Raw genomic sequence first — 72,089 nt, forward strand, 5'->3', positions numbered from 1 at the left:
ATCCACTGCCAGGGGTGGAAAGTCCTAGTGAGTAACGGCACGGCCAAGGGTCGTCGGTCGACGACATGAGAGGTCGCCAAATGGGCCGACGACATAAGGGCCAACGGTCGACGACCCGAGGGTCGCCAAATGGGCCGCCAAATGGGCCAAGAGGGCCGGGTCGTTACAGTTTGTGTGGTTGTATTTTATTATTTTTTTTATTCCAGCCGTATATGGCTGAGGTATATGAGGATGTAGAAAAGTTTCAGATTGTCCGTTGTACAGGGGAGATGCTGCCAAAATTTCTTCGGACAGGGACTCCTCCGGGGCATGACAACCTGTGCTCCTAAGCTCCTGCACACTTAGACACAAGGTTAGAAACACACAGGATCTAACTTAACTTGTTGATCACACCAAAATAACCTTGGGGTTCCAACACAAACCCCTCATGGTGGCGCCTCAAACATGAAAGCATATCCCACTTTATGCGCTGCGATGAGCTTCGGGTCGCTACCGCTTATCTGCCTGAGGCGCCATTCGACTTGGTGCAACCACCAGTCAAGCAATTTTTCATGGTATTGTTCAGTTTTTCAGAGTCGATTGGAATCGGTATTCTTACCGTCTTCCGATCTAGTTTTCTTTCGTAATCGGATTTGTCTCAAAGTTGGTGCAACACCACTCGAGATTGTAATTTGTTTTTACTTTTATACCGCACTGCTAATCCAGGATCAAGTCCTGGGACTCATTTTTTGTTCATTTTTCAAGATCTCTAATGGCTCTCCAAGAAGGATATAGCACTGCCCGCCCACCGCTCTTCACTGGAGATGACTTCGATTACTAGAAGGGTCGGATGGAGGCGTATCTCCAGACTTATTTTGAAGTTTGGATGATCATCAAAACCAGGCTGAAAATACCAACTAACGGCGCCAGTAAGCCACTCCCTTGCGAGAACTGGGATGCATCCTTAATCAAGAAGGTAGAAGCTAATGTCAAAGCAACCTGCACCCTCCAGTGTGACCTGACAAAGGAGGAACTAAACAGAGTAGGACCTTTCTCAAGTGCAAAGGAGCTGTGGAAAAAGTTGATTGAACTACACGAGGGTACATCAGACACAAAGTTAAACAAGAGAGATCTTATATTAAATAAACTGTATAACATTAAATTGCAAGAAAATGAAACGGCAAGCCAACTACACGCCCGCATACAAGACCTGTTGAACGGACTCCACGCAATCGGCCAAAGGGTGGGAAACAGGGGCATTATAAGGTATGCACTCAACGCCTTTCCTAGGAATACCTTGTAGGCATCCATGGTAGATGCTTATAAGGTATCCAAGGATCTCTCGTCAATAAAATTAGATGAACTGTTTTTCGAGTTTGAATTACATGAGCAGACTAATGCACGCACAGCCGAGAAGGGTGTAGCTTTGGTTGCAGGTACAAGCAGAAGGCGCAGAACCAAACCGGAATCGAAAGAAGAACCAGATTCGAACAACGACGATGATGAGCTCACAACTGAGCTTGTCAACCTGGTGAGGAAGCTCTACCGAAAGAAGAAGAGCTTCAACAAAAAGGATGTTAGAAAAGTTATCCAGTCCAAGGAGACTCAACCAAAGGGGAAGTTCGAGGTCACGTGCTATGGATGCAACCAAAAGGGGCACATCAAGGCTAACTGCCCAAATCAGAAAGATGCCAAGACACCCAGAAGGAAGAAGGCCCTGAAAGCGACTTGGGACGAGTCTTCTTCGAAAGAATCCAATAGTGAAGAACTCGAACAGCCGAGTTTCCTCACAATGACGGCCTAGGACCAAAACAACGACTCTGAAAGTGAGGACGAATCGGAAGACGAGTCCGAGAGAAGCCACGGATCCATATCCATTTCTGAAGGCCCGAACCCCTCTGTAAGTACATTTCGGTTATATAGTTTGATAAATTACTTAATGCGTAAACTAGCTAAGTCTAATGATCGGATCAAGTCGCTTCTAAAGGAAGTAACATTCCTTAAATAAGTGACTAACTCTGAATCCTTGACTGACCCAGTTCAGACAGGAACCTCAACTCAAGTCCAAAAGCTTGAGGAAGAGAATTCCAACCTGAAGAGTCAAGTCAAAGATTTGAAGTTTACATTGGAACGATTTACACTGGGTTCCAAGAATCTTGACTTGATTCTTGGAAATTAGAAAGCCATATGCAATCGATCCGGACTAGGATTTAGAACCAAAAAGAAATATCGGTCTTACTTATCGCTTGTTAACAGACTGAATAAAAAGATAGTCCAAGCATGGGTACCTAAGTTCAACTTGGTCAATCAAGTTGGACTTGGTCAATATTGGGTCCCCAAGGATCAAGTCAATTTCCTTGATAGATCATATCGACGCTATGATCCAAGGGGAGCCAATAGAAAAACTATCTCCAGAATTGTTTGATGCTTGTTTATTTTGTTTCTTGTAATAAGCATGTTTAGACGAGGATAGACTAAGGATCTAGACGCAATTTACACTTATTTAGTTAAACATAGGGGTTTCAAAAAGGGAAATTAAATATATATTTTCTTTGAAAGGCTCTGTCTAGAAGTGGTGGATGATCCCATACCCAAGAAGGCCTAGTGCCTCGCCATAGCCTAGGAGACAATCTTCGAAATATATATTTAATTAACCAATTGGAAAACCTAAGTTTAATTCAAATATAAATTAATCCTTATAAATAATCTAAATCAATGATAACTATCTCACAAAACTACTCAAGGTTCCTTGATTGATAACTTAGAATCGGGTGAGATGGATCTAGGTTAAACTTAGTCCAATTTAATAAATTAATGCAATTTAATTCAAATCTAATTAATCGACTTAATAATTTAAATCTAATTAATTAATTTAATAATTTAATAATTTAATCCAATTTAATAATTTAATGCAATTTAATTCAAATCTAATTAATCGACTTAATAATTTAAATCTAATTAATCAATTTAATAATGTATTCCAATTTAATAATTTAATGCAATTTAATTCAAATCTAATTAATCGAATTAATAATTTAAATCTAATTAATCAATTTAATAATTTAATAACCTAATTAACTTAATCTAATTCTATAATTAAATTAATAAACCATCTCACAAACACCCATAGGAATACCATGGTTGATCATCTAAACTGGGTGAGATGGAATATTAAGTTAATTTCAGTCAAACTATCTTCTAAATCCAGTAAATTGAGCCAAATCAAATACTTTATATAGGAACATAAAGATTTGGATCAATGGATGCTAGATAGTGGATGCTCCAGACACATGACTAGAGATAGACTGAAATTCACTAAGTTGAAACTCAAGAACCTAGGGTTTGTCGCGTTCGGCAACGACGGAACCCTTAAGGTAATCGGAATAGGTAATATCCAATTAAATTCTGATTTTTATATTCGAAAAGTATTATTGGTTGAACAGTTTAGTTTCAATTTACTTAGTATTAGTCAGCTATGTGACTCAGGATACTTAGTCACTCTTTCAAAAACTGAATCCATAATTATGAATATTAATAATCCTGAAATCACACTTAAGGGAATTAGGAAAAAGAACATTTATAAAATAGACCTACCTACCTCCTCACTAGAGTGTCTATTGACACAACAAGAGGAAACCAAGTTGTGGCACAGGAGACTGGGTCATACTCATACTAGACTCATTTCAAAAATGAGTCAAAATGGTTTAGTTAGAGGTCTGCCTAAATTAAAATTTATTGAAAATTCAACTTGTGATTCTTGTCAACAAGGAAAACAAACTAAGTCAAAACATAAGATAACGAACTTAAATAGAATAACTTCTATACTTGAGCTCCTTCACCTAGACTTGTTTGATTCACACAGAGCCAAGTCACTAAGCAAACTAATATTACTTAGTAATAATCGATGACTACTCAAGATTTACTTGGGTAAGATCCATAAAAACTAAAGATGAAACTTTCGAAGTTTTTAAAATATTTTGCAAATTAATAGAAAATGAAAAGGACACTCGAATAAAAAGAATCAGAAGTGACTATGGGGGAGAATTTGAAAACCATAAATTCACTGAATTTTATGAAATTAATGGCTATAAACATGAATACTCATGCCCTAGGACCCCCTAATAAAATGGTCTAGTAGAACAGAAAAATAGAACCCTACAAGAAGCCGCTAGGACCATGTTGAATGAATACAAACTATCTAACTAATTCTGGGCTGAAGCAATTAATATAGCCTGTTATATACAAAATAGAATTTTACTTAATAAATATCAAAATAAAATATCTTATGAAATATATTATAATAAAATTCCTAACTTAAACTATTTAAAAGTATTTGGATGTAAAGTATTCATTTTGAACACCAAAGACTATTTAGGAAAATTTACATCAAAAACAATCCTAGGAATATTTTTAGGATACTCAACAACTAGTAGGGTATATAGGGTTTACAACAAAAATACCCTAAAAGTTGAAGAAACTACAAATGTAATTTTTGATGAAGATTACTTACCTAATGTAGTAAATGAAAATATCAACCCAAGAAATTTAGAAGATGATAAAGAAATTCCACTTGAACCTAGTGAATTACAAGAACCAGTTACTGTACCAACTATAAGAACAACAAGAACAAATACTAATCACCCATCTGACCAAATTTTGGGTGATCCAACTCTAGGAGTCAGAATCAGGTCATCCTATAGAACCTAAGCCAAATAGCTCTGATTTCCAAAATTGAACCCAAAACTGTAGACGAAGCTCTACCTGACCCAGACTGGACACTAGCAATGCAAGAGGAATTAGCCCAATTTGAAAGAAATCAGGTCTGGGAATTAGTACCTAAACTCATTAACAAGACCATAATTGACACTAAATGGATTTTTAGGAATAAGTTAAATGATCAGGGTGAAATAGTTAGAAACAAAGCAAGGTTAGTAGCTAAAGGGTTCAACCAAGTAGAAGGGTTAGACTATGATGAGACCTATACTCCTATAGCCAGACTTGAATCCATTAGGATGCTTCTGGCCTATACAGCACATAAAGGATTCAAGCTTTATCAAATGGATGTAAAATCCACTTTCTTAAACGGATTTATCAAAGAAGAGGTATATGTAGGTCAACCCCTAAGATTCGAGGACTTAGAATATCCAAATCATATCTTTAGGCTAAAAAATGCCCTATATGGACTAAAACAAGCACCTAGGGCTTAGTATAAACAGTTGTCTAATTATCTAATATCAAAAGGGTTCAACCAAGGTCAAATAGATCCAACTCTCTTTGTAAAAACCTTAGAAAAAGATATTTTTATAGCCCAAATATACGTAGATGATATAATTTTTGGATCAACCAACTCCAAATTTTTAAAAGAATTTACCAAATTAATGGAAAATGAATTTGAAATGAGGCTGATAGGTGAACTTAACTTTTTCTTAGGCTTACAAATTAAGCAAGTCAAAGATGGAATCTACATTTATCAAACTAAATATGCTAAGGAATTAGTTAGGAAATTTAGAATGGAAAACTCAAAAAATATTAATACACCAATTGCTACTAATATTAAAATAGACTCAGACTTGGAAAGTAAACCAGTAGACTTCAAATACTATCGAAGTGCGATAGGGAGTCTACTGTACCTAACTGTGAGCAGACCAGATATTCTTTTTGTAGTAGATATGTGTGCAAGATACCAATCTTGTGTAAAAGAGTCTCACTTAACCTTTGTCAAAAGAATACTTAGGTATATTAAGGGAACTTTAAATGTAGGACTCTGGTACTCTAGGTCTTGCACCTTTGACCTAACTGATTATTCTGACTCAAACTATGTCGGGTGCAAGTTAGATAGAAAGAGCACAAGTGACAGCTATCAATTTGTAGGTCAATGCCTAGTAAGTTGGTCAAGCAGAAAGCAACACTGTGTTGCTTTATCTACCACTGAGGCTGAATACATAGCGCTAGGAGAATGTTCATCTCAATTATTATGGATGATGCACACCCTAAAAGACTATCAACTAGAATATCAGAATACTAAAATTTTAATTGATAACATAAGTTCAATTAATCTAACCAAAAACTCAATTCATCATTCAAGAACTAAACATATAGAAGTAAAGCACCATTTTGTAAGGGATCATGTAGCTAGGGGTGGCATTGTACTTAATTATGTTGAGTCAAAATCAAACCTAGCTGACATATTCACAAAGCTCTTACCTGAACTTGAGTTCAGTTCACTTAGAAGACAAATAGGGATGTGCATAGTAGAATAGAACTTAATTTCTATTTACTATATTTTTTCAACTTATTTTTAAAATTGGTTTCAAAATCTTAGGAAAAATATTTTTTTTTTCAAAATTCCCCTCTTATTAGTTTTTCAAAAATCTGGCTTAGCCTAGGAACTTATCCCTTAGAAATCATGTACCCCTAGTTTCAACCAGAGCATCTCACAAGAACCCTAGGATTAACTTGCTTGTGTTTAAAAAATACTTAGAATGGCGTAAGATGCATAGGGTACTGCCTGGACTTCAGTATGCTTATGTCTATACATCGACATAAGTCTGGGCGTAAAATACCAAATAACAGTAATCAAGTTAAGTTATCCAGACTTCGTTATATATAACTAGATCACTAACTCAACTTGACTAATCAAGTAACTGTTGTCCTCTAGGTAAACAGCTAGTAGCTAATGGTTAGACATGTAGCCAAGAAAATTAAGTATTAAGTGATATTTTTTTACTCATGCTTGGACTATAGAACTTTATGAATGTTTTTTTGAGGGTGGCCTTAGCTAAAATTATTTAAATCAAATTTTTTTCCTTTCTAGAAGATTTTTTTTACTTTAAAGTTTTATCATCTATCTTTACAAACTTTTTAGAATCTATTTCTAAAATTAAGACTTTAAGTTCACCAAAGAAAATTCCCTCTAAAAAGCTAAGTGCTCTTACAAAATCTTTTCAGATTTATTTTTCAAAGAAATTAACTAAGTACTGTTCAAAATGTTTTTCAAAATTTAACTAAGTATTTTTCAAAAGCTTTTTAATCTAGCTAAGTGCTCTTACAAAATCTTTTTAGATATTTTTTCAAAGAAATTAACTAAGTACTATTCAAAAAGTTTTCCAAAATTTAACTAAGTATTTTCAAAAGCTTTTTAATCTGGCTAAGTACTTCAAAATTTAACTAAGTATTTTTCAAAAGCTTTTTTCTGGCTAAGTATTGTTTTTCAAATTTGGATAAGCTTTTCAAAATTATCTAAGTACTATTCAAGAAAACGTTTTTATATAAACTTTTGATTTCACTTAGCTAAAAGTGTTACAAAGAAATTTATTCTAAAATGCTAAGTGTTTATCAAAGTATTTCTAATTCTCTATTTAGACATTCTAAAAAGATAAATTATCTCTCAAAAGAAGTTACTCTTAGCTAAGGCTATTGATCACTCTCCTAGATTTTTTTTTTCTCTTTTTGCTTATTTTGATATATGGCAAAGGGGGAGGGTAATTCAAAATTCAAATTAAGTTCTTATTAAGGGAGAGTCTTTGCAAGAAGCTATTAAGGGGGAGCTTTGTATTAAATTTGTGCTTGTGTTATTTTTCAGTTATACTTGCACTGTTATATGTACAACACTTCTTTAGTGTGTCTTTTTGCTTAACTTTAAATTTTAGTTGTCATAATCAAAAAGGGGGAGATTGTTAGTGTGGGAAGCATCCGACGATCGAACCCAAGTTTTGATAATGGCAAAGAATTCAAAGTTAAGATTACGTGTTATCTAACAAGTGAATGAGATTTTTCAGGAAAGTCCTAACTACGGTTAGGCAGGAGGAAACCCCTAGGGGGTGGTAACCCTAGGTCCTAGGAGGTGGTAACCCTAAGAGAAGGAAAATCCTAAGGGGGGTAACCTTAGGTCCTAGGGGGTGGTAACCCTAGGTGAAGGAAATCCTAAGGAGGGTAACCTTAGGTCCTAGGGTGTGGTAACCCTAGGTGGAGAAAACCCCTAGGGGTGGTAACCCTAGGTCTTAGGGGGTGGTAACCCTAGGCGAAAAGTCCAGTCAGTTTGGAGGACCGGACTGGCATCAGGTATGCTCTCTTGAGTGGAGTAGGTGAGGACGTGTTCCCTGGAAGAGGGAACAGTAGGCGTCGGTTCAACCTAGTGTTTCCGGTCGGAAATCCGAAGTCAGAATCGGATAGTTCGGTGGCTGTCAAACATTTATAATTATGCTATTATTATGTGCTAATTTTGTCTTGCAGGATATGTGTTTGTTTTTTAGACTAACATGTTTTCTGGGTCAAAATAACAAAGTTTACCACGGATGAACAATACCCGAGGCGCCCTCCGTGGAGGAGGCGGCTCGGGTGCAAGGCAAAGTTGGCTGCGCAGAGGAGCTGGAGGCGCCTCCATGGGACTTGGAGGCGCCCTGGACGCTGGCTTGGAGCCACCTCGGAGTGACAATGGAGGCGCCCTCAGGCGGATAAGCGGCAACGACCCAAAGCTCATCACAGCGCAGAAAGTGGGATAAGCTTTCATGTTGAAGGCGCCTCCATGAGGGGTTTGAGGCGCCTCCAGCAGTCTATTTAAGAAGATCTCAACCAGCACCTCAAAGAATCAACTCTCAAGTGATCAATCTTCTTCGTGCTGCTTAATAGACGATCCAGAAAAGCTGTAGCAAGTCCCTGACGACCAGGAGCCTCAAACTTAGTTTTATTGTTGTCGGTATAAGTTTTATTATAGCTTTTAATTGTACTTAATTTGTAATACTTTTTTGAAATTATAGTTGTTGCCCAACGTAAAGGCTTAACGAGCGTGGGCCTTGGAGTAGGAGTCACCCAAGGCTCCGAATCAAGTAAATCTTGGTGTCCTTGTGTCTTGCTTTTATTTTCTATTCTGCTGCTTTACTCTCGTCGAGTTTTTCGAATCCGAAACATGTGAAAGCCACGAGCGCTATTCCCACCCCCCTCTAGCGCTTCTTGATCCAACACTTCGTCCTCTCATCGGGAAAGGGTTCTCCCCTTCGGGGGAAATCCTAGAGTTTCATCCACCGCCGTCCCTTGACGTTTCGTCCATCTCCAGAGCAAGGAGGCATCCCCAAGACATCGAAAACCTCAGCAAGCATCTCTTCTTCCCCTTCTTCTCACATTAAGGGTTGTAAGTATGCTTTACTTTATATTTTGGGGTTGTTCTTCCCTCACAATGGAGTAGATCTCCTTTTCTATGGATGTAGGGAGTAGTTTTGGATAGAGTTTGATGTAAGACTCATGTTTATGCCTTTACTTATTGGATGATTTTGCTTTCTTTGTTTCTATTTGATATGCATGAGACTTGTTGAGATTATCTCTTCATATTGATCGATTATGTAGGAATTGCTAATTTCGTAAAGAGAGGATCTTATATCGTACACCCGAGGGGCCCTAGTGACAGGGGTAACTCATTCACGGACATCTAGGATACTCCCTTGAAAGGAGAGGCAACTTCTCCATAAGGAAGTAAGAGACCAAACTAAACCCTTATCTCTATCCTTAATGATATCAATTGAATTTCCATTCTTGTGATCTACCGAGGCGCCCTAGTGACAGGGGTTAACCGTAACAGGATTTCACAGGGATCTTCTCCATTTAGTGCTTAAGGATAGCAACTTTAACTTCCGTCGAATGCATGTTGATTGACGATGAGGAAAAGATAGAACATGATACATCAGGTTCCACCACAATGAAACCGAAATCCTAGAATCCATTTCCCAAAGCTCAATTCCCTCCAAGATCGATTCTCTCATCTTTCTCTTACTCTCTTCAATTACTCTTGTTAGTTTGCAAACGCCAAAGTCAACTTTCAACCGTCTAGATAACTTACTTTGTGACATCTCTAGTGCTTAATCAACAGTCCTTGTGGTTCGACAATCTATTTATTACTGACAACAAATCCGTGTACTTGTGGAATCGTAACAAGTTTTTGGCGTCATTACCGGGGGTTGTTTCCGATTAACATTAGTTGATTAGCATATGAGTTACCCTAGAGATTTTTTTTTCCTTTGCATTTTCTTTCTTGTTTTCATTATGCAATTTCTTTCTTGCAATTTAAATTCTGCATTTTCTTTCTTGCTTTTCATATGGCATTTTATTTCTTGTCTTTAATTCTTCATTTTTGTTCTTTTTTCATAATTTTTTTTTAGATACCATGAGCACTAACATATCAAGCAGGTCCTTAAGCGATTTCTTTGCACCCATTTCTGCAAGAGTTTTATCTCCCATTGTGCAGCCTCATATTGAAGCAGAAAGTTTCCAACTAGACCCAGAGTTAATTTTCATGATACAAGGTCATAAATTTGGAGGAGAAATATCAGAAAGTCCTTATCTACATCTTGAGACATTTCTAGAACTTTATGATATAGTGAATTGTGAAGGAGTGTCAGCAAATGCAGTTCTATTGATAGCATTTCCTTTCAGTATCAAGGATAGAGCAAGGACTTGGTTATATTCACTCCGTCCTCAAAGCATCACAAGTTGGAAACAATTGGAGAAGCAATTTCTAGATCATTTTTTTCCCTCCAAGTAGAATAATTTATATGAGGAATTGCATCACAAATTTTGCTCAGGCATATGGAGAATCATTATTTGAAGCATGAAACAGATTCAAGAGTCTACAAAGGTAGTGTCCTCATCATGGTTTGGAAAAATGACTGACCCTGCACATATTCTATAGGGAAATTTCTTTCTCAGATAAGTGTTTGTTAGATTCATCAGCTGGAGGTTCTTTTATGGACAAGAGTGTAGATGAAGCAAATATGTTAATTGATCATGTGGCATTGAACCTCCATGAATGGTCGAACAAAAGTTAGATGGAATCTCCCTCAGAAATTCAAGAAGTACAAGCCATATATACAAGAGAGCCTGTCAAACAAAATACAATTCAACCATCCAAGAGTTTTGAATTCCACAAGTCACAGAATGAGGAGTTCAAACATTTGGGAGCAAAGATTGATAGGATTGTTTCAAAATAGTTCAAACAAGATCCTCCTCCTACACAGACAGTGTCTAGTGAACAGTGTAATAATTTTAAGTTGAGAAGTGGCAAGAATCATGAAGAACTACTGAAGAAGGATTTGCTTAGAATTGAGGAGAAGGACAATAGAAGACCTCAAGAACTTAGTTTCATTACTCCAGGAAGTTCCCAAAGGCCACAAGTACCTTTCTCTCAACGATTGATCACACCTACACTAGATAAGCAAGTTGGACCTCCTCCGCAAGCTCAAAGGGAGTATGGGAAAAAGGAAGTACCTTTCCCAAGACCTTCACTAAAGGTTCCTTTTGCACAAAGCTAGTGAGGATCAATGAAAATGAATACTTTGGCAAATTCTGTGACACTAATATGGTTGAGTATAGATTTCTGGATGTATATGATGATGAGGACTCTTCAGATTGAGGATTGTGATGATAATGCAGTGGATAACAAGTTTTCAGATTTACCTTCTGGGTTTACAGGGTGTTATGATGAAATTGAATTTTCAGACGATGAATGTGATATGGTATATCAACTTAAAACTGCAAATGAAGTTAGTGATCCTCCTATAAATGATTCTCCCACTGAGAATATTGATGTTGGTTTATTTTTTGATGCTTGTGTTGATGATGATGTTATGAAAGGAAGTGTAGGGAGCTGTGTTGTGAAAGCAACATCTCAAGAATCACCTCCTTTATCCATACAACCTTTTGAGATTATGAGAGTTGCAAGGATTGAACATATTGTGGACCAATGTGTAGGGACTTGTGAAATAGAAGCAAAACCCCAAGAATCACCACTTTTAGAGGCACCACCACTTGAGCCAGAGCTAGAGCCAATACAGGATTCAGAAGTCACATCCACACGTTTAGAACTTTCAAGTATCTCTCAGCAAAGCAAGGTTAGTATCTTTTGTGATCTTTTGAAAAATTTCATAGATGTACACATAGTAGATTTTGGTGGACGTGATTCAATTTGTGATACATACTCAGTTCATCTTAAAAAGGTTCTAGTTCTATCTAATATAGCATACTTGGGAGAGGTATGGTTTTCTTTTGGGTATGCAGATTTTCATGGGGCCTATATTTGGAAGCTCAGACTGAACCGTCTTTGACCACCTGAAAGAACTTCAAAGAAGACAAAGATGGAGAGAGTTATACTTTACTCTGTAGCTCCTTTGATGAAAGCTCTCTCCATAATAAGAGCCCTTGGTAGGGGGTGTTAAAATATCTTACCCCTCCAAGAGCGAGATTTCGTTGAATCTAATGAGGTGGTCGAGCTAATGACCTTAAACAAGCGCTTCTTGAGAGACAACCCAAGTTCTTTCTTATTTTATTTATGTCTTTAGTTATTTCTTGTTTTTATTTCTTTCCTCATAATAAGCATGTATCCTCTACTTAATTTTTGTTGTCAATTTTCTTTTATAGGACTCAAAGATTAGTAGGAGTTTAATTACATGATGGAGAAGTTAATAACATGGGCATTTGGCACACATCATTTGGTAACTTCTCTTACTTTTAATCTCCTCCAGATTATTTTTAGTTTTCATTGGGATAATGAAAAGTTTAAGTCTAGAGGGATGCATTAGATGCATTTGGTTTAGTTTAGTTTTTGCTTATTTCTTTTGCATAATAAATTTTTCCTAGTTGCATCATTCATCGCATCATGATTGTTTGTTCCTTAATGTAAAATACTAGCACATTTCATCTAGATATTTATGTTGTGTGATTTGGTACGCTAGTATGCCTATGATCTTTATTTTCCTATCCATAGTAGCATGAAGTGAGCATTGTTATTACTAGAAGAATTTGAATGTTGGCCTAGTTTTAGTATCTCTTCACATTATGCTTGACTTTGATGGTAGATATTTTTGAAAATAGTCATGATTCATAGAACCGGACTAGTACTCTTGCTTCTATGGTGACCTCTCAACTACATTTTGGTTACTGGATAAACTCAGATCATGTAAGCTCATTTGGAAAAATCAATCCCAAAAAAAATAAAAATAAAAATAAAATAAAAGTTTGTTCAAGTTTGATACTTTGTAAACATAAAAAAAAAAAGAAGGAAAAAAATAAGAGATAAAAAATAGTTATCGTGAGTGGAAACTAGCAATTCACCCCCTTTGAGATCGAGTTAGGTTAGTGGGAAAATGAATGCTATGTTTATCTTGATACTGGGTATTCCTTTGAGACCATGTGTAGACGATGCATAGCATTTTTGAGGGGAACGAACCTTGCATGTGGCAGGTAAGTGTCTATCGCCGGGAATATGAGGAACACGATTAAATGGAAAATTGACTAGGCTTAGAGGTTGACACTTGAAAAAGTTAAGTCACTTATTACACTGAGCACGGAGAACTTCTACTTAGGACACACTCAAATAATTTTTCTATCATGCTCATCAATGAAACTATATGATAGGTTTATATTGATTCATTAGGAATTATTACATGCCATCTATGCACATAAATCTAGATTGCGGGTTTTGCTTGAGGACAAGCAAAGGTGAGTCTAAGGGTGTGATGTGCGTAGATCTTATGATCATTTATACATGTTTTGATGCACATTCACTTACTTTATTCACTTATATTCTGTGCATGTTCACCTCTCTTAGTATATATTCAACATAAATACTCTTTTGTTCAGAGATCTGCTCTTTATTTGATTTTGTCTTGACAGGGACAACTTTCGGAGCAAAAACAATGATTGTCAATGCACTGGAACAAGGCAGAGAACACGGTCGTGCAACCTTGCATGACCATGTGGCCAAACAGAGGAAGAACATTGCACGGTCGTGCAACTCTTACACGGCCGTGCGGCCAAATAGAGGTGGATCTTTGCATGGTCGTGCAAACTTGCACGGTCATGCCCCCCACGACCAACAGCCAAGCAATGCACGGCCGTGCCTCAGGAGCAGAGCCCCAGATCCACACGGCCATGCCAATTGGCACGGTTGTGCAGCGCGGCCAGAGGCAGAAGAAGGCACGGTCGTGCAGTGACACCCATAACCTAATCTATATAAGGGTCAAGAACCCTATTCGAGGATCATCTTTGGTTCAGGACTTCGTCCCTCTCATCGAGAAAGGGTTCTTCCCTTCGGGGAACCCCTAGAGCTTTATCCACCACCGTCCCTTGACGTTCCGTCCATCTCTAGAGCAAGGAGGCATCCCCAAGACATCGGAAACCTCAGCAAGCATCTCTTCTTCCTCTTCTTCTCACATCAAGGGTTGTAAGTATGCTTTACTTTATGTTTTGAGATTGTTCTTCCCTCACAATGGAGTAGATCTCCTTTTCTATGGATGTAGGGATTAGTTTTGGATAGGGTTTGATGTAAGACTCATGTTTATACCTTTACTTATTGGATGATTTTTCTTGCTTTGTTTCTATTTGATATGCATGAGACTTGCTGAGATTATCTCTTCATATTGATCGATTATGTAGGATTGTTAATTTCGTAAAGAGAGAATCTTAGATCGTACACCCGAGGGGCCCTAGTGATATGGGTAACCCATTCATGGACATCTAGGATACTCCCTTGAAAGGAGAGGCAACTTCTCCATAAGGAAGTAAGAGACCGAACTAAACCCTTATCTCTATCCTTAATGATACCGATTGGATTTCCATTCTTGTGATCTACCGAGGTGCCCTAGTGACAGGGGTTAACTGTAACAGGATTTCACAGGGATCTTCTCCGTTTAGTGCTTAAGGATAGTAGTTTTAACTTCCGGCGAATGCATGTTGATTGACGATGAGGAAAAGATAGAACATGGTTCATCAGGTTCCACCACAATGAAATCGAAATCCTAGAATCCATTTCTCAAAGCTCAATTCCCTCCAATCGATTCTGTCATCTTTCTCTTACTCTCTTCAATCACTCTCGTTAGTTTGCAAATGCAAAAACAAACTTTCGACCGTCTAGATAACTTACTTTGCGAAATCTCTAGTGCTTAATCAACAGTCCCTGTGGTTCGACAATCTTATATATTACTGACGACGAATCAGTGCATTTGCGAAATCGTAACAACCTCATGCTCTTTTATTACTTAGAAGTTGATACCATGCTAGCTCCTAGAAATTTTGATAGCATAAGTTGAACCCAAGTTTATGATTACTTTTTGTAATGTGTAGGTTCGGATCTTAGGGAGTAAGTTGCCATGAAACTAACCATCTTGTACTTAAGATATATGTAAATTTTTGGAATTTGATTTTGTTATACCTTTGTTTATTTTTGCTTCTTATCATGCTAACTAATGAGATATATTAATGTTAGACAATTAAGATGTTGGATCTAGCTATGCCCATGTTTCTTCTTTCTCTTCATCATGTTAACTTAATGAGTCATATGTTAATTCTATATGTTTCAGACTTTTGGGGTTTAATATATGCACTCAATTATGTTTTGATAACTTAGTATGTTAGATTAGTTCGATATTTTAAGGACATGTATGTTATGGAATTACTGATAATATACATGTGTAATGTGGTTCCAATGTGTAACTGATACCATGTGAAGTTATTAGTAGTTCTCTTTATGAAGTGTAGGGATCTAGTGCGCTAAACATGCTTAAGCGCAACGGAAAATTAATTAAATCCTCTCTAGAAGATCCATGCGAAGGAGAAACAATCATATACTATGTTTTACATGAGAGGTATACTTTTGTTATGTGCCCTTTGCAATCCCGACAGTAATTTTTTTATTTGGATGCAGATCTCAGCGCGATCAAGCGTCTACGCCTCTATGGTATCCACACGAACATATCCTTCATTCGTCACACGAACAAAGCCTTCGGAGAAGAACCACCTTCATGGTGCTAACCACTCATGGAGGTTCGGCCAAGAGCAAAAATCGCCCAAGGAGGAAGGAGGAAGAAGAGGGAAGATTAAGAGTTACACTTTTCATCTCCTTTCATCTCATTCTCATCTAATAAAAAATTCATTCCAAAAAACCTATTTATATTCATCCCATGAATACCAAGGGTTTTTGTCTCTTTGTATTCCTCTTAATGGGTTGGATTATTATATTGGATTAACTATTAATCCAATAACCCAATAAGTCTAAGCCATTGAGTCTAACTCATTTATCCAATGTGTCTAATTTGAATTGGACTCAATCCAATGAGTGGGTTCATTTGAGTCTAACTCAATGAGTAACCCAAAAGGCCAAATCATCTCATGATTGGCTTTTAGGGCTAATTACTAACACGAAGATTGTTTAAGAATCATGCATGTATACTTGCAATGTATGATATGAAAAAGTTATATAGATAAGTAGAGAAATATGTGCATATATAGTGACAATACGGGATTAGTGCCTCGGGATGAGCTCCGGGGAGGGCCTTTCTAAAAAATGAATGATGGTGCAACGCATTGGTTTCGACTAGTGTGAGTTGTACCATAAGTCATTTGCTTGTTGTGCAATTAATTACATGATCATGGACCAAATGAACGGGCTCTAATGATGGTTACCGCACCTGCATTATGTTTGTCCCTTATTAATTTATGCATATGTTTTCCTTTCTGTAAAGTAAGTTTATGCTCCATGCTTTCTAATTTTGTTCTTGCTTATGTTATGCTCTTGTTAGGTTTTAGATCTTTGCATTAGTAATGTTTAAGATTATATTTTGGCTATGCTCATGTAATGCTTTGTCTATGAAATTATTTATGTGGGGTGAAATGTATGATAACATATATGTTTGGCAAGAGTATGTTCACGACTATGGTCTCCTTATGTTTATGCAAAACAATTAGCTAGAGGATAAATTAGTTAGTATAAGTACCTCGATAGGGCGCATGGATATAAGAACTAATTAATACATAATATACTTTGAATGTGCTGAGTCTCTTGACTCATAAATTTTAACTATTTCAGGTAATGAGACGAATGATGCAGGAGGCGTTAATAAGTGGGCTAGCTTGCGACAATGCAGTACAACCCGAAAATCTTCCAGTTTAGTTTCCGCATTAGTTGGATACTTTCTTTTGTAGAATAAATTCTAGAACTAATGACCAGTACCTAATGTGGCTAGTAGTTAAATGTTTTAAAAACTATCCAAGTATCTAAGTTAAATCGAGAGTATGTTATGGTTGTAAGTGCATTTATAATTCGGGACATTTGTAAAAAAAAAATTGGGACATTTTATGTTTTCTCCCCGATCCGGCTCATTTTCTTGGATGATTTTGGTCATCCAGAATAGGGCTGAACACATTTTTCAATCTTCTCGAGCAACCTTCCGCTCCGGCTTCTCGTCCCTCGGAACTCTACACGCTTCCTTCTCATCCGCCAACGTACTCTTCCGTAACGCCTCATCCCTTAGATGCACCAAGCCCGTCGGCTCTCTCCCATGTCGTCCTTCTCACTAGCTGCGTCTTTTACTCCACTTCTTGTGCTCCTAAGTTCCTACACACTTTAGACACAAGGAATCAAAAGATAACAAAACCTAACTTGACTTGGTTGATCACATCAAAACTACCACGGGATACTTACATATAGATTCACTATTTGAGTGCATATTATATGTTTGAATAGTCTTAAACTCATTTACTGAATGTCCATAATACAATTCATAGCATAAAAGAATTTGTGATTGGATCACAACTAGTGATTATCTCTATATATGCAATTATGAACGTATTAAAAATTTTCTAATTATTAAATTGGTGAATTTGGACATCATTAATTCTATAAGACTAGCATGGGTTATACTCCTTGATTCGACAAGCAACTATTTCTCACTAGCATTGGGATGTCGAGAGTTAAACGTGGATGTTAGTTATGCTAACTAGTTTATTGGAGTGACTTGCTATACAACTTCATATGGTTCTCTACATATATGGATATATCTGTGAAGTAATAGCTCGAGTGTTTCCTTCGACTTGAGGTATACAAGTCATCTTGGTCATGGAGACCTATACTTTGACATCTTAAGCAAACATCTCTTTGAGATGTGGACTCGAGATGATTGGGTATAAGTCAAAGTGTCCGAAGGTGTTTGGATAGCCCATAGAAGATTCACCACTCCTTGCAAGAAGTTTTATACCCTATGACCACTTGTTAGGATTATTACTCAAAATATTTGGTCAAAACATCACATGTTAAGAGTATGAGACTCTTGTACACATATACGAGTAATATGAATTCACAGAACGAGAAAGCATTACATGGGCTAGGTGTGACGTAGTCAACCTAGTGGGGACAGACACATAAACCATGTTCTGAACCAAGTGGGTATAATACAAGTGAAAGGAACAAGGTACGACTCACTGTAGTTGTTGAAGGGTTCGAAATTAGTTCTGAGATCAACTGTGATTTTTTGATTAATTGGAGATCATGATATATTACTAGGTGTCACTCATAATCGTTTATAATTAAGTAGTTAATTATGGGTGATCAAGATAAACCAGAGATCTATTAGGTTACACGCACTATGAGTCTCTAAAAGATATAAAATAAGTTAAAGAATATGATTTTTCGGATCAAGAGATGGGACCATACATAAGACAAATATGGCAATATTTATCGAAACAAAAGCACGGATGGGTCACATCTCTTATAAAAGAGTTGGACTCTATTTGTTTTAGCCATGAACCAACTTGATTTAGTTATGAACTAAACTAAGGGGTTAATGGACTAATTTTTTGCTAAGGCATAATGAGTTGAATTTAGATTTTCTATCCAACTCATTAAAGAGGATCATATATTGATATAATTAAAAGAGAATTAATAGACAATTTATTATTGGCTTGATTAGGTTTTGGAAACCTATATCCAATATCTCTCTCCCTCTCTCTCTCTCTCTCTCTTACCACCGACCACAACAAGAGGTTCTCCTCTTGTTGTCGTGAGTTATCCAAAGGAAGAAGATCTTCCTTTTGCTTCTTCTTCCTCTTCTTGATCCTTCTCCTTCGCTCGTAGCTAGTACCTTATGAAGGTGAAGTTTATTCTCTTGTAGTTGTCTTGAAGAGCTCGGCGTGCATATGAATAGAGGTGATAACGTCATAAAAAGTTGATACCCTTCTCGTTATAGGTCATCCATAAGGTATACCTAGAATAATTGTTATTCGATTTCCTTTTTGTCTTATAATATTATCTGCACGATTATATCCTGCATGCGTGTGGTGTGTGGATATAATAAATTAGTTTATTTTTCATTAAGTCTTCTATTGTATATGTTTACAAAATATATTTTTAGCATATACCGTATCGGACATATTCCATCAGTCGAACAATGCTTAAGGGCTTCATTTATTCTAATGATGTTGAAATGCATCAATTGCCCCATGAGATGTGGTCTCTTGTGGTCTCCACTATTGCGGGGAGAGAAGAGTGTCTCTACTCTTTCAATTCATATGCGTGTGAATCTACTATTGTTCATCATGTCCTGACCATCCTCATGATTTACTTCCCACTTCTCATAGATAGTGCCAGAAAAGATGTGGGTTGCCACCAGTCTTCCTGGTTGCACAACCACAACTCTCGCTTTAGGTCCAAATCCAATAGAGCTTTTGATCCCGAGCACCTCAGTGGTTCTCCTATATGTACACAACACTGGTTAGTGGGGGGTTAGGATGGCCGACGTGATCCCTTCAAGGGTTAAGTTAGCACAGAGTTAAAAAGTAAAATATTACATGTTCGAAAGAAAAGGCTTGACAAGAGAGAAGTTGAACCGATTTGTCACCATGTGTTTATCTCCTCCATGTTGATCCTGGGATGAATTTATGGGAGTACTGAGGACGAACATATTTATCTTTTACCCCCATGTGTACTAGCAAGCAGTCAAATGTATGGGTTGGTGTAAAGCTGTCATGGTATTTTGTTAGAGTGACCTGGTCTTGCACTAATGACATACATACGTATGGACTGTGGGTTGACTTCTTGCCACCTACATGAGACAATATAATGTCCAGTTGGTAGACACCAATCCTCTTTCTAATAGATATTGTCAAGCCCATAATCATTGTTCCTGTCAAAACCCATGCCTAAGATATTATCATCAATAATGACTAAATTTAGGAGTCAGATTGGTCAGGTCTGAGAGAGATATTCGCGTCCAAGAATGTTTTCATAGCTTGGACCTGCATGTAGAAGACATTGCCAGATGAGAATGCTGTACTGCACTAGTGGATAGCAGGACTACAAGATGATAGATTCAAGTAGTCTTTCTGAGAGTGTTCTCAGAAGGGTATATGCCCGGAAAAGTATATTCCTAATATGAAATACTCCTTAGCCGCAATGTCTCTTACTTGGGATATTCCGATTGGAGATGTTCCCAAGCTATGACGTCTCTTTTCCGAGATGTTCTCAAGCTACAATGTCTTTTCCGAGATGTTCTCAAGCTACAATGTCTTTTAGAGGACATTTTCGAGGACATTCCCACACGGGAATGTTTTCAAATCGCAACGTCTCTTTCTAGGGATGTTTCCTAGCGGGGATGTTCCCAAACCATAACGTCTCTTATCACGGATGTTCCCGAATAAGAATGTTCTCAAGCTGTAACGTCTCTTATCAGGCATTGTCTTTTTAGGAATGTTCCCGCATAAGCATATTTCCAAACTACCATGTCTCATTCTAAGAATGTTTCTAAAAGGTTGTTCCCCAACCACAATACCGTTTTGGGGATTCTACCTTCTAGCCACGTCCGTGGTCGACAGCATGGACCCACCCGGGCACACCAGAGATTGCGAAGCACATTAACTATCATCACATTTATTAATATGTGATTGCGTTATTGTAATAAACCAAGAAATAATCCTTCTTTCTTTCCTTTTTTTTTTTCCCCACGTTTTCAACACTATTCTTCTCTACTTGTATTACACGTCTCAGATATGTAGATGGCGGAGGATTAGTATAATGCCCGACCTTTGATATGTCCTCAGCAAGCACCCGTCACACTGCGCTTTGCAAACGATACAAACTTCCCTCTCGTTCATTCATTAATCTTTTTTTCTAAAAATCTATCGGTAATAATAATAAACATTCATATAATGGACATTTTGTTCATTAATGGTAATCCATCTTCTAAATTACTCACATTTATTATATTTAAAAAAAAACATTATTGATAAAAAAAAAAATATGAGCAATAAAATAAGTAAACTCTTATTCGAGAATTAATTGTATCTATGCCTCATATATTTGCATCTGTAGAAAACTAATAACATGTCAAAAAAGATGGTTTAGAATCCTATAAAAATAAAAAATTACACAATTAATTGTTTACATCTAAAATTATTTAATTTTTGTTAAACAAAATGTTGCATAATAATCCTTGCGCACATTTTCTTTATTTCCTATTTTTTAAAAGATATATATATATATATATATATATATATATATATATATATTCCATTCCTTTTATTTTCTATTACAGAAATGTTAAAATATCGGAGAGAATGACATGACATTTTTAATCCCAGTGGTAGAGTGCAAGACGAAGATGTTTCTACTGAACTTCTGATAAGGAATCTTATAAATGGATCGTCTTGAAATTTAGTTTGGGGAAGGGTATTGACGTCACACTCAAGCAAGATGAAAAGATGAGTGATAAGTCATGAGATTTGATCGCCACAAATTGCTTTGATAAGATCAGAATTAGTTCTTTACCTAAGAACTAGAAGGAAGCTCTCACCAAAGAGAAACTAAAATTTTCATTCAAACTTACTTGATTTTCCATACAAGAGTTCTCCTATTTAACATCCCTTAAGATCCACTATGCACTAATTATGCAATAAATATCATGCTTGCATGCATGATATTTATTATCCACTAATGCAACCACTAATCCCTAATACTAGCTTAATGCAACCATGCATGCATGGTATTTATTATACTAGCTTAGGAACTCTAAAAATATATTAAAAACCCACAAAGAACATCAAAAGTCACTTTAGAAAAATTTCCCCAAAAATACATACGAAAATGATCCTCATGTTGGTCCAATTTCACTTTCAAATTGAAGGAATGTGATCCATTTAGTTGTTGCCTCTATTGTACATTGATCCTCCTTTTCCTTGAGCCCCATTATTAAGCCTTCCAAAGCTTGCTTCATTCTCTTAGTCTTGGACCTCGTCATGGGTCCCTCAATTCCCTTCAATGCCTCTTCTGGGCTCACATCATTCCCTCCTTCTTTAGGTGAATTCATCCTTGAATTTAGGTCTTCATCACCTACATCAAAAGGACTCAAATCAGCCACATTAAATGTTGCACTAACACCATACTCACCGGGCAAATCAATTTTGTAAGCATTGTCATTAATTCTTTCCAACACTTGGAATGGTCCATCTCCTCTTGGTTGAAGCTTTGATTTCCTTTAGGTAGGAAACTGTTCCTTCCTCATATGAACCCACACCCAATCACCGGGTTCAAGGACAACTCTTTTTCTCCCTTTATTGGCTCGATTTGCATATTGCTCCATTTTCTTCTCAATTTGAGCTTTAACTTACTCATGAAGCTTCTTCACATATTCTGCCTTTGTTTTGCCATCCTTGTGAAGTAAATAAGAAGTGTTAGGTAAAGGAAGCAAATCAAGAGATGTTAGTGGATTGAACCCATAAACAATCTCAAAAGGAGAAAATTGAGTAGTAGAATGGACCGCCCTATTATAAGCAAATTCAACATGAGGTAAATATTCTTCCCAAGATTTAATGTTCTTCTTAATAATTGCTCTAAGAAGAGTAAAAAGTGTCCTATTTACCACCTCAGTCTAGCCGTCAGTTTGTGGGTGGCATGTGGTGGAGAAAAGAAGCTTTGTTCCCAGCTTGTTCCATAAGGTCCTCCAAAAATGGCTTAAAAATTTGGTGTCACGATCTGAAACAATGCTCCTAGGCATGCCATGAAGTCTTACCACCTCTTTGAAAAACAAATCTGCCACATGAGTTGCATCATCCACTTTGTGGCAAGGTATGAAGTGTGTCATCTTAGAGAATCTATCAACTACCACAAAAATGGAGTCCTTACCTTTTTGGATACGTGGTAGCCCTAAAACAAAATCCATAGACAAGTCAGTCCAAGGAAAATTAGGAATAGGCAAAGGCGTGTAAAGTTCATGAGGTAATGTCTTAGATTTTGCTTTTCTACACACAATGCATCGTGCACAAAATTTCTGCACATCGTGTTTCATGTGTGGCCAATGAAAATGTTCAAGCAGCATTTTAAAGATCTTTTGAACCCCAAAGTGTCCCATTAAACCCCCCCCCCTCATATGCTTCCCTAATTAGCAATTTACGCATGGATCCTTTAGGCACACAAAGTCTATTATTCTTAAACAAGTAGTTGTCATGCCTAACAACCCCATTTTGTGATTTCTTTTCACACGCAACATATAATTAGGAAAACTCATTATCATGTATATACAATTCCTTAATATGTTCAAAGCCAATCAATTTAGTTTCAAGTGTAACTAACAAGTTATACCTTCTTGAAAGTACATCTGCTACAACATTTACCTTTCCTTGCTTATACTTAATCACATAAGGAAATTATTCAAGAAATTCGACCCATTTGGCATGCCTTTTGTTGAGCTTCCCTTGCCCTTTCAAATACTTCAAAGATTCATGATCACTATGAATGACAAATTCTTTAGGCAAAAGATAATGCTGCCATGTTTGCAATGCTCTAACAAGTGCATACAATTCTATATCATAAGTGGAATAGTTGAGAGTGACACCACTTAGTTTCTCACTAAAATATGCAATGGGATAACCATCTTGAAGTAAAACAACCCCAATACCCACATGAGATGCATCACATTCAATTTCAAATGATTTGGAAAAATCAAGTAAAGCAAGAATGGGTGCATGTGTGAGTTTATCCTTAAGTGTTTGAAATGCCTTTTCTTAATTCTCTCCCCATCTAAAACTCATATTTTTCTTAACAATTTTATTTAGGGGTGCTGCCAATGTACTAAAGCCCTTCACAAACCTCCTATAGAAACTTGCCAACCCATGGAAGCTCCTAACCTCACTCACAGTTTTAGGAGTTGGCCAATCTCTAATGGCCTTAACTTTCCCTTCATCAACTTGCACTCCTTTAGAACTTATGACAAAACCAAGAAAAACCACATAATTAGTGCAAAAAGAACACTTTTCCAAGTTAGCATATAGTTTTTCCTTTCTAAGGACATGCAAGACAGATTGGAGATGTGCAATATGCTCAACAAAACTCTTGGAATATATCAAAATATCATCAAAGTATACTACCATAAATTTTTCAAGAAATTCTCGTAAGACATGGTTCATAAGCCTCATAAAAGTACTTGGTGCATTAGTTAACCCAAAAGGCATTGCCAACCATTCATACAATCCATATTTGGTTTTGAAAGTTGTTTTCCATTCATCCCCTTCCCTTATCCTAATTTGATGGTACCCACTTTTCAAATCAATTTTAGAAAGGAAGCAAGCACCATGTAATTCATCAAGCAAATCATCAAGTCTAGGGATAGGATGTCTATACCGAATTGTGATGTTGTTGATGGCTCTACAGTCAGTGCACATCCTCCATGATCCATCCTTTTTGGGCACCAAAATTACGAGTACAACACAAGGACTTAAACTTTCTCTAACCCATCCTTTTTGCAATAACTCCTCTACTTGATTTTGTATCTCCTTTGTTTCTTGAGGGTTGCTCCTATAAGCTGGCTTATTAGGTAGAGAAGCGCCAGGAATAAGGTCTATTTGGTGTTCAATCCCCCTCGTTGGAGGCAAACCGTGAGGTACTTCTTTGGGAAACACATCCTCAAAATCCTGCAAAATAACAATAACATCACTAGGCAAGGAGTTAGTATTAGATTCCAAGCAAGTTTCCTTTCTTCACCTCACTTCCTCTTGTAAACAAGTTTTCTATTTTTCTCTCTTTCTTTTCCCCATTCTCTCTTTTCTTTTGAATTTTGTCCTCAAAATCAAGTATTTTCTTTTTCACACACTCTTTCTTTTTCTTAAGCTCTCGCTCCTCTTTTTCTCTTTTCTCTCTCATTTTTATTTGATCCTCACAAACCTCTCTAGGTGATAATGGTACAAGTATGACTTTGCAAGAATTGTGGATAAAAGAGAACTTGTTGGAGAATCCATCATGGTGAGCTCGCCTATCAAACTGCCAAGGTCTTCCAAGAAGAATGTGCCTTGCCTCCATAGGCACAATATCACATAGAACTTGATCTTCATATTTGCCAATGGAGAAATTAATCAACACTTGCTGGTTCACTACCAATTCACCACTATTACTTAGCCATTAAAGTTTATATGGTCTTGCATGTGGTGTAGTCTTGAGGTTGAGTTTGGTGACCAACCTAGTGCTTGCCACATTGGTACAACTTCCACCATCAATGATCATAGAGTATGTCTTATCTTGAATAAAGTAGCGGGTATGAAAAATATTTTCTCTTTGGTCCTCCTCATGCTCCTTGGCTTGGCTTCCCAATAATCTCCTAACCACCAAGAGATCTCCATCTTGCGCATAGGCTGCTCCATCATTTTCCTCATCGCTTGAGGAAGAGGAATGAGAAGTAATTTCTTCACTAGAGATACTCCCATTATCTCTCACCACCATAATCTTCTTATTCGGGCATTCGGATGCAATATGACATTTTCCCAAACACCTAAAACACCTGATATCCCTACTCTTAGAAGTGGAAGAAGAGCTAGTAGGAATAGGCTTCTTAGTGCTTGCTGCCTTCTTAGAATTTGAAGAAGAACCCTCTTTCTTTGGCTTGTCCTTCCAACTTGAAGAGTAGTTTGGAGAAGATGATTTCTTCATAATGCCCTTTCTCTTTAATTGTTGCTCTACTTTCATTGCTTGATGCACTAAGTCGTCAAACTCTACATAATGTTGTAACTCCACAATGTCTCCAATATCTCGGTTTAGGCCATGGAGAAACCGAGCCATGGTAGCTTCCCTATCCTCCACAATATTGGCTCTAATCAAAGCCACCTCCATCTCCTTGTAGTAATCATCCACACTCCTACTCCCTTGGGTGAGTCTTTGCAATTTGTTGTGCAATTCCCTGTGGTAGTGGGAAGGCACAAATCTCCTTCTCATCAAAGTCTTCATTTCGTCCCCAGTGTTGATAGGATGCTCTCCATACCTTCTTCTCTCCTTTTGCAATTGATTCCACCAAATTAAGGCATAATCGGTGAACTCAAGGGCAGCCACCTTTACTTTCTTTGCATCAATGTAATTGTGGCATGAGAAGATTTGCTCTATTTTCATCTCCCACTCAAGATATGTTTCGGGGTCATTCCTCCCTTGGAAGGAAGGTATCTGGACTTTCACACCTCCTAGATCATCTTCTCGTCTATGGTCTCTACCTCCTCTTTCACGTCTTCTTCCCCCTTCATGCCTCCTTCTTTCTCTTGGTGAATCATAGAATGGGTCACTTTGACGAGATTCTTCATGATTAGAATTGCCCTCACGGTTGGAAACTTTTTCTCCTTCAAGTCGGTCCATCCTTTCGTGTATTTCTTCAAGTTGTCTTTGAAGCATTCTTTCAAATTGTTGAGTAGGCACCTCCATTTGAAGCCTATTAAGATCTCGCCTAGGGGAATGAGGTGATTTTTCCCCACTCATGCTTGCAAAAAAAAAAAAAAAAGATGACAAGGAAAATTACAAAAGAAATGTTAGACGGACCTCACCACTCTACTCATGTGATTGCACTCAAATTTATCCACTCAGCTTCCTTTATAAGTTTTAAGGAAAGAACCTTATCAATATCTTTCTCAAGACAACAAGTAGACAATCAAGTGAATACAAAACCAATAAGAGAAATATGAGAAGAACAAGAGAAATAAACGGATAAAACAAGAAATTCAGCAATGATCAAGAGCAATGAAAGGAATATATCTTTGAATTCAGATTTCACAAAGAAAGAATATTGAGTCCTTTCAATTCACAAATCCTCCTTTTTTTCCCTTTTTTTTTTAATCAGAAACCAATGACTAATGATTCCTCTTTTTTTTCAGAATTTTCCTTTTTTTTTTGAGTTGAGGACCCATATAGTGAATAGAAATTTACGATAGATAGGGACGGAGAGATCAACAAAGATGGACAAGAACAAAGATGAAAACAAGACACAAACCTGAAAATCAAGGAGCCAAGGCTCTGATACCAAATGATAAGAACCTTGTAAATGGATCGCCTTGAAATTCAGCTTGGGGAAGGGTATTGACGCCACACTCAAGCAAGATGAGAAGGTGAGTGATAAATCATGGGGTTTGATCGCCACAAATTGCCTTGATAAGATTGGAATTAGTTCTTTGCCTAAGAACTAGAAGGAAGCTCTCACCAAAGAGAAACTAAAATTTTAATTCAAACTTACTTGATTTTCCATACAAGAGTTCTCCTATTTAACATCCCTTAATATCTACTATGCACTAATTATGCAATAAATATCATGCTTGTATGCATGGTATTTATTATCCACTAATGCAACCACTAATCCCTAATACTAGCTTAATGCAACCATGCATGCATGGTATTTATTATACTAGCTTAGGAGCTCTCAAAAATGCATTAAAAACCCACAAGAGACATCAAAAGTCACTTTAGAAAAATCCCCCCAAAAATACATATGAAAATGATCCTCATGTTGGTCCAATTTCACTTTCAAATTGAAGGAATATGATCCATTTAGTTGTTGCCTCCATTGTGCATTGATCCTCCTTTTCCTTGAGCCCCATTATTAAGCCTTCTAAAGCTTGCTTCATTCTCTTAGTCTTGGACCTCGTCATGGGTCCCCCAATTCCCTTCAATGTCTTTTCTGGGCTCACATCAACTCCTCTTTGTCTCGTTCACAAGCCATGGACAGCTAAGAGGGTCCTCACAAAATGGTCATGTAGTTATTATATGAGGGTTTATCATCAAGAGGTCTAAAGGTAAATTTCTGACAACGAAATATTTTTCAAGTTCCTGACTTTCTCATGTTATTGTTTAAAAGGTTAAAAAAAAATCATCTATAATTTATCTCTCTATAAATAACTATAAAATCGATCATGTGAGACACTCGAGGTGCCACCATGAATCATAATGTTTCATATGATACTTGAGGAGTGAAGATTATAAAACGTTAATGAGAAATCAGATTTCCAAGATAGCAAAGAAAAGGAAAGGAGTTCTTACCGTAGGACATTGTGAGTGGCATAGACTATTGATTTAACAAGAATTTTGCCATAGGACATTTACAATTTTAAATACTAAATAGTTCGAATGTAACATTTCTAATCTAATATTATAGAGCTGCATACTTGCTATGACAATCAAATGGATTTGAAAGCAGCCCTCATTTTCCAACTTTATGATCAATCATGAATACCTTGTGTTATTATTCCTTCCCGTATTAATAGTTGAATGAAAAAAAAAACTCCTGAAACTCATAATCACCTACATTTTGCAAAAGTAGTGCACAAGCGAAATTAGCCTAACATGAAATATGGAGTAATTTACCCATGTGTATTGTGTATTGTGTATGTTGGGCAAATTTCTTTTCACATGCGGATTAATGTTCAAGCGAAACAAAAACAATAACTGCAATGGACAGTTCAACTGGGCATACATACCTATATGAATATTGTTTGGATCCTTCAAATCTTACTGAGAAAAACATCTTTAGATGCATGATACACAAATCTAAACGCTTTACTTTACGGTAATTTTGTGCAGCGGCAAAAGCAATTTCATTTACACGGAGCTGATCCCATTCAAGAGCAAACAGGCCTTCCTTATTGCTAATAGGAAAAAATAAAGCAATAGCAGCCCGAGTAGTCCAGAACACAACCAGTTTAAATATTATAAGATTAATTGCAGGAATATATAAGCCCAGCAACTGACACTACATGGAGGATGGGGCGGTTAGGCCAGACCAGCAAGGACCAACGACTGGCCTAACTAAATAGATTGTTGGATTCACATGTCATCAAATGCACCAAAAAGGAAAGTGGTATACAATAGTTGAAATTATTTTCTGATTTCTCACAAAATAAGTTTCAGTTCTAATGTTTCATTATACTCGGCTTTTAGCCAGCCAAAAGGGGCAGCAAGTGGCCTAAAATGAACGCGGTAGATAGACAAAGCAGAAGCGCCAAAGCAGCACCTATGATCTGGAGAATTGAAGGCTTGGATAGGAATCACCCAGTGTCTGGCAACCCCTGCTCGCCAATAGAATATTCTAAGCGTTAATTAAGCAAATATGCTGTGCTGGACATTATTTCCTCGGATTTCAGACAATTTTGAGTGACTTTCTCTTTGGCTGCAGAAATATTGAAAAGAAAATTTTAATTACCAATTTTGAGTGAAAATTTTAAGCATGCATGTCTACCTTAATCAATAATAACGTTTGAAAACTTAGCGTCACACACATAAAAGTATCATAAGTCATTCCACGTTATTTTAAAAGACACTTTCCTATAAAAGTTTAGTACTGAAGCATAATTCTACAACAATGACGGTAACAATTGCTTTGACTCATGACAGTCTGGAGAAGCTATTCAATTTTTTTTTTATTTTTGGCACAGTATGATATAATGCTTCTGATTCACTCTAGAACAGCAACAAAAGATTCCTAGTACTCTCCTAATCCAGTACATGCTAAAGCTTTAGAATTCCATAAGTATTTATGTCATCAATGAGTTTAAGCCAGATATATTGCCCAACTCAATCATTAATTGTTTAAGCTAGATAAGTATGCGTTAAAGAGTCATAACCCATATTTTGCATTTAGAATTGACATGTCCATTACAATTTTCCTTTTTGTTCTACCAAGATATCACATTGTCTCCTAAAAGAACATAACATACTAGCGTAAATCATCTATTTATGGAAGAGAGTGCTTGATTTGCTTATGTCCTAGTATATAGACCATATTCGCACTTAACTACCAACAACATTAGAGTTGTCTTAGAATGATCTGCATATAGAGCCTAAAGAAACTAACTTATTACTCAACTGTAATCGTTTATCCCTCTTAGTGCATTAAGTGGTACCACTTCTCTATGATAGGTTTAATTTGCTTGTGTTGTAACACAAAGCAAGAGCATTCAGTACACATAATGGAAGGCTATAGTATGCATCATGAGCAAAGAGTGTAATGACTACATGATATGAGAATTTATATCATCCTAAAATTACAATCGAACCTTAATATAAAGCAATAAGTTACTTAAGTTTTCAACAAAATGTATTTATATTTTGAAAAATGCAAAAAAAGAAGAATGTTTAAAGAATATCTTAACTAAATAGGCAAAAGTTAAATGCACTTGAGAAGTATTCTGGTAGGTTCCGAATTGTGTTTTGATCTCATCACAAAACCACTTGAAAATAGATAAAACTTTGGTGAGTTAGTTGACAAATTCACACTCAAATCTAAAATCTTATAATGCTATAGATAATGATCCCCCTTTAGTTCATCAGGCCAGCCTCCATGCGGTCTGATTTCATGTCAGCAAGCCTAGTATACGTGTGGCATCAGGACACATCAGCCAGAGCACCACTTTCAGCATGCACAGTGCTTGGCAGCCCAAACAACTTCTTCAACTTCTAGAGTACTCAGCATTTCAAGCACCTTCGACTTCCAAAGTGCTTAGCAGCCCAAGTACCCTACTCCGTGCATGTGCCCACAAAGCTTCTTCGAGGCTACGACTAGGCTCGATATACAATTTGCCCCTCTGAGCAGCTCAAACCTCTTTAACCTTGTTAAGGTCGCCAGTCCCAACCATCCTTGGGCCTAGTTGGAACGACCCTGCCCCTTGCAAAGTATGATAAGAACAGATAACCCATAATTGGGCAGGCCTCCTCTTAGAAGAAGCGACCACAATGTATGTTGGAAATCCTATTATCATTAAAATCAAAGATATACAAATCAGGAAAAATAGGAAAGGATCATTTGTCAATTATTAGCTTTAATTAGCTTTAATTAGTTTCCTTATTATTTAATTTTCTTTTCATTAGTTTCCTTTCTATTGTAAATTCTCTCTATAAACAAGAGAGTCGTGTACCTATTCTTTTGTATAAGAAATTATTTCTTCCTCATTTTCTAAGTTGGTATCAGAGCGATGTACCTAGTTATTGTTCCTTTGTTGCAGACTAATGCTACAAATTACCAGCATAGGTCTGAAGATAAGCCTCGGGTTTGGTGCGATTTCTGCAACAAGCTTCGCCATACACGTGAGACATGTTGGAAAATTCATGGCAAACCTGCCAACTGGAAAAATAGCAAGCAAGGAGAGAAGAATCGTGGAATTCCTACCGCAAATGAAGCCTACACAGGTCCCTTCAACAAAGAGCAGATGGATCAACTCTTGGAGCTGATAAAATCCAACTTCTCATCTCGTATTCTTAGTGTTTCCTTGGCACAAACAGGTAGCAATCCTAAAGCTCTCTCTTGCTTAAACTCCTCTCTGTGGATCATAGATTCTGGAGCCACAGACCACATGTCTAGTTGCTCTCACCTATTTGATACTTATTCCCCTTGTTCTGGAAATGAGAAAATTAGAATTGTCGATGATAGTTTTTCACCTATTGCAGGCAAAGGACTTATCAAACCGACCGAACAATTTAATCTCAATTCTGTTCTTCATATTCCTAAATTAGCCTGCAACCTCTTGTCTGTTAGTAACTATCTAAAGATTCTAATTGTCATATTATATTTTTTGAATCACATTGTGAATTTCAGGACCAGAACTCGGGGATGATCATTGGGCGTGCTAGGATGATTAAAGATCTCTACTACTTGGATGAAATACCTGTTAGTAATAAAAAAGCTCAGAGCCTTAACAGTATTAGTTCAAACTCAGTTCGAGAAAAAATAATGCTATGGCACTATAGACTAGGACATCCTAGTTTTCCTTATCTAAAAATCTTATTTCCAGAATTATTTAAAGGCTTTGATTATTCTTTACATTGTGAAACTTGTTTTTTTTGCAAAATTTCATCGTTCAACTTATTTGCCAAAAAATTACCAGGCCTCCAAACTTTTTTACTTGATTCATAGTGATGTTTAGGGCCCATCTAAAATTACTACTCTTTCTGGAAAAAAAATGGTTTGTAACATTTATTGATGATCATACACGTTTATGTTGGATTTATTTGATGAATAAAAAATCGGAAGTGAGAAATTTGTTCAAAAATTTTTACACTCTGATTGAATTTCAATCAAAATTTGTATTTTACATTCTGATAATGGAATAGAATATTTTAATGAGCACTTGGGTGATTTTTTGAATGAAAAAGGTATTTTTCATCAACCCACTTGCCGAGATACCCCTCAACAAAATGGTATTGCAGAACGAAAAAATAAACATTTACTTGAAGTAGCACGTGTCATGATGTTTTATATGAATGTTCCTAAGTATTTATGGGGTGAAGCAATTTTAACAGCCTCTTATTTGATAAATAGGATATCTACTAAGGTGTTAGAGTACAAAACACCTCTTGATTGTTTTAAAAAAAAAATCATGAAATTAGATTATTTTCTGATTTGTCTGTCAAAATTTTTGGATGTACTGTCTATATTCATGTTCCATATCAATTTCGTTCAAAACTTGAACCACGTGCTATAAAATCTGTATTCTTGGGTTATTCGTCGAAAAAAAAGGTTATAAGTGTTTCAATCCTCAAACAAAAATTTTTTTTGTGAGCATGGATGTGTCCTTTTAGAAACAAAACCCTATTTTTCTAAAAATTCTCTTCAGGAGACAAGTGAAGAAAAGATAATTTTTTGGACATTTCTAACCCACTTCCCAATATCATTTTTTCCAACAATCTTGAAAATAATCACCCATCTCTAGCGCCTAGTGTTGAAAACTCTCGATCAAGGGGAAAAAGACTCAAATGTCAAGCCTGCACAATACCCGTCTGAAAAATCGAGCTCTAGCTTCGAAATTTCAGGTAACCCTATCACAAGTCCAGCTTTGATTCCTCTTATTGTGTCTAATTCTTCACCTACTATTCCAGATTTTGATGTTCCTATAGCAATTAGAAAAGGTGTTCGAAATTGCACTAATCATCCTATTGCAAATTATCTTTCCTACCAAAGACTGTCAAAAAATCATAAAACTTTCACTTCTAGTATTTCACACTTGTTTGTTCCAAGGAATATACAGGAAGCGTTGGATGATCCGAGTTGGAATTTAGCAGTCATGGAAGAGATGAATGCTTTAAGGAGAAGTGACACTTAGGAGATAGTTGATCTACCCAAAGGCAATAAATGAGTTGGGTGTAAATGGGTGTTTACAATAAAATGTAAAGCTGATGGAAGCATTGAAAGGTACAAGGCTAGACTAGTGGCTAAAGGCTTCACTCAAACTTATGGGATTGACTATCAAGAGACCTTTGCTCCAGTTGCTAAGATAAACTCTATCAGAATTATGTTATCTCTTGCAGCAAATTCAGATTGGCCTCTACATCAACTTGACATTAAAAACACATTTCTCAATGGTGATCTAGAAGAGGGGGTGTTCATGAGTCTACCATCAGGATTTGAGAAGGGACTTGGCAGTGAAAAAGTATGCAAATTAAACAAGACATTATATGGACTTAAACAGTCACCAAGAGCATGGTTTGAATGCTTTGGAAACGGTATTATTAGTTATGGTTTTTTTCAGAGTCAAGCAGATCACACAATATTTTATAAACATTCAAAAAGGGGTAAAGTTGTTATTTTAATTGTTTACGTTGATGACATTATCTTAACCGGTGATGATGAAACAGAATTAGCAGACCTAAAGAGGAGACTTGCAAAAGAGTTTCAAATTAAAGATCTAGGAGCCCTTAAGTATTTCCTCGGAATGGAATTTGCAAAGTCCAAGGAAGATATATTTGTTAATCAAAGAAAATATATTCTTGATCTCCTTGGAGAAATAGGTTTGCTGGGATGTAAAATGGTTGAGACTCCAATTGAGCATAACTTGAAGTTACAAGCTGCTAGGGCTGAAGAAGTAAAGAACAGGAACCTTTATCAAAGACTCGTAGGAAAATTGATTTACTTGTCTCATACACGGCCTGATATCGCTTTCGCAGTTAGCATGGTAAGTCAGTTCATGCACTCACTAGGAGCAAAACATTTCGAGGCCGTCTATAGGATATTGAGATATTTGAAAGGAACTCCAGGAAGGGGTTTATTATTCAAGAAACATGGACATCTTCAAGTCGAAATCTACACCGATACAGATTGGGCAGGGAGTGTTATGGATAGGAGATCAACATCAGGTTACTATTCCTTTGTTGGTGGGAACCTAGTTACGTGGCGAAGTAAAAAAACAAAATGTGGTAGCCAGAAGTAATGTTAAAGCAGAATTCAGAGCTATTGCCCATGGAATCTGTGAGGTAATGTGGATCAAAAGAATTCTTGAGGAATTGAAGCTTTCTTTTTCAACTCCTATAAAGGTTTATTGTGACAACAAAGCTGCTATTTCCATAGCTCATAATCCTATTCTTCATGATCACACAAAGCATATAGAGGTGGATAAACATTTCATCAAGGAGAAAATAAACACGGGAGTAATATGCATGACATATCTTCCAACAAATGAACAATTAGCTGATGTATTAACGAAGGGACTACACAAGAAATAATTTGATAAGCTGACTAGCAAGCTGGCTATGGAAGATATCTACATACCAGCTTGAGGGGGAGTGTTAGAAATCCTATCATCGTTAAAATCAAAGATATACAAATCAGGAAAAATAGGAAAGGATCATTTGTCAATTGTTAGCTTTAATTAGTTTCCTTATTATTTAATTTCCTTTTCATTAGTTTCCTTTCTATTGTAAATTCTCTCTATAAACAAGAGAGTCGTGTACCTATTCTTTTGTATAAGAAATTATTTCTTCCTCATTTTCTAAGTATGTATGACCCGGACAAGTAAACCATAATTAGGTAACCACCCAACTGGGAGACGTTACAACAGGGCATGGTCTATGTAGGTCTAACACACCCTTATTTGCACCAGCACCCATAATAGGAAACGGTCACTTATACAGCTTGGAGGACCAATCATATAAAAGAGGTAACATTAGCAATGGTAAGAAGATCTGATCCTTATTCTCTTGAACCCTCTCTCTTACTTCATGCTACATTTTGCTCTCTCTCTAAAGTTCCATCACTGAAGTCTAATTTAAGCATCTGAGAAGCATGTTGGACATTTCTGACGTCCTCTACCACGTGTTAATTAACACAATATCATGCATGCCATTGAAGGAAGCTTCATCACCAGCGTCTAGCGAGGAGATAAAATTTGGACGCATCATTTTTGAAGTCGTCTGTGAGAAAGATTAAATCAAGACATGGACTGAAGCTAATCTTGATGAGCTGAAGCCTCCCTTGTCTATGTCCTTGGACTCAACGCCCTTCCTATTGACCCAAGGATTTCTTCTATAATATTTGCATATCATTGATTTGTTAATCTTGTGTTTATGCATTTACTTCCATTGAATACTTCTAGAAATTTGTAAGGCACAAGTGTTTATATCTCTCCTAGACATCCGCCCCATGGTCTTGGGATCGAGCCACTACATCCAGTGATATTGAGTGCTTCTTCCCTCCTTTTGTAATATTTTCATATTATCATTTTGATGATCTTGGGCTTCCAAGAATTACTTTTTATCAATTTGCTAATCATTTGAGAATTGCTTTAATTGATCTACTAATTCTAGATTTATGTGTTTATTGTGTTCGCTCTTCCATTTATCTTCTCGTAGCACTAAAGGATTACGTAACCATTAAGGGGTTGACTTGGCATCACATCACGGGATTGAATTGTCGTGTTGTCACTTGAAACCAACTATATTTTGTGTTCCGGCACCGCGATATTTTAAATTGAATATGAATTTAAAATAATCTAAACAAATTCAAATAATTTTATAATTTTAGATTTAGTTTTTAATTTTGAGAATTACCTATTTTTTAAAATAATATTTACAGAAAATTAATAAAGGGGAGTCTTGGCACGATAGTTAAATTACTACTCCAAGTCGTGGAAACATTCTCTGGCAATGCAAAATAAGGTTGTATACAATAGGCTCAATGTGATCCGACCCTTCCCTGAAGCCCCACATTGGAGTGAGCTTCGTGCATTGGGATGTCCTTATTTTATAAAAGTTTAATAGGCATTATCTTAGAAGAAAAATATAAACTCAATACCTTAAAATATAACATCAATAGTGAGCATATTTAATAATCATATATTAATAAAATTAATATTCATTTATATTTAAAAATTTTAAAAAAAACTAAAACTGTACCAACATAATACAATTCGATACTGAAACTATATCATTCTGATCAGGATCGAAACTCGGGTTAAAATTTTAAACCATGGCTTTATCAAATCTCTGATCTTATAGGTCTACTAAGGTTGCAAGATCATATTCTCTTCTAGGCCTCAGAGGTTCATCTCAAGATCGAGCTTTTATTACCTCCCTGATTATAGAACTCCATTTCAAGTTGTAAGATTAGTTTCCTATATTCTCTCCTAGGCCTTAGAGATTCACTCAAGTCACGGGGTTCAACTTTATTATCTTCCCTAGCTCAAAGGCTTACCGAGGTTGCAATTGGTCTTTATACATTTTCTCCTATGCCTCAAAAGTTCGCCCAAGGTCATGGGATGGAGTTTTTCCCCTTAACTTCAAATGTTCACCCAAGGCAAAAGTTGACTTACAATCATGATTTAAAATCTCAAGCCATTTCACCCAATATAGGCGAAACATTTCGTTCTGCCTACGGACTGGCACCCACACAAGCAAGCCTCCTGTACAGGTGTGCCTCGAGGACCTTGAACGCATTGCCATGGCCCGATGACACATTTGAACGTGTCGCAATGGTCAGGCGACGTGCCAAGATGCGTCACGATGGCCAAATGACGCATCCGGACACAGAACATGGGACCCGATTGTAACTAAGGTTTATCAGGTTAATAATTTTAATCAATTTGTAGCTATGATTGAGATAATTTAGATATGTTTTATTAAAGCCTAATAAAATTATCCCATTAATTTAATATACGGAATTGACCAAAGGACAAGCAGATTTGGGAAATTCTCAAATCATGCACCATACTTTGAGATGACCAAACGACGCACAAATTTGGGTGGTCTTCCCGTTTTACTCCTGCCAAAGCTGACTTTTTAGTCTTTTTTCTCTCTCCCTTGCATGCAATTTTCTCCTCTTTTCTTTCATTTGATTAAACTTTTATTTTTTCTCTCCTTTGCATGCATGCATGCATGCAACAATCATTGTGGTGCTAGTTAAAAACCAACAATGTGGTGGGTCCTGGTCTGCTTTCATATCAAGCCAACATGATCCTAGTCTCGAAGAGACTGAGTCTAAGTTGAAATAAGTAATGGAGGACATCTTTAGACATCTTACAACCTCAGAAACCCACAGGACCTGAAATAAGGTGCAATCTGAGTTCTCTAGGTTGATCAATGGTATCTAACCGAAACCACCTAGGCTATTTGGATTTTGCAAACTTGCACCCATCTGGTAGGGTTGAGTGAGAGGAAAGTAAATATGGTGTCAAATCTTGATTCTAATCAAAGAAAATTGTGGGCCTGGTGTGGGAAGACCAAAGCCACTTTAGGTCTAATCTCAAGTTGGGCCTAATCTGCAAGCCTAAAGTGGACCTAGTCTCCCCACACCGAGCCCATAATTTTCCTTGATCAGAACCAAGATTTGACATCATATCTACCTTCCTCTCACTCAACCCTACCAGATGGTGCAAGTTTGCAGAAATCTAAATAGCTTAGGTTGGAGACCTAGAGAATTCAGATTACACTCATTTTAGGTTATGTGGATTTCTGAGGTAGCAAGGAAGCTAAAGGTGTCCTCCATTACTTATTTTGAAATCCGCAAATGTGCTCCAGTATTATGTTAACTTTCAGCTAGAACGCTTGGGTCTGATCTCCTAGAAATCAGGACCACGTTGGGCCTGATCTAAGAGTAGAAGACCAAGTTGGTCATGGTCACCCCACCACTACGTTGTTGGTTTTTATAAATCAGCACCACTACGATATTAGTGTAATTAAGTTGTAGTGCTGGTTTTTAAAACCAGTACCACGGTGATAGTTGTATGTATGCATGCAAAGGAGAGAGAAAAAATAAAAGTTTAATTGGAGAGAAGAGAAGAGAGGAAAGTTTAAACCATGCTTATAATATTTTCTTCACGACTTCAAAGGTTCGCTCAAGGTCGCAAGATTGAGTTTTCCCCCTTAGCTTCAAATTTTCACTCAAGGTAAGAGTCAACTTACGTAATTCTCTCCCCAACCTCATAGGCTCAACTAAGGTCGTGGGATCGAGCTTTTCCCCTCAACCTTGTAGGTTCACCCAAGGCAGGGGTCGATTTACAATATTCTCTCCCTTACTTCGTTGGTCTTCCCGTCGTGGGATATAGTTGATCTTCTTTATTATCCTCTCCCTCACTTCCTTGGTCTTCTAAGTCAAGAGATTGGGTAGGTCTTCTTTATAATGCTATCCTATATACTAGCGGGCTACCCTGCAGTCTCGGAATTGAGCATCCCCTTAGCAACAATGGATTAGCTAATTGGTAAAAGGCCAACTTGGCTACGCTCTCCCAAATAGTAGCAAGTTACCTCAGTCTTAGCGGCAAAGGATTACCTAGCCACTAAGAGTCAACTGGGTACAGTCGCCTAGATTATAGTGGACTACCCCATAATCCTGGGATTGAGCGTCCCTCCCTTACAGTAGTGGTTACCTAATTATAATAGGGCGCCTCAGCTATATTCTCCCAAACAGTAGTAGGCTTCCCCACAATCTTGGATTTAAGCATCCCCTTAATGGCAATGGATTACCTAATCAAAAAGGTATACTGTCTTTGACCCATGATGACATTCTGACATGGCCTACCACGAGTGACTCTGCTCCTCAATCCACTTGAAAGTGGGACTTATGATACCTTAGATAATAATTCCCCTCTAACTCATTAGACCTGGCCTCCATATGGCTAGGCTCCACAACAATAGTCCGGTTAGTAGGGCTGACGCACATGGCATCAATGACAAAAAAAATAAAAGAAAATTTATGAAAAATATTTTCTGTCTTATTCACTAAGAGAATTATAATATAGATATCAAGGATTATCAAATCCCTTAATCATATGGTAATATAGGTACAAATACAATAATAATTACAGCAATAATATAACAATAATGAGAGAAGCAAGGATTTATAGCTATAAAAACTAAATAAGGAAAGAAGAATAAGAAAAGAATATATTGACAATATTGTTGGCAATATTGGCATCCCCTCAAATTGATGTGGGTAAGTCTATCTGCATCAATTTGCTACTAAGAAACTTGTGTCATTAGTTTTTCAAACCTTTCATAAAGACATCAACTATTTGAAGATCAGTAGTAAGATGTAACACCTCGAATAAAGGTCTCCCTAATGTAATGACAATCCACCTCGATGTGCTTTGTGTGTTCATGATATACTGGGTTTGCAGCTATTTGAATGGCACTAGTATTATCACCATGAAGTGGAGTAGGATTTGGTGGAAGAAATCCAAGTTCGGAAAGAAGACCACGTAACCATACAATTTCAAAACAAGCTGCAGACATGGCTCTCTATACTTATCCTCCGTGGAAGATTTAGAGACAATTCTGCTTCTTACACTTATAGGAAATCAAGGCATCTCCAAGAAAAATGTAATATCCAGGCAACCAGCCCAATTTGCATCACTATATGTAATCAAATGAAGAGTAGATTTTGTAAGTAAATACAATCCATGAGTAGATGACATAATTAAGTATCGAATAATGTGACGAACTATAGCAAGATGAAGATGTCGAGGTGATTGCATAAATTTACTAACTATGTGGGCAACATATGAGATATCGAGCCTTGCGATTGCTAGGTAGATAAGACTACCAACAAGTTGCCTATATAAAAAAGGTTTGCTCGCATTCATCTTTTTGGTATTTCACATTCACCTTCATTGTCGTATCAACAGCAGTAACATGGCTGAGTAAACACTTAACGAGGTATTCTTGGCGAGCGACACTGGTGATAGTAAGGATATAATAATACAAAGGTACTAGCGATTTCCCAAAACTCTAAATAGATATCTTTAAAAAGTATCTTAAGGATCCATCTTCCAACGGACTTTATAGTTCTTAACTATAATAAGGCGGCCGGGGAACGACGAGTGGATTGCAAAAGGGCAGGTCCTAACTTGGCAATGAATTGAGGTAAGCCCAAGGGCACACCTGCATGAGCAAGAAAGCTCTTAGAACCCTCTAAGTCGTAAGTAGTTAGGAAAATAAAGTTTAAAGAAAGGTATATCCTTATGAGTGTTAAAACATAAAGTCTGAATTGGAAAAGGAATTGCTTGATCGCCCGCAAGCCTAGCAATTTTGGTTAAGGTGGATAGCCAGAATCCTTAGCTGGGTATAATTGGTGGATAACCAGAAGCCAACATACTCGAGAGACAGCTATATGTCTAGACGTTGGGAAACAGCTATACAAGAATGGTATTCTAAATCACCAACCGCAAACCTTGAATATCTCGACCTAGCAAAAACCGAGCCAACCTTAAAAGAACTAGCTCATAACATCGCAGTAACCTACGATAGGGTAAGTTTGTCGAATAGAATTAATTTAAAGAACTTCAAACAAATTCAAGAAGAGTTGGAAGTTCTTAAATCTGAAAACAAAAGGCTAACCCAAGCAGAAAAGGACTTAACCCAAGAAATTCTTGAAAATAGGCCTTTGACAGAAAGACAAATCAACAGCTTATTAGCTAAAATAAAAGAACAACCCAAAGCTGTTGAGGAGAGAACGATAAAAGAAGATTTGAGTAAGAAGCTTGAAAGGGTTGAGGAACTCCTTTACAAGTTAGAAGCCTGGACCTCTTCAAACAACTATAAAGAAGCATTGAAGGCTACGGAAAATATTGAAGCACCAAGCCTAGGGTTTGTCCGTCCAGCTAATCATAGAGGCCCTACATTAGGAGCAATAGCCGCCATCAAACAAGCCAATACTCAAATACAACTTCTGGTAACAATACTTGAAAGATTAGAAGCACTTGATGAGCGTATCAGAAGGCTTGAAGCAAAAGAATCAAGTACTAGCACCAATCTCCCTGAAGAGGTAGTAAAAAATTTATCTGACAAAATTAAAAGTTTATCAATTCAGGAGAAGCCAAGGGAAGGAAAAGGCAAGCTTCACGTTTTCAAGGACCCATACGACCTCTTGAAAGAACAAACCAAGAAATAATGAGGACCACTACAGATCCTCCAGTAACTACAATCACAAGAACGACAATGGAAGAGCATCCTCTTTTTGAGGATCAAGTTCGAAATTATCGCCAGCATCAACGAAGGCGGTACAATGCGTAACAAAGAATACAAAGGGTATCCCAAAGAATAACCGGAAGAAGTTACAATCAGTCTCTAGAACAACAGCCAGGCCTTGAGGCACAATTAAGACTTTCTATGCAAGAAAGAGCTGCAATTGTCCCTGCTGAAGTCTTATACCATTCTGACAAGATGATACGCACCACCGGGTATACACCCACCGTTCTGAAGAAGCTCTATTGGTAACTACCAATCAAGTAGACAGGCCTTTCATATAGCCAGAAAGCTTCAACCAACTACAACGTAGTGGGATGCGATTCATCCATATGGGGGTCATTCAGGTCCGCATTCAAATCCTACATCGATAAGAAGAGGGAACACTGGCTCTTGTGGTATTCAGAGATAACAGGTGGCAGGGAGATCAGGCCATCTTTGCAACAATGGAAATAGACTTAACACAAGGAAGTCAACTGGTATATGTTATACCTGATACCATGCTAACGATCTCTGATTTTTACAGAAATATTCAAATATCCATCTTTGCTCGAGGATTATCAAATCCCTAAGAGAATTACACTAAGAGAATATTTTCTATCTCATACACTAAGAGAATTACAATTATAGAAATATCAAGGATTATCAAATCCCTTAATCCTAAGGTCTAATAGCAAGAATATAACAATAATGGGAGAGGCAATCAAGGGATTTACAGCTATAAAAACTAAGGAAAGAAGAATAAGGAAAGAATACATTGACAATATTGGCAATCAAGTCACGTTAGCCTCCAAAGTGCTCGATAGCCCGAACACCACTTTTAACCTACATAGTGCTTGGCAGCCCGAGCACCTCCTTTGGTTTTGGAGTGCTCAGTAGCTTGAGCACCTCCTTTGACTTCCAAAGTCCTTTAGCCTTTAGTGCTCGGCAGCTTGAGCACCTCCTTTAGGTTCCTAACGGCTTATCATCCAAGCACCCAACTCACATTGTGGGCCCACAAGGCTCCTTTCAAGGCTACAACTGAGCCCCATATACAACTTGCTCCTCTAAGCTCAGACCTCTTCAGCCTTGTTAAGGTCACCAGCCCCAATCATCCTTGGGCATAGTTCTGACAGGAACAACCCTATCCCCTATAGAGTATGATTAGAACAGACTGTCTATAATAACAGCGTACAATCAAGACAGATAAACCATAATTGGGTAAGCACTAAACAGGGAGATGCCACAGAAAGGCATGGTCTACACGAACCTAGACATCCCTGGACACACCCTTGCCAATACACATTACACGAAATGGCCACTTGTATGGTTCGAAGGGTCAGTATATAAAAAAGGTAACATCAGCAATGGTAAGGGAATCTTATCCTTATTCTCTTGAACTTTCTCACTACATTCTATTCATTCTCTATCAAGCTCCACTTGGAGTCTAACTTAAGTATCAGAAAGGCTTTGTCAAACATCTCTGACACCCTCTTTCACGTATTAATCCACGCAGGATTATCCATGTCATTGGAGAAAACTTCACCGACATCCAATGAGGAGGCAGATTCTGGACACATCGTAATAAACTAAGGACCATCTTCAATAGATTAACACACTAGATGCCCTTAGCGATTATGTACTTGGATAGTGTTGAATTAAAGAGAGTTTTAAAGATTCATTCTATTCCAGCAGTATTACATATGTTTATATAGCTATATAACCACACAACCCTAAGAATCAACTTATTAACAAAAGATAAAAAAACCTATCAACCCTTGCTTCTCACAACAGATAGAATGAGAGTACAGTCACTAAAGAAAATAAACTTACAATCGTTGTGGACTGACCCCATACTCGAGACTAGCTATATACGACTTTGTAGTTTTATGAGTTTGTTAACAGATAATAAATTCAAAGAAAAAATAGGCATACAAAAGACAAAAGAAAAGGGTAATGATGTAGTACGTATGACCTGACCAATTCTCTTCATAAATGAGAGTAACCACTTGCAAGAGAAAAATAGAGAATTCATGTTTATAACCCAGATTTATGAGTGAAACAAGTGCTAGATGTGCCTTAATATACTAATGTTGCCATGGACTGAAATTATAAATTCTGGGTTACTCGCTGATAGCAGAAATGTTGCTATTCCTAAACAGATGCAATCAGGTAGAATATCACTCAGATAGCTAGATTGCTACCGAGAAGACCATCTTGATGAGTCTTCTTATGCTGAAGCATGCCGCAATGATATTGGAGTTCTCTAGATGTCATCATGATGAGATCTAAGCAGTCTGAAGAATAAATGTGAGGAGTAATGGAGAAGAGACAAGGCGAAGGTTTTAACATGCAACACCAGACAAAGAGGAGCAAGAAATATTTTCTGGACATTGAGTATAAAATCTTTTAAATCAAATAAGGCTACTTCAACTCTTGTAAGGAGATTAGAAAGATGACAGCTGTGGCTTAAACAACAACAGCCGAAAGACAGGAGAACCCACTGAATTCTGAACAATTCACTGGGCTAAGCTTTGTCTTGCAGGACTGAGGGGGGAGCACATGTCTGGCAAGAGGGAAGAACAACTCTAAGTAAAAGATTAAATGAAAAACATCTAATCTTCACCATGTTAAATTTTTGAATTTGTTAGGGTTGAATACCCTCTTATTTGTTTTTTTACAAATAAGTCTAGATATTTACAAATAGTCCACACTTTATCACCAGTTTCACTGAAAATGGTGAAGTTAATTAGTGCTAGTTTCCACTTTACCACTTAAAGTTTCATATTTCATGTAAGGACTTTCCAACAGATCCACACACAAGGAGCTTACTCCTGATACCAACAAGAATCAAAAAGGCTCAACGTTTATGTAGAACTCACATTTACATATAGTTAGTTCATAGCACACAATTAGCTTAGCTATCCGGAAAGAAAGATGAATGGTTAAAAATTGCTCCTTCCATTTAATGAGATATATATATTAGAAATTAAATTCATACCAGTAGGTAATGAAGCATGGCAAGGTGGGACATAAAAAATATTATCCTACCCACTGCATTTAAATTATGGGGCGGGCAGAATGGGGCTTGATCAGAGGGGGTATGATCCCAATAGATTGAGAATGAAAACTCAATGGAAGACCATAATAAAATCATAAAAACATTATTTCCTTTTCCTTTAAATAAAGTTGATGTATACTCACATAATTCTTGTCAACCTTTTCAAGAAACTTCTCGGGGTACTCCACAAAATCAGCACAGTCCTTCCTCACATTAGAAGCAAGGTCGTGCAGTCCAACCTTTTCAAGATTTCTGATCAAAATGGTTAATGTCAACTTATCAGGATTGGTGCCCAATTCCTTCATTGATTTGTATTTCTCCATTGCTTTCTCCACCATATTGACTTGTAGAAAGGCTCCTATCATTTCAGTGTAGACACGGGTATCTGGCTGCAACTTCTCATTTTGAAACTCAGAAAATAGGTCTTCACATTGCTCAATCAACTTATTCTTTCCCAACATGAAGATCAGGTTGCCATATAATACTGAATCTGGTTTATACCAGAGCTCCTTTCGAACAAATGCAAAAACCTGCAATACTGATCTCATATCAAATGGTAGAATGTTACACAAAGAAAAAATAAGATTAAATCATACAACAAGTTGTGCACCCTGGAACCCATATTTGCAGTCAACTATATGGATCTTATCTCATAATTCAACTTTATGTAAGGTCTGTAAAGAACTAGGGCGCTAAACACGCGAAAGCGCAACGGAAAACATCTAGTTCCTTCAGAAGATCCATGCGAAAGGAAATCATATACTAAGATTTACATGAGAGGGAGTTATATCTTTGTTGCGTGCCCTTCGCAATCCCGATAGCAACGTTTCTTTATATGCAGATCTTAACGCGATCAAGTGATCGCGTCTCTATGGTATCCACACGAACAAGCTTCGTTTGTCTCACAAACTCACAAAGTGGAGAATGAAACATCCAAATGTTGTGCTAGCAACTCTTCTTAGAAGTTTCGGCCAAGTGAAGAGAGGAGGAAGAAAAGCAAGAATACCAAAAACTCATCATGAAAATGAATCCAAAAACCCCTTTTTATAGATTCATGAAATTGTCTTATGTCTTAATGTCAATTGCCTTAATTGACATTAATATTTGTCTTCATCCAATGAATTCAATGCATTCAATGCATGAGCAATTCAAATTGTTCACTCTTAATCCAATGCATCCAATGCGTGAGTAATTCAAATTGCACACTCCTCTTTCTTCATGAATTCAAATTCATGAAATCACTTAATGAGTCCAACTCATTAATCATCAATCAAATTGACTCAATGAGTCTAATTCGAATTGGACTCAATCCAATAGTTGGATCCAATTGAGTCTAACTCAATAAGACTAATTTGAATTAGATTTAATCCAATGATCCATTATATGAATCTATCTCCATTGACTTATTCTTTGTTTGTGACTCAATAGGTTCTCGTAACATTGGCAATATATCCAAATCAACATTTAGATACATAAGCAATGAGTGGCATCTAGCAAGGCATCATTGCTACCCAAGTGACGAGAATGTCGAGATCCGACTTAAGGCTATTATCTTGTATGGCTTAATCCTTCTATCTTTGATATCTAGATTGATCAATGAGGTATAAACCGTATCATCTTCTTATCAATCTTTGTGTTTCTTGATCTGTAAATAGACAAACTCAATCAAATAAGCTCAATATCGCATAATGACTCATTTAAGCATGGCTATGCATTCTTGTGTCCTACTAATCAAGGGACCCACAGATATTACTTCCATTATATGAAAGGGATAGATCTCATCTACATCAATCACATCCCTCCGCATAACTTATTGCATACCCAGTGATCAACTTTATGGTCCACCCTATTACGAGTGACGTTTATCGATACCAAAGTATACAACTCCTTATGTAGGGAACTGTAGTGACTTCAAATCTAAGGACTATTCATACTAATAGTCACATGAGAATGTTTATGGCACTCATATAACGATCCATGAAATATTCTCATGGTGGGGCATTCAATATATATTCTCTAATATATACTCATGTGTCAACCTGATATCTCATATCCATGACTTGTGAGATTAAGTCATCCATTAACCTACATGCTAGTCTCAACGCATTAATATTGTCCTTACATATTAATGCTTGACTAGGAATAGTTAAGAGTAGTGTTCTATGTATATCTACAATATCTCACTATAAATTCAATCAATTGATATGTTGTAGATTATAACCTTCTACTCTAGGACATTATTATACTTATTCATTCGACTGGATTGAAGTAAATATAATAACCAACTTTGCCTTTATTAATAATGAAATATGATACAAAAAGAGCCCTTTACAATCATCTCATAATTGGTACTAGGGCTAATACTAATAATCTCCCACTAGCACTAGTGTTAATCACTGAAATATCTAATACCTAGTGACCTAGTGTGACCATCATGCTTCCTCTGTGCCAAAGCCTTGGTCAAGGGATCCGTAATGTTAGCATCGGTCGGTACACTGCATATCCTCACATCTCATCTATCGACGATCTCTTGAATGAGATGGCACCACTGTAGTATTTAATACCCAGCACCACCATTTAAATAAAATATATATCCTAACTACGATCTAGAATCATCCTTGTCAGTTTGGAAGCTAACATCAGTGTAACCCTTTACAACAAGCTCTTCATCGCCTCCAAAAATCAAGAATGAGCCCTTCTCAAGCACTTAAGAATATTCTTGACTGTTGTCTAGTAACCTTCACCTGGATCTAACTGGTATCTGCTCGTCATGCTTAACGCATAAGAGACATCTAGGCGAGTACAAAGCATGACGTACATGATAGATCCTATAACAGATGCATAAGGAATCTGATATATTGGTCCCTTTCTACCTTAGAAGAGGGGTATTGAGTCTTCGAAAGACTCACACCATGTGACATCGGCAAAAATCCCTGCTTGGAATTCTGCATGGCGAAACAATTAAGCACCTTGTCAATGGCGAAGCAATTAAGCACCTTGTCAATGTAAGTACTCTGACTTAGATCAAACAATCTCTTAGATCTATCTCTATAGATCTTGATGCCTAAAATAAAGACTGCTTCACCTTAGTCCTTCATTGAGAAACAATTCCTAAGCCAAGTCTTCACTGACTGAAGAGTAGGGATATTATTTCCAATGAGAAGTATGTCATCTACATACAATATGAGAAAGATAACTGTGCTCCCACTAACTTTCTTGTAGACACAAGGTTCATCTTCATTCTTAATGAAACCAAATATTTTGATTGCATCATCGAATCGAAGATTCCAGCTTCTATAAGCTTGCTTCAATTCATAAATAGATCTTTGCAACTTACAAACCTTTCCAGCATTCTTTAGATCTACCAAACTCTCAGGTTGTGTCATGTACACATCTTCAAGGAGATTTCCGTTAAGAAATACATTTTGACATCCATCTATCAGATCTCATAATCATAGTAAGCTGCAATAACAAGCAAATCCGAATGGACTTGAGCATCGCAACTGGTGAAAAGATTTCATCATAGTCTATACTATAAATTTGGTTGAACCCTTTAGCTACCAATCTACCTTTATAGGTGTGCATGTGTCCATCTATGTCAGTCTTCACTTTGAAGACCCACTTATACCCAAAGGATTTGATTCCTTCAGGTAGATCAACCAAAGTCCATACTTGATTAGTGTACATGATTTCATTTCAAATCTCATGGCCTCTAGCCATTCTCATAATCTGGGCCCTGTACAGCTTCCTAATAAGATGTAGGCTCGTTGAAACCAACTAGCACTACATCACCGTTGTCAGACAAGAAAAAAGAATATCTCTGTTGACGACGGATCCTATCAGATCTGCGTAGAGCTTATGCTACTTGAACAGGTTGTTGCTCTACAACTTTTTGCGGTGTAACAAAATCATGATCCACAACATCTTGTAGTACCTGTTCAGTTTCCATTAAGGCTTCAATGCTAGTTTGTGTATCTTAAATTTCTTCAAGATAGACTTGACTCAACTAGTTTTTCTAGAAATAAACTCCCTTTCTAGAAACAAACACTTTACCTTGTGTGGGATTATAAAAGTAGTATCCCTTTGTGTCCTTAAGATATCCTAAAAAATAACACTTGTTTGATTTAGGTCCTAGTTTATCTTAGACTTGTCGTCGAACGTAAGCCTCACAACCCCAAATCTTCATAAAAGATATCTTGGGACTCTTCCTAGTCCATATCATATATGGTGTTTTTATGACGGCCTTAAATGGAACGCGGTTAAGTGTGAAAGCGGTCGTCTCTAGAGCCACACGCAAGAGAGAAAATTGTTGTAGTTGTCGTTCTGAAGATCCTAGTCGAAGGCCTTTAAATAGGCCCATTCCGGGCGCCTGGAACCCCTCTGGGCACCTAGACCACATGGCTTGGCCAGTCGACGCCCTCCACATCAGCTTGTTGATGAATTTTGCCGTCCGGGAGTCTGGACCAACTCCGGGCGCCCAGATCGCCAAGGCGCCCCAGGCACCCGCCTGGGCGAGACTGGTTCAGGCTCCCGAACCCCCTTTTTTAGCTCCTTTTCCTAAACAAAAAGGTTAGTCCTGAGCAACAAAAATAGGTGCATCCTACAAAATAAAGTTAGTACAACTCAATATATAGGAGTAGTAATTAGATCTTGTCTTCTCAGAACCAGGATCTAGTCAAGATCTCAACTTAGGTTTTCCAAATAGATCTAAGTTGGGATCGAAGTCTACAATTCCCTGAACGGGAACACGTCTTCACTATATCTCTCCTCCAGTTACTTACCTTTACTTACCAACTAAAGTCACTTGACTTGCCTTTGACCCACTAGGTCTTCCCGCCAGTTATCAGGTCTGCAGACCCAACTGGACTTCGGCCGGTTGTCAGGTCTCGCGGACCCAACCGGACTTTCCACTAGATATCGGGCCCCGTGGACCTATCTTGACTTCCCACCAATTATTGAGTCTCGCTGACCTAACTGGATTTCAGCCTGGTGTCAAGTCCTTCACACCAGTCAACTCTTGCACACTTGATAGAAAGGTTAGACAAATATCACATCTAACTTTAACCTATTTGTCATACATCAAAACTAGATTATTAGTGCAACGTACACCAACAATATATCTTCCTGTAACATTCGTGCTATTAGTGAATTGCCCAACGAAAGCACTCAGCGAGTGCAGACCTCTAGCGGTCATCGTTATGAACCAAGTAAAAACAAAGGGGTTAGCCTTGTGCTTATTTTCGTTTCTTTATTTCTACTGCGTATTCTTGTATTCTTCGAAAAAGTGACACGCACTATTCACCCCCTCTAGTGCTTCTTCGATAAGTACCTTGTAAGATAAATTTATTCAGCAGGAATTTCTTTTCATGAAATTGACAATATAAACTTTAGACAATTTATAGAAGCGATTGACCAATACGGTCCGGGCTACAAACCTCCAAGTTAATATCTTCTATGAGAACCACTTTTGAAACAATAAGTTGAGGAACCAAATTATTTCTAAAAAAAGCATGAAGAAGAGTGGATGAGAAATGGATGTTCAATTATGACTGATGCATAAATGGATTGCAAGAGGAGAAACACTATAAATTTATGTATTAATTGCAAATTAAGTACTTCATTCCTTGGTTCTATTGAAGAATCCATGGAGGCACACACTGGGCTTATGGATAATGAAATAAATAATATGGTTGCGGCGGAGTTGTTAAAGATTACACAACCTCAATTTTTTTAAACATCTTGTGTGACTCATACAATTGACCTCATGCTTGAAGCAATTGGAAAGATATCCAAGTTTAGCAGAATGCTTGAGAAAGGCAAGGCCCTAACAATATTCATCTTAGCCTTTAAATTGTAGAGAAAGATGTCACAAAAAATAAGGAAATGTATCAATAGATCATAGGAAAAATTATTTATCTTCTATTTCATACATGATCAAATATAGAATAAGAGAAGCCGATTTGCAAGCAGTCCACCAAGTATTATAATATCTCAAAGGAGCACATGTAAAGAGTATTTTGTTTTTAAAAAATGAAGGTGCCAAAGGCATATATGGATGCTGATGATGTTGGGTTAATGGGTTGGTAGAAGTTCAACCATCGGATATTACACCATTTTTTGTGATAAATCTTGTGACATGGAGAAGCAAGAAACAACATGTGGTAACATGATCTAGTGCAAAGGCAAAATTTTGAGGAATGGTTCATAATGTGTAAACTATTTTGGTTCTTAGAAAGACAAAGATCAAGTGGGATGATCCAACAAGACCTTATTGTGATAATGTCTACAATTAGCATATCTCACAATTCAATACAACATCATTGAATGAAGCACAAACACTTCATCAAAGACTAGAGAAAATCAATTTGTACCCCTTACGAAGATAAGTATGAACAACTAAGTATCTTAGAGTTTTAAAGGATTGTATCCAAGTTGGAAATGATAAATATCTATCTATTCACCAACTTGAAAGGGAGTGTGAGAAACCATTTTGTAATCATATATAGGCTAAAAATATTCCATAAATTATAGGATATGATAGCATAGCTAGTTTCAATAAAGTCAATTTAGTTTAATTTTATAGGTCTGATTAGAAAAAGTTTGAGTTTTTAAGGGTTTTTATTAAAAAAGTATAATTTTATGAAGATGAGTCATGTTATCAATTATAAAAAAAAGTTAGAATCCCATGTAGTAGATGAATTTTCATTTATTCTTTGACTTAGAATGAAACCTGCATATAGTAACTTTAATTTTTTCCGAGGGTTGAAAATGAATATAGTAACTTAGATGTGTTATTTTATCTGCAAAAAAGAAGAAACAAATTTAATTACAATGAACGCTTTTTATGGACCGTTTTCTTAGTTTCCTTAACTCTCACACAATTTGCAACCTAGTAGTGTAGAGAAAGATGACAAGACATTGTCTATCCAATAAATCCATGGTTTTCATGTGTGTTTAACATGTAGTCAAGGCAACTCAAGGAGAACACTATTTCAATTGCATTTTAAAACACACTCTCCCTCTAGTATGCCAAATGTTTGAACTCATCAAATACTTAACACGACTACATCACTCATTGGATAAGACAAATAAAGTGACCAGAAAATTCACAAAATGGTATAAACTGATCTAGTTTGAAACATTGACCCTCAAATCAGGTTAAGTGATTTAGATTATGGATAGTGATATAAGTAGGATTATACTTATTAAGTACACCTATGTTTGAAATATAATCTCCTCCAATCAATTTGTGATTCCAAGACCTGCTGCTTCAGGAGGAAAGAAAGGAATTTCTTTTCTATCTTTGGCATGATCATTTTTAAGGCAGAGCAGAAATAACAAGGAGATGCCTCTCCTTTCCCCTACATAGTGAACTTTGCGCGTAATTTTCAAAATTAAGGGAGCCTTCCCACTCTTCTTTCCCTCTTTCTTCCACTCTTATGAACAAGTTCTAAGACTATCATGCTCTTTAGACTTACAGAAAATCTGTAAACAGTTAAACATATTTTTGGTACTTTATAATAGTTACTTGTATAAATGTTAAATTTAACTGGTGGTTAACTTAGTAAAAGCTTAAACTCTAAGGAAAGAAATAAATCTATACCATAACACATAATACTCCTTGTGTGTGGGAGGTTAGAGTGAAATAGACTGATATAAAACTAACACACGAACAAATTCAACTTAAAAAGGGATATGTTTAGAATGTTAAAAAGGTAAAACTAGTAGGATACAAATTCCTAAACTTTGCATTGTTAGGAAAGGGATCGTTCATATATTTAATTCTTAACAAATGAGGTTGAGTTAATTGGACTATAGCGAGCCCAACAAATGAGCTGGCTTAACCTAACTAAGGGTATGTTATTGACACTGTCAAGATAAAGTTGATTGGCTAACTTAATCTAAGTCATCTTTAATATGGTATTGAACCATGAAGTCTCTGTTTGAAACCTGCTACTGGTGATAATACATCTCCATCTTAGTTAAGTTAGTCCAAGTGTTAATCTTGAGCTAATCAATAAACATAAATTCTTAAGTCTGTCAATGGGTGAGCAAACAGGGTTGCACTGGCTTAAGTCACAATGTGAACTGGCTCAGCTTAATGGGGATAGATTATTGAGGTACTCCAAGAGATAGAAAATGGTAGGTACTTTGTACCCATAAGAAAACTGTGAGCTTCGTATTATCATCCAACTAAGAAAATACTAAACGGCAGCGATTTTAAAATGTAGATGATTAAATATTGGACATAGTGATTAAAGCAATGGGCTTTCAATTATTTCTTCGTTCTTCAAACTTAACTAAGTCATAGCCAAATTTGAAGACTTGGAGGTACATAGCCATCAACATATGGCACCAAATGAACCAAATAAGAAATTACAAGGAACTAAATTTTTCCAGTGTTTGTCGAGTTAATATTTCTGTTAATCATGTATTGAAGTCTTGGTTCTAGGAGTTGTTATTTTTCAACTGGTCAAGAACCCAGCGAGACAAATATATGTAGCACCGATAAATTAAAACTTCGATACGATTAGACGATTACCTGTAGGGCGAGTTGCCACTCGTTCTGTCGCTGGAGCTCGTCGAGAACAGCCAATTGGTCCGCCTTGAGAAGCCTCCCAAATCGTGCATCGATCATGTTGTCTACCCGATGAGGCGAGGAGGAGGCGGAGGCCTTAGCGAACTTAAGCGCCTGGACCACCTGGATCGCTTCCGTGGACATCACCCTGTCTCTCCAGAGTGGTTTCCTCGCGCCGGCTCGTCGAATGCCGCAATGGATCCTCAGAGGAACATGGAAGCTCCAAGCTCTTGGTCTTGCCAAGTTCAGAGGCGGAAGCCGACGTTGCAGTCGAGGGCATGGACCCACGGAGCAGGCCAACATTGCTAACGGGGTAGAGCGACGAGTGTTCGACCGAATGCCGCAATTGTAAGTTATTAGGAAATTTCACCCCAATTCTGCGCTTCATGCATTCATAAGATGTCTCCTTGACGGGTTTGAAATAACGGATCAATAGAGAGATCCTTTCCTTAGTCCGTTGTTTTGACAGATAAAAAAGAAAGAAAGATTAACGTGGGAAGGGATAATTTAACGATATTTTATTAAGGAAAAAGCCTAAATATACAAGAATGTTTAGCAAAAACGCACTTATCCTCTGAAATACATCTCTCTTAAATACTTTGCCCCATCCATTTTTGCACTACTTGAAATACATCCTCTGAAATACATCTTTCCAATTTTCTTGCTCTCACTCAAATTCTACTTGTTACGCCAGTTGTACTCCTGAAAATTCTATTCTTTAACATGACCAATTCCTAGTTATTTTCACTTGAACAAGCAAACCCCTCTCTCCTGTTGTCTTCCGTCTAAACATTTTTCATGTTTTTATCTTCTTTTAATGCTATTTTGTTCTGCTCCATCTCTTAAGGGCTCGGTTCCAATTCTCAAACTAGCAATGACTTCTCCATGCTTTTTTTTTTGGTTATTTTTATAATATTGTTGGTAATAAGCTCCGGAATAGTTAAACTTTAAGGGTATGTTTATTCAATTTATTATGCATAATTTTGATTATAGAAAATAAAATATAATTTAATATTATTTAATTCAATCCTAATTATATAATATAAACTTATTTATATAAAAATTTTAATATATAACTTAATTTAATATTTACTTTATTACCCTCAATTTAACTCACACGACAATTGATTAAGAATATTGTTCATTGTCTCAGCAAACTAAGCTAATTTTAAAATTCTAATTTTAAAATTTACCATTTACAGAATGAATAATAACAAAGTTAATTATCTTGAAAACATTTGTTCAATCACAATCCTATCTTGTCAATCAAACTGAATTTATCATTTACCTTATTATATAGTGTGAAGTAAAATGGTTGCCTTATTATATCTCGCTCCTCCCTCTCGTTAGGGGTGAGCAAATCAGTTTAAATTAAACCGGGTAAACTGATTAAATCAAAAATTGAATCAACCAAACCTATTGAATTTTTTAAAAAAATAGAACCGGCAAACCGATAAAACATTGGTTAATTCAATTTTCGACCAAAATAATCGAATTTTTCAATTTGATTTGGTTCCGATTTGGTTTGGTTTGATTAGGTTTGGTTTCAATTTAGTTCGGTTTAACTCACAATATTAGTTTAATTTGGTCCGATTTGGTTCGATTTAGTTTAATTTGGTTTTGATTTTGGTTCAACTTAAAATATAGTTTAATCGGTTTAACCGAATTTCTATTTTCAAAATTGAAACTGAACCGATTACACCGATATTTCTAGAACAAAACTAATTTTTGAATTAACCAAACGGAACTTTTAACTTCAGTTGGTTAATTCGGTTTAACCGAACTTTTGTTCACCCCTACCTGTTGCCTCTGCAGGCGCCCACCTTTCCCCTTCCCATCGATAAGCCTCTCATGCCCTCCCCAATCCCATGGCAAATTCCTCTAGTACTATCTCTGCCTCTAACGTCATTCAACGGACTTGTTCTACTTCCCGCTTCAGGCAACTCTATGTCTCTGCCCCTTCCCAATTCCTATGTCGTCAACCTCAACCTTGCCGCCCTATCCCCCCTCCGTATGCGACCTTCAAACTGCCCACATCGATGCCCAAGCCATTGTCAAGGCCTCCATAGCCAACTAAAAAAAAATAGAGGATAATTTTGGGAAAAAAATTGTTAACCTTAGAATCATGTAAAACCTCACATTTTCGAGATAATCACATTCATGATTATATGTCCCACTTGCTAATGTGGTGGTTATAGTCCATTACTTGGGAATTATAGAATCAAACTCAACACTATAAGGGGTGAATAGAGTTAAAAATTGTATGAAATAATAATAACTTAAAAAACAATTAAATCAATAAAGTAGCATAGAAAAAAAATTTACTAGCATAGATTTACCAAGTATGACAAAATAATACAACCAAGAATAGTTTAGTCGTTTATCAATTAGAGTATAAATCAACACGTAAGACAATTAAAATAAAATAAATCTTATTTCTTAAAATGTGGAAAACCTTACAAAAAAAAATTTAAAAATTAAGCACAATTTAAAACAGACATGACAACACAATAGAAATAAAAGGATTACACTAGATATTGCCAATTTGAAGCATGAGATTGTAGTGTGTCACAACATAGAAAGCTTGAGAGTACTAGAGAACAAGAATGAATGAGAGATTCAGTGAATTAGTAATTTTCAAACATTATCTCGAGACCCTTTATATAGCCCTTTTCTATTACTAACGTGCCAAATCTCACTATAAAAAAAATAATGCTTTAGGATTGGTCTTTCAGGAGCATTTGATTAACCACTCTAAATACATGTAGTAGCAAGAGAGGTTCAATGAAACCGATTGTAAAAGGTAAGAGTTGTTGGAGTAGTTGAAAAACTACTTCAATTAATTAATTGCATCATCAGTTATTTAAAACCGCTTTGAACGTCGTGAAATTTGAGATTGATTTTGTAAACTAATTCAATTTTATGTTTGGCAATTGATCCTGTCCGAAAATTGTAGAAATAACAAGCTGGGGATGTGGCTACCGAGTTGATTGGATGTAGACTTTGCTCCACTCTGTAACACAAGAAATGTTAGTGCCGAGCCAGGGAAAGGGTCCCCAGTGTTGGCCCTCCGACGCTCAAGTCAGTCACCGAAAAGAGGAAAAAGGTGAAGCAACAGTAGACACAAACATGAATAGTGAATCATGTGTACCTCCACTAGCTTATAGACCCCCTTTATATATTGCTCTGGTGTACGACGTACGCACTTCTCTCGAGACATGGGCACGTTCTCCAACTGGTCATGGGCACGTTCTCCAATTTGTCAGGAAAGTACCTCTGACATCATACCTTAACAGAGCATGCATATCCTTGACAAGACAGAGAAGCTTTCATCGTACGATTCGCTTGTTGGCCATGCCCTGTATCAACGGTACTATCTCCCAAAAGAATATCTCAAAACACATCAATGATCCCTCTGATCGACTGAGCGAGGAAGCCGCTCGGCTGATACTCTTTCGCTCGGTCGACCTCAGCTGTTCTTCCTTGTGGTGATTGGGTATAGTAACTTGTCTCCTTCCGCTCGGGCAAGCATTTCAGTGACTTTAGTTTTCTGTCGATCGGACATTATCCACACCGATCAACCATTGTAGTCGACCTCTGCTCGGCCAATATAGGTGAGCCCTTTGATATCTTGGCGTTGACCATCTTGGCGTTGACCACCTTGACTCTGACCTCCATATCGGATGCTCTCTCCATCCTTAGACCCACACTTAGTGGGCCCCCTTTTATCACCACATCAGCAACGGTTTATTACACTTTTTAAAGCAGTCAACAAAACCACTTCTATAAACTCACATATAATTTTTTGACCTTGGCCTTTTGCTAATTGTTAATATCCAAATTTCCTCAATTGTTAACCCTGTGCCTCACATACATGCAACTTTGATACATGTTTGGTGTCATTGCTATTGCTTATAAATTATGTTGGTGCTAGAAGCACTAGCTAATCAAACTTGTGTTTTGATATTGACAAATATTCAAAGTTAAGTTGTGTTGTTATTTTAACAAGTTTCACTGAGTATGCAGGAAAAGTCCTAAGTGATTTTAGGCAAGGTGAAAATCCTAGTGAACACTAGGTAGGTGGAAAGTTCTAGGTGTGGCTAAGCAAGGAAGTCCTGGTCCATAAGACTAGGCAAAGTCTTGGCAAATCAAGGATGTCAGGCGAAAATCCTAGGATAAAGGAAACTTGGTGAAAGTCTTAGGAGTTGCAGGCACTAGGCGAAAGACTGGACGGGTTGGGGTTCAGACGTCCAGCGGAAAGTCCTGATGTCTTAGATGCTGAGCAAAAATCCAAATGGTTTGGAAGATTGATTTGGCAAAAAGTAAATTCTCCTGAGAGAAGTAGGTGAGAATGTGTTCCCTGTTGAGGGAACAGTAGACATCGATTCGACCTAGAATTTCAATAGAAATTTGAAAGTCGGAATCAGACAGTCTAGATATTGTTAAATTAATCATATTTTATTGTGTTAACTTTATTTTACAAGATATTGGTGTTAGCATTTTTACATGTCACAAGGCGCTCCAAATTAATAAAGATGGAAACTCATTGAAATTAAAACAACACGTGTAGTAAGGAGTCCCAAGTCATATTTTTCCAAGGGCTAACTAGTAAACGTGTGTACGAACTCTAGATTTGATTCAAAATTAATTTCTCACATCGACAAAATTTATTAGGCATTCTCATCAATCAAGAATCATTAAATCAATTTCTTCAACTAGCAATCACAGCTTCAAGTAAACTCAAAGTTTACACACCATTTAATTGACCAAACTACATACAATCCTTAATTTCAATCACTTCAACAGCCATTTCAATAATTCATTCACAATAACATAGAATAGAAGTAACAATCTAAACATCAAATTAAGCATCCAACACCTAAACAAGATCATAGTCACAAAGATTAAATTGCTAACTAAATCACAAAACTCTACAACCTGTTAGTATCAGAATCGAAAAACTAATCAGAATTAGATCTAAGATGGGGTTTATAAGCAAGAAATTGAATTCGGAAACACAAAATCTCAAACAGAAATTGAAATTGCAAATGAAGGCATCAGATCTGAAGATCTGATCAGGGTTTGAGAATAATTCAAAGACACAACAAAGAAAATAAAACCCTAACATTCCACAAATCACAGATCCTTGCCGCAAACCTTCTTCACCCTGCTGTCACTACAGAACCACCGTAGAGAACACCCATATGGTAATCGGCGTTGAATCCTGTGCTTCCAACTAATCCATTGGATGATCACAGCCTCAGAGAACGCCCATACAACTCACACTCGAATGGAATCCACATCGCACGAAGAAACAGAGCTGGAATATGAAGATTTGCAAACTCCAATCGATTGATCAGATTGATCCCGGAGTTGCTGATGGAATGGAGAACGCGAGTGTGATAGGAGCCTCAGAGAACGCCCATCCAACTCCGGTGATGATGGAAATCGCGGATCGGAGAACGCCCCTGCATCCGGATTGCGAAATGTCAGAGACTCAACTGCGCGGACTGGGGAACGCCCGCTGCCACTTTTGTGCCCTCGGATGATGATCGCCGGAGCTCAGGAATCGCCGCCGGTGAAGAAAACTAGCTCCTGGATCTGAAATGTGGAACGGGAACTACGGCACCGCAAGGAAGAAGAAGGAGGAACAGTGAGTTTGTCGCGGAAATGTCAAGCCCCGCTTGCACTGTAGCTTCTCAAAGCCTTTATACCCTTTTTCAAATCTGATCGGACGGTCCAGATTGATTTGGGTTGAATCAACGGTTGAGATGTCTCAGATTAGAATAGAAAGCTCTAGATCTTCATCAACGGCTGAGATGTGCTCCTCATTAGGTTGGATGGGCCAAATCTTCAACGGATGACCTAGATCTGCTTAATCTTCAATGGACGGTCCAAAACACTCCAATGCTTGATCGACTTGATTAACCCTTGATTTAAGCCCAAATCTAGCTTAATCTGATCGGGTCCATGACCCTTTTAATGCCTACAAAATAAGAATCAAATATTAGCACCAAATACCATGAAAATTAGTTAATTTGTAATTAGGTTCAAAATCAAATGCAATATTTAAATATGATGTAAAATGTAAAATTAAGCTATGAAAAGATTATGAAAAATATGCATTATGAATTGAAATAATATAGCCTAATCATAGTTATCAAATCCCCCACACTTAGTCTTGGACGTCCCGTTCAAGTCAAGAAAACTAAAAATCATCTCTAAAAATATTCCCTAGCAATACCCAGAAGATAGTAAAAGGTAATTAACTAAAGTCATCTTAAAGATCACAAACATTCATAAATACAATCCAAACAATAATTAGTAGGTATGGTAGTTTCAATCCAATTGAAAAATTAAGCAAGTTGCATTCTCACAAGGGATTTACCTATTCTACCTCTCACACTCAAAATTGCATATATGTAGAGCTCACTCAATGCAACTCACAATATTTCACTACCATAAGCTTGCTTAGTTTCTAATTCTCCACCACTATAAAACATAGCATACATGAATCAAAAGGATTTTATCATGAAGAATTGAAATGGAATATAAAAAAAACAAGTGAAGTGAATGTAGTAGGCAAAAGAAAAGAATTCAATGAAAAATTGAGAAGATGAGAGTATTGGAGGAATATACTTGATGAGTTGACTAATTTGATGTGTAAAGAGATGAATACCATTTGTTGTTACCAATTCAAAATATCAAGCTAACCTCCCCTTCAATTTGATGTCAAACAAAGAATCTTGATACTCTATCTTCCACTTCATACTCTCTTGATGTGCCAAAAATTATTTTTTTCTCACTGTTTTTGCTCTTTTTCCACTTCAATTCCAGCATTTGAACTCAAATCATCTCAAATCAACTAATGGATAAGGAATCCCTCCCCCCACACTTAAAACATTGTCCATCTTGGACAAAGGAATACATCATGCATTTGCAACTCTTTAACTATTGTTTCTTGTCTCCAATCTGCAGCTTTTCTTTCTCTCTGTTTTATGTGGTTTTTCTGCATTAAGACTTGGTATAAAATTACTTCCTTTGTCTTTCATCCTCCTTGCACTATTCTTTTCATTGGCCACATTTCCTACTTAATTCTAAACAATGACAATCAGAAGCATAACTAGCAATTGATACACTAATAAAATCTGCTCTTTTCAGTTAAAGCAACCTTCCAATTCAACTTTTCCAGAAATACAAACATCACCATCATCCTCTTCCAAATATCATCAGTTGCAAATTCTGCATTTCTGCTATCCAGAATTTCTAGAGGTCATGGAAGGCATGAACAACATTTGTTGCTGCACAAAACAGGATTCGATACTCTAAACTTAAAATCTTCTCTGCAGTTTCCATCTTTGTTTCGGATTTACTTCAAGAATTTCAGTTTCCATTAAGTCCCTATATTACAGCATCAATACCAAATCTGTAACGTTCCAGCTCCTGAATTTCAGCAATTAAATTCAATGTATCATTTCAGGTTTTCTCCAAAATTTACTCTTACCACTGAAATGTAGCACTAAGATCTTCTCATCATCAGCTACATTAACTAACAACTGAATCCAGTGTCTCTGTTCTGTTACTTATGCTCAGAATTCCAGCAACAGATTTAAAGATCAGAACTCCATTTGTTATTGAAAGTACAAGAGTTCCACTTGAGCTTTTCAATGACTTAATGCTGCTCCAAAATTTTGATACTCATTTGATACACAAATTGTTCAACTTCCCTGCAATGATTAGGTTAAACTTCATCAAATTTTAACACCAAACATGTAATTACTGATACATCAGTTTCATCTCTGCCGAATCAGATATTGCAGAAACTTTCAGTATGGATTTTGGAATCTGGCAATCAGCAAACTCTGTCTTGCTTCTATAGTCTTTGTTCATGACTAGTATCATTTAAATATTCCTCAAAGCTGACGACAGCAACAAAGTTTCAACTCAAAATTTTAATTCTTCTAGCTACAATTTCAGTAATCAGAAAACAGTTTCAGCACATGCAGATTTTGCAACTTTGATTTTAAGTTTCAGAAATGAAACTTCAATATAACTTCAACTCAGCTTATTCTTAAATCCAGCAAGAAATCAGATCATTACAGCAACTTGGAAATCAGAATTTCAGTACTTTACATATCCAGAATGTGCAGAAGTCACACTATCAACTTGGAAAGCTTTTAGTTAGCACATGGATTCAGAATCCAAGAAATAAGAAAATCAAATTTCCAACAGCAACACATATCAACTCCTTGGACTGAAATTTAAGAACACTACTGGAATTGCAGCACATAAATTCACAAATTAAAGGATTCAAGTTTAGCAACCTCTCAATAAATGTAATTAACTTCTGAAATCCATGCAGTAGCAATATGAAGCTTAGTTCCAGCAGCCTTTCATTTCTGTTACAGTTTTAGTTTCTGCATAAAACAAGACTTCACTTGAGTTCATCACTCTTGTTTGCTCTTACATTACAATAGAGAATCAATTGTATCAAACAAGAATTCAGGTTAGTAATCCAATCTAATTAAATTCTAACTTCTCATTCCTACATAGCAGAAATGTTCAGAATTGAGCATGCCTTTCAAGAAATCAGAACTAGGACTCAATTAGCATTAAAGTGAATGGAGATTCAATTCAAAACAACGCTGATAAGAAAATAGCTTGTAGATTGGAACGAACTGGCACATCTTCTCATTGCTGCAGTTTACAACATTTCCTCTTTCCTGATCAGATTTTCTGTTTTTACAGCAAACACCTCCTTTTATTTTCATTGGTTCCATTTCAAAGTTGAGATTATAATCCTTGAATAAAATATCACTTCATAACTTGAAATACATTACTGACTACCTTCATTTCTGCTCCTTCATCCAGCATCAGCCTTCATCCATTTTCCAGCCAGTCTCTGCAGATTCTGCTCTTTTCCTCACTCTATTTTTGGTGTTCTTCAGTTTCAGATTTTTCACAATTGTAAATTAGTTCCTACTGCTCTTGTTTCAGAATGGCTCCAGCTCTTCATAAGCATGAAAACAATGAAAATTTCAAAGGAAAGAGAATAATAGTAGGTATGTTATCACAAAGAACCAAAGGTCTGGATTTTCATACAAAAACTAGCACACACATTGCAGCTCCTATTCCAGCAATCCAATTTCAGAATTCAGAATTCAAGACAGTTTAGTTTCATGTAGGATAAGTTAAGGATATGACTTCATATTCGAATTTTAGCTTCTGATTTCTGATCAGCAACAGATTTCAGTTGTTTGGACAGAACTCAGAAACTAGGAACTTATGGACTTTTAGCAACAGCTACTAAGTCTCTAAAATGGAGTTAATCTTTACAACTAGGTACTTATTCCAATAAAGCTTCACTCTTCATTTGAATAACAGATTCCGCTACAAATGACAGTCTGTATATATTTAAAATTAATTCACTGCCTCACTTTTCCACATCACAAACATCTCCAACTTGCTGGATTAAGTTCCAGTATTTCTACTCACATATTCTTCCAATGGATTTCCTTTATTCTCTTCTTCTATCAAAATCTTGAGCTCAAGTTCCAGAAATCAAAAGTTGAAGCAATTCTAGCTTATCTCATAAACAATTCTATCAAACACAATTTACATTTCTGCATTTAGGTTGCTACTAATTTTTTCCTTTTAACCCAAACTCCTTCATTTCAGTTCTTCAATGATCTACCTTTACAGCTTTCTCATTACCTCTGCTTGTTTCCAAAAGAACTTGGTATCCAGTAGCAGCAATTTCAGAAATCACACATGTCTAAGGCTGTTGCCACTGCCTTTTCTCCTTCAGAATGGCTTCAAGCTCTTGAATTTCTGCCTTTAAATTTTCAGAGATTTCCAAATTCTGAATTCCAACTTCATTCCAAAGCAGTAGGAAGCCTACATGAACTTCAATAGATCCAGAATCTGGATTTTGAAGTGTTCTGATATATGTAAGAGTTGAAGTTACATGTTATAGCTTCAAGTTCAGAAATACAGCTTGGTAGCAAATTCTCAAATTCAATGTATAAAATTTGTATGATTCATTTTAGACCTCAACTTAAGGATTCAGCTTCAAGGAAATTGCAGAAATGTCAAAGCCTAAGATGACCATACAAATTTCCACTTAATCTTGATTATGTACATTTAAATCTAACTACTGTAATTTCAATTGCTGCATACCCCATATTCAAATTGAGAACTTGAAATATCATACTTCAATTCAACCTTCAAAATTTTTATTTCCAAACCAGCACCTTCTTCCAACATATGTTTCTTAAAATTTGAATGTATCAACATAGTATCAAGTCTTAAAATTCAATGCAATTTGAGCTTACTCTTGACATGATAAAACTCAAAATATGGATACATTTAGCATACAAACTTAAAAATACTTCATTCACAACAGCATTTTTCCAAAACTCCATTATTGGCTTTAATTTGGGTCCCTACCATTAACAAGTGCATCAAAAAATTCAAAACACTACACACCTCCCCCACACTTAATCCTTTATCATCTTGCAAAATCTAACTCTTCAAGTATTCAACCAAAACACTCAATCAAAGAATGACAAGCAAAGATTATCAAGAATTAAAATGCTAGATGAGAATGTATAAAGAAAATTGTGAGGAAAGGAATTGAAAAGTATGAAGGGGAACATAATTGACAAAATCCTCAACTTCCATGCACATAAATGCTATTGTGACTTTGAAAAGAAACTAAGCAAGTTCTAGAGTTTCAATTGCTATGAGTGCATGCCACACAAGAGAATATAATAGTGTATAGACTTAAAGTGGTCCTCTCTAGGTAATATTCATGCAATCATGCCTAATTGATCAAATTGGAATCCACCACCAAATTAACCAATATCATGCAAGAAAAGCATCCAATCATGTCACATGACCTAATATTAATGATCAAATTTAAGAAACTTTTACCATCGAAATGCTATGTACTAAACAAAATTGCAAAATATGAAAGCAAAGTGTGGAAGTAAAATGCAAATGTAAGTATGAAACTAAAGAAAGTCTCATCAAAAAGAATTTATTAACAAAGCATGAATTAAAATGCAAGATAAAGCAAAATTAGAACCAACTCCTCTTTAATTCTGGTGGTCAAAGAAGATTTAGCAAAAGAATCCACGTCGGAAATGGAGTACTTTTGATTTCACTCAATTTCTTTTTATTGACCATTTTTCCATTGCAAATTCTTTCTGGAGGTCTTAGGCGGTTCAGTTCAAGCATCCACTCCGGAAGCTTGTATTCTCCTACAACGTCAATAAAGGAAAACAACTCCCACACGCATGTGGGGTAAAAAGAAAATAGGAGAATATTAGTGTGGGTAGAAAATTTATCAAGAAATGAATCACACCTAATGAAATCAATGATCGGTACCTCTATAAAATTTTCTGAAAAATCACAAAAAATACTCACCTTGTCATCTTGAGCGGTACCTGGAGTGGTGATTGTTACCTCTTTCTCATCAAATGAATGCTCAAGCTCTGGTTTTGGTGAATGTTCAACTTCATGTAGTAATTCTCGGGTGCTTGGCTCCATAGCACAAGTCCCTACACTTACATCTTCAATTCCTGGTGATTCTTGAGGTAATGCTTCCAGTAAGCATTCCCCTGCACTTAAATCATCTTTAAAAACATGTTCAGAACCTGAATCACTAACAACATCTTCAACAACAAAATCATTAGGATCAGAAATTTGCATAATCACATCATTATCACAAAAAATACTAAAAAAATCATGTGAAGTAATGGGAGTAGGGTCAGGCCTGACAGAATCGCTACTTTCCATCTCTCCACTAGAATTTTGTGCTTGCAGCTGATTGATGGATGATGCAATTTGGTCTAACTGAATTTGTATGTGTAACGCCCGCCCTCCCTGCTAACCCTAAGGGACGGGGCTACGATACTCTATGTACAAATAACAGCGAAAGACTTAAAATAATTTTCTTAGTTTAATAAAACTTTTCTTTTGTTTTCTTTTTTTTTTCTTTAACCAATTCGAACTACACTATCATGGTCTCAATAACATGATAACAAATTTAGTAGAAACATAACATCAAGTCACACATATAGTTCTACAATTCATGAAACCAAAGCATAGTTCTTAAATGTTTTTAAAGCAGGTTCTTATTGGGTTGCCTAGCCACCGCACACACATCTCCTTGCCTCTCCTGCTGCTCCTCTAGCTCATCCAGCTTTTTCCTTTATCTGTGGTACAAGGAAAGTAAGCTATGAGCACTCGGGCTCAGTAAGTTCCTTTCCTACTCACTAAAACCGAAAATCATCACATGATCAAAGAATGTCTCAACATAACATGATCTCAACTAGTCATGGCATAACATATCATACTCTTTAATCATATCATGCAACATAACAAAATCATAACTAGTCATGGCATATCAACTCTTAAAGCATAGCATGAAACATAACATAATCATATCTAATCATGGCATATCATAAATCATAGCATCATCACCACATGATCATAAGGTATATGCAATATGATTTTGAAAACATATATCCGAAAAACATGTGTATGTCTCATGATCTTTAAAACCATTTCTTCTTACTTGAACAAAATATCAACATAATCAGGGCCCCGGCTTGTACCACACATAGATAAATCACATAGATAAGCGCGCTTCCTAAGTATATCCAAGGTAGCAAGTCTTGAATCATACTAGGAACTAGGTCAGGATCACACAGCCATAGACCTAGGGGCGTACTAAGGAGCCCATCCCTTTGTTTTTACTAGCCCGGATCACACAGCCAAAGGCCTAGGGGCTGATTAAGAGCCCACCCTTGGTACAAGCCTTACAAAGTAAAGTAGCATGTATAAAAATGCATCCTTTAGTTACATAGCATATCATAGAAGTATGCATCACTTAGGCATACATCATATCATAAATAGTATATATCACTTAGGCATACATCATATCATAAATAGTATGCATCACTTAGGCATACATCATATCATAAATAGTATGCATCACTTAGGCATACATCATGTCATAAAAAGTATGCATCACTTAGGCATACATCATGTCATAAAAAGTATGCATCACTTAGGCATACATCATGTCATAAAAGCATGCATATTTTCACCACATAGCATATCATGAGAGCATGCATATTTTAGGCACATAGCATATCATCAAAGCATGCATATTTCTATCCACATAGCATATCATGAAAGCATGCATATTTTAAGCACATAGCATATCATCAAAGCATGCATATTCCTATCCATATAGCATATCATGAAAGCATGCATATTTTAAGCACATAGCATATCATCAAAGCATGCATATTTCTATCCACATAGCATATCATGAAAGCATGCATATTTTAAGCACATAGCATATCATCAAAGCATGCATATTTCTAAGCACATATCATATCATGGAAAGTATAAATCACAAGCATACATGTTTAAGCATAAGGGTGTATCATGTGATTATACTATCATAAGAAACATGGTAACATAGTTAGCTTGGGTTCTAAGCTTCCTAATCCCTTGGGTTCTTATCATGGCCGAACCCCCTTAGATCTCAATTTAGGTAAAAATAACCTCCAAGCATGTGGAACCTAAATTATCATCACATAAATTTCATAGGAAGCATTATAAGCATGATTAACTTGGTTTCTAAGTTCTCCAAGTCCCTAAACTTCATGTGGCCGAACCCTATCAAGTGTGAAACAAGGTCCCAAATGTCATGAAAGCATGGAAACCTTAAACCATATTTTATAGCATTTTTTTTCCAAGTAACATAGTAAGCATATTTGAACTAGTTCCTAAGTTCTTCAAGCCCTTAACATATTTCATGGCCGAAATTTAACAAGTATTCATTAGGGCTAAAAGCAAGCATACAAGCATGTGAACTTGAACTAACATCATGTATAAATTCATAATAAGGCATCATACAATGGGTATGACCGAAACTTACCCTAGCCTCATTTTAGGTCATTAAACAACATATAGCATGAGAACTTTGGCTTTCTACTTATCATATTTCATGTAGAGTGACATGAGCATATTTAATTTTTATTCTAGGATTTCTAGGGCATCTATCCCTTCATGGCCGAAACTTACAATGGTCCATTTAGGTCATGGAAAAATTATACAAGCATGTGACTCAATCAACATGTTATCATATTTCCATAAGAAGCATTTTTAACACAATTGATTTCAATTCTAAGGCCTCTAGGTCATTTAAACCCTACTTGGCCGAGACTCATCAGTGTTTACATTTGCTTCAAATAGCCTAAAAGCATAGGAAGTCATACAAGTTTCATAGCATGTATAAAGACAAGCATAATAAACATACATGTGAATTGTGTCTTAGGCTTCCTAGGTTTCCTTCCTTTTTCTTTTATTTTTCCTCATGGCCGAAACCTACCAATTTCTAAACTAGGTTTTAAGTGGCCTAAAGCATGGAAAACCTAAGTAAGTTTCATGGCAAAAATTACTAAGAACATCATATACAAATTTGGTTCATAAACAAGCTAGGACCCTTGTGATCTTACATGTCATATATCATGTAACTAAATTCTCTATACCCTAATTAAGCATGAGAGCATTAAACAATTTTCATATCTTAATATCATAGAGGTCTTGAGCATGTTAAAATTTTGTTTAAGCTTTTCTAAGCTATCCATCTTATCATGGCCGAAAATCTTAATGAAGAGTTCATGAATTTCTAGCAATATTCAACATGCAATTCTTTAAGAGAACTCTATATTCTATCATATAAACATGGTTACTTAAATTTAAAGGTCTTCTTAACCCTAAGCTCTTTTCTTGGCCGAAACATATGAGTGGAATTTCTTTTGGTTCCAAGTAACTTTCAAGCAAGAAAAACCAACAAAAGACCCTTAGTAATTCATGGAGGGAATCTTGTACTAATTTGGTTAAACAATGATTTCCCTAACCTCTTTAAAATATTTTTGGCCGAAATTCTAGGGTTAGGTACTCCTCTGACCAAGCATCATATAGGTATAAAAACATGAAGGAAAACCTTCCTACATAGCATAGAAAAATATCATGAAATGAGGACTTGTTTAAACCTTCCTAGATTTGAAAACTCTTCTTTGGCCGAATTTTCTTAAATTCTATTCTAGGTTTTCTAATCCTCATAAAACACGAAAAGCACATAAAACGCCTTGTACCACAGGTGAGGGGAAGCTTACATCCTTTTCGCTTGTGGATCTAAGGTGTGGTGATGGAAGAAGTAGCCTCTTCTTCTAGTTCCCTTCCCTTGATTCCCTTGCTAAGTCCTCCTTGTATCTTAGGTTTTCTTAGGAGAAAACCTTGGCTTGGGGCCGAAAATGGAGGAGAGGGGGACTGAGGTTTCGGTGATGGAGAGGGAAGAATGAGAGAAATGAGAGAAAAATTAAAATTCTTCTCTTTACTTGCTTCCTTTTATGTTAAGGGGGAAGAGGTAGCAAAATTGATTTTTGCTTTCCTTCTCCCTTAGCCTTTTTTTTTCTATTTTCTTTTTATTTTTATTTATTTATTTGTCCTCATCATTCATGGTGAAAAAAGGGGAATGAATCCTTAATGGTCCTCTTTAATTTTCGGCAAAAGAAGAGAGAAAGTGGGAGAGAAAGAAGGAAGGCAAATTGCCTTTCTCTTGCTCTTTTCTTGTTTTCTCTTGGCTAGCCTTTTACTCTCACCCTTATCATGAGTTTCCCTCCTTTGCTATCAATATATTATTCCTATCCCAACTGGTCATTACTCCCTAATCCTATTATTCACATCATGAGAGGTTCAAGGTTCAATCCTTGACCACTCCCTATATTTTAATTATTTTTATTTCTTTTGGGTTCAACATTCTACTAATATTTTTCTAAGGCAAATTCATCATTCTCATATTTATCTTAAAAGCTTAGTGGATGTTACAGTACCCCGTACCTCATAAAAAGTTCATCCTCGAACTTTAAAATAGCTCCGGGTACTTTTGTTTCATATCGTCCTCGCCTTCCCAGGTGGCTTCTTCAAATCGTTGATTCCGCCATAGAACCTTTACTAAGGGTATTTCTTTGTTCCTTAACCTCTTGACTTCTCGGTCCAAGATCTGAATAGGTCTACTTTCATAACTTAGGTCCTCTTGAACCTGTACCGACTGTGGCTCAATTACTTGATCTGTGCTGGGAGTACACTTCTTGAGCATCGATACATGGAACACATTGTGAATGGCTGCCATGTCTGGAGGTAGTTCTAGTCTGTATGCGACTTGGCCCACTCTTTCTAAAACCCGGTACGGTCCTACGTATCGTGGGCTTAACTTGCTCCTCTTTCCGAACCTCATAATCCCTTTCATGGGGGGTACCTTAAGGAATACCAAATCTCCGATGTTGAATTCTAGCGGCCTGCGCCGTTTATCGGCATAATTCTTCTGCCGACACTGAGCAGTTTCTATTCGTTGGTGAATCTTCTGTATAGCTCGGGTGGTGTCATCAATAAGTTCCGTTCGGAATCCCATCGCCTTTATCTAACATCCTTTGTGCTTTAATAGATGACAATAACTTCTCCGTTCCTTTCAGTTCCCCGTAAAACTCAAACTCTGGTTCATTTTCGGGTCGGAAAATCACTTTCCTTTTGCGGCACTCGATTGAAGCGCCGTATTTGCTAAGGAAATCCATGCCCAATATTATGTCATAATCCTGCATATCAAGTACTATCAGATTGCAGTAGAGTTCTCTGTTTGCGATCCGAATGAGTACTGCTTGCAGCATATGGTCCGATGGCATAATCTCCCCGGATGGTAAGGTTGTTAAGAATGTGTCCTCTAGAGTTCGGAGTTATATATCTAGCTTCTTCATAAAAGGTATTGAGACGAACGAGTGTGTTGCCCCTGTATCAAATAATACTACAGCATACTGATTGTAAATAAGTAGCTGACCTGTGACAACAGTAGAGGCATTCGCCACGTCTTCCTTGGTAAGAGAGTAGACTCTGGCGTTCGTCATAGTGGGAGGGGCCTCCAATCTTCCTTGGCTGATTGAAGTCCCTTCTATGGCAGTATGCATCTGGTGAAGCTGTGCAGGGGTACTCCTGTTCTGAAAGTTCTGCGGAGGTGGTGCCTGAGGCTGAGTTGGGCAATTTCTCGCTAGATGACCTTCCTTTCCACAGCTATAGCACTTCTTGGTGCTTAGGAGGCATACTCCGGAATGCATTTTTCCACAAGTGGTACACTGAGGGTATTTAGTTTGCTTATTGGCCGGACCACCTTTTGTGTTGTTCCACTGTTTCCTCTTTCCACCTGAGTTTCCTTTCCAGTCGGTTATGGTATTGTGCGATTTTTGTCCTCCGGTCAGTGCTTGGTTCTTGCCCTCGTTCATTGCTTTTTGGTAGTGCTCGGTAATCGTGGCACTACCGACTAGCTCCTCTGCAGTCTGCGGTCTATTAACTCCGCCGGCTACGTTCAGAGCGATCTCGGGTCGGAGCATCTTTGACATTAACCGGACCCTTTCTTTTTCAGTATTGATCAGTTCTGGGCACAGACGTGTTAGGCGGTTGAACTTCTTGACGGCTTCGTTAACTGACAGATCACCTTGCCGGAACTCAGTGAACTCGTCATAGTGCTTGTTGGTCACTTGCATATGGAAGAATTCTTCTAAGAACTCTGTCTCAAAATCCATCCACTGCATCTGGTTTATTTGTCTTTTCGCTTTTACTCGGTCCCACCACATCCGGGCATCTCTTGGTAAGGCAGAACGACGCGCATTTGACCTTCTCGTGTTCAGGCCAGTCCAGTAGTTCCATTATGCTCTCCACGGTCTTAAGCCAGGCTTGTGCATCCCATGGTTCGCAGTTTCCCGAGAATGCTTCCGGCTTAAGCCTTTGCCACTGAATCAGATAGGCCTCTTGTCGGACCATCAGAATAGGGGCTGTCCGGGGTACTGGTGCGACTGTAGGTATAACCGGTAGTGTATTCTGATTTGCCGGTGGGGTAACCGGGTTGCCTTACTGACCCATTAAGGTAGTGATCAGCTGCTGTTGCTCTGCAACTGATGCTGGAGGTTTGCGACTACCTGTGTCAGGTCTGGTGGAGTCACTGTCCCCTCGGTTCGGGCATTGCGTGTCCTAACTATGTTTATCTAAATAACAAATAGACTAGTGTAAGTGGTTATCATTTTTAGCCAATCTAACGTACTGTTTTGTTTCTATCTATTTGTTCTGGTATCATTCCTAACCTACCAATATGTAATCCTAATCTAAATTATAACTAAAAGCATAGAATAAAGCATCAAACATAATCAAGTAAAACATGAACTAAAACATAAGCAACATAAGGAAAAATAAAGAATAGAGTGACAAACAATATAACATAAGGAAATAAAGCATAAGCAATATAGCAAGAAGATAAAGCATAAATCATATAACATGAAACTAAGCATAAGCATATAACAAGAAAATTAAACATAAGCATTCTTACTTGGAGCGGCAGGTCGGAGGCTTGATGTGTGTGTAGTGAGCTGGCAAAAACTTTGGCTCTGATACCAACCTGTAACGCCCGCCCTCCCTGCTAACCCTAAGGGACGGGGCTACGATACTCTATGTACAAATAACAGCGGAAGACTTAAAATAATTTTCTTAGTTTAATAAAACTTTTCTTTTGTTTTCTTTTTTTTTTCTTTAACCAATTCGAACTACACTATCATGGTCTCAATAACATGATAACAAATTTAGTAGAAACATAACATCAAGTCACACATATAGTTCTACAATTCATGAAACCAAAGCATAGTTCTTAAATGTTTTTAAAGCAGGTTCTTATTGGGTTGCCTAGCCACCGCCACACACATCTCCTTACCTCTCCTGCTGCTCCTCTAGCTCATCCAGCTTTTTCCTTTATCTGTGGTACAAGGAAAGTAAGCTATGAGCACTCTGCTCAGTAAGTTCCTTTCCTACTCACTAAAACCGAAAATCATCACATGATCAAAGAATGTCTCAACATAACATGATCTCAACTAGTCATGGCATAACATATCATACTCTTTAAGCATATCATGCAACATAACAAAATCATAACTAGTCATGGCATATCAACTCTTAAAGCATAGCATGAAACATAACATAATCATATCTAATCATGGCATATCATAAATCATAGCATCATCACCACATGATCATAAGGTATATGCAATATGATTTTGAAAACATGTATCCGAAAAACATGTGTATGTCTCATGATCTTTAAAATCATTTCTTCT

The 72,089-nt window shown here is 36.9% G+C and overlaps 1 protein-coding gene and 1 non-coding gene across 2 annotated transcripts; both read right to left on the reverse strand.

The window, feature by feature from the left end:
• Positions 1-10,518: 10,518 nt before the first annotated feature.
• LOC122049861 lies at positions 10,519-10,624 on the reverse strand. The gene has a single exon (XR_006131113.1). It is a non-coding gene; the product is annotated as a small nucleolar RNA R71 (small nucleolar RNA).
• Positions 10,625-28,699: 18,075 nt separating this feature from the next.
• On the reverse strand, positions 28,700-53,239 carry LOC122045585 (pentatricopeptide repeat-containing protein At1g62350-like). The gene is made up of 3 exons (XM_042605867.1): positions 52,822-53,239; positions 44,423-44,809; positions 28,700-29,186 (listed from the first exon to the last, which is right to left on the reverse strand). The coding sequence occupies exons 1-3, from the start codon at positions 53,158-53,160 to the stop codon at positions 29,157-29,159; spliced, it is 756 nt and encodes a 251-aa protein (XP_042461801.1). The 5' UTR covers positions 53,161-53,239; the 3' UTR covers positions 28,700-29,156.
• Between the last annotated feature and the right edge of the window lie 18,850 nt (positions 53,240-72,089).

The sequence above is a fragment of the Zingiber officinale genome, chromosome 2B, assembly GCF_018446385.1.
Source record: "Zingiber officinale cultivar Zhangliang chromosome 2B, Zo_v1.1, whole genome shotgun sequence".
NCBI lineage: Eukaryota > Viridiplantae > Streptophyta > Magnoliopsida > Zingiberales > Zingiberaceae > Zingiber > Zingiber officinale.

Excerpts from the sequence above, each read along its gene's own strand:
- LOC122045585 (XM_042605867.1), bottom strand. The coding sequence starts at position 53,160 with ATGTTGGCCTGCTCCGTGGGTCCATGCCCTCGACTGCAACGTCGGCTT. Across the intron at positions 44,810-52,821 it reads AGTGGCAACTCGCCCTACAG|GTTTTTGCATTTGTTCGAAA; the intron begins GTAATCGTCTAA and ends TCAGTATTGCAG. Across the intron at positions 29,187-44,422 it reads AAAAGGTTGACAAGAATTAT|CCAAAGAGAAAGTCACTCAA; the intron begins GTGAGTATACAT and ends ATATTTCTGCAG.